This window comes from Drosophila sulfurigaster, chromosome 3 (genome assembly GCF_023558435.1).
Source record: "Drosophila sulfurigaster albostrigata strain 15112-1811.04 chromosome 3, ASM2355843v2, whole genome shotgun sequence".
Classification (NCBI taxonomy): Eukaryota; Metazoa; Arthropoda; class Insecta; order Diptera; family Drosophilidae; genus Drosophila; species Drosophila sulfurigaster.
The window spans coordinates 46,170,690-46,231,637 of NC_084883.1; the positions used below are offsets into that span (position 1 = coordinate 46,170,690).

Consider the following 60,948-nt stretch of genomic DNA (forward strand, 5'->3'; position numbering starts at 1 on the left):
TATACTATATGTTTTCTTAGAGTTTCGTTACGATCTAATCGGAGAAACATTATGAAAGAACGAACATGGCTTACAGCTAGTCACTTAAAAGCATACACATTAATTGACTGTAGTCTAAATGGCTTAAGACAATTTAATTACGATCGTATTATAGTTTTGTGAGCTATAAAAGAATCAATAAAATAGAGCGAAAGGGCTAGCGACTTGAATAGTAACATAAAAACTTTTACAATTTTATTACGATCGGATAATAAATGTAGAATTTATTAAAGAAACAATAAAATATGTCAAAAATGATTAGTTGCTTTAGTAGGGAGTGGGATTTCTTTTGTGAATCAACATAGTGATAAATATTGTTGCTATTATCATATATAAAATTTTAAAATAAACATATGTATCATAGGAACAGAATCATTTGTAAAAAAGTTGAATAGCTCTATCGCTGCTTAATTACGGAAATTTAGGTTTTTTACTTAGGCAGACATGGCTATATCGATTTAACTATTAATGCTGATTCGGAATATATTAACATTATCAAAAGTAAACTGATAAGCTTATTAATGGGAAGTGGGTGTATTCTAATCGAGTATACTCAACTGTAGCCATCATGTTTTATAGGGTCATTCAGCGCGCTGAATACATTAATAAAATATTAACTCGCTTTCTTAGGGTTACATAAATTTGGTTGTTGTTTCAACTAAGCAACCAATCATCATGAAACTTTAAAGTACATACCATATTATACTTAGTAAAAACAAAGCTTGTTGTTCCAACTTACCTCAATAAATTGAAGGGGTAATTCCATATAAAGTCCTTGGCAACGTAGTCTTAACTGCTGATATAGATCCATCATATAACAATACTTTGGTCACGATTTGGTCATCACTTGTTTTGTTCGCAATAATCGCTAATAAATTTCACCATTCTTCGTCGCACACCGTTGAAAACGTGAAGGCAATAAAAAATTCGAAATTTGGATTCCCGTCTGGGGCCTTAAATTAATCACGTGTACAATTTCAATGATTACGCACATTCTGTAACCATTTGCCGGCTATTGATTAAGCTAAACACGTTTTAATTAGCTACTGTTGTTTGCACTTTGATAGAAGTCGCGTTGCAAACACGCGATACCGAGGGACGATAAGAAATCTAAAGTGTTTTTGGGTGTGTATGCGGTTAAATTTGGATTAATCTCAGATTCATCGTTGGTTTTCTATGTTTGACTTTATTAATTTAATAATTATCGACTATTGCTAATCAGCACATTTCTGCGTACGGTCTGCATTCTTTTTATAAACTTAATTGGCGCAAAAAACAATCTGAAGTCACGTTTGTAAATTGCAATTTTACATCTCTACTAATTGCTGCTGCAGTGTGTGTGTTATTTTTTGTTTTGATAAGATTCCAGGCATAGTATTCGATGATATTACAATATGCACTCACTCACACAGAACACTAAAAATAGTATGTGCCACATACATATATGTATAATATACACACAAAGATCAGATCTGATCAGATTATAATCAGCTCAGCTCGAGGGCTGTTTGGTATCATTGGTGCGGTCGCTTTCGACTTGTCCGATATGAGAGAGATAGGGGCGTGGATACAAATTTAGGATAGTTTTGGAAAAATATATAAGAGATAGTAGTATATATATAAACACAAGATGGTTAACTAAAGGACTATGCAATAAATACAATTGTAAGTGGTTTAGGATTGGTTAGCATTATACAGCCGGACGAACTTAGTCTATTTTCACATTGGAATAAATTTTACGCACAAACAAATTTGTGCCCACATAGCCGACGGTGCCGCAAATGATGCCCAATGCACCGCTGAAGAGTGCCATATAGCCGAAGTAGAATGCCGTTTGGAATAGGCCAAACATTCTGCAAGAAGAATTGTATGTAGAAAACAATTCTGGATCAACTTCAAAATCAAACTTACTTGGTTTTAAAGAAGAAGTAGTAAAAGGAGTAGGCATAAACGTAAATCGATGTGGATCCAGCGGCCATAAAGCTCGTCCATTGCCACCGATAATCCTCGGCGTTGAGCAGAAAGTACGTGCACACAATGGTAACACAGACAGTGACCACAGTCAAGATGGTAAACACGAGCAACATGAAGCCATAGACATAATAGATTTTGTACGCCCAGAACGAGGTGAAGATAAAGTACCTGCAAAAGTCATTAGCGAGTAATTAGCAATTATTCTTATCTTAGAACTTGTTTGCATCACATACATTTCGATAAAGATGGAACCAAACGGAAGCACGCCGCCCAGCAGCACAATAATTAATGGTTCCATGTACCATTTCTTCTCAGGTATGGGCCGTGGCACAGCATTCACACGGCACGGGAAATCCGGTTGGCCATCCAAATTACGTCCCACCACAGTGCCCACGAGAGTCAAGGGCAAGATGACAAACAAGCAAATGCAAGTGACAGCCACCATAGTGCCAAAAGGAATGGCACGCGATGCATGATATCCAATGGCAATAAAGTTAATCATGAACGCAGTGCCGCAGACAGCCACAGGCACCGTAAAAGCGGAAGCGAGCATTTGGCGTATCCACAAACGGCCGCCAAGTCGAGCGTAAAGCGAGCCACCGAAATAACCATTAATCGGTGATGTGGCCGCGTACACAAAGATGGCAGTCGATAGCATCGAGCCACGTCTGCAAGAGCAAAGCATAAAGAAATTAATTATTTAATATGGTAATTGTAATTACGTTCGCTTCACATACTCAGTGTAGAGTTCGCCGACAATGGCAAACATAATGACACAAAAGACCACCGAGATGAGCTGATAACCGGCGCCAACGAGGGCAGAGAAGAGCAGCGCATTGGGTGGCGATCGGAAGACATCCCCATGCACCTGCTTCCAGCCGTATTCGTCACCCAGATCGCGCTCCATATCATCCACCTCCTCGTCCTTGCTGTAACGCGCATAATCCTTGCGCAGTGTGCGCATTAAAATCATTGAAACCAAGCCCACCAAAAATATGACCATCATAAAGCTATTGAAGATGCTGAACCAATGAATCTGTCGCAAACATTAATAATTAGTCATAGTTAATTGCAGGCCGAACTCCATTAAACTCACTCTGTGTTGGAAGAAATTGGGATCCAGATACTTGTCAAAGCGATTCTTAAACTCAATCTTGCTGGCCTTCCAGTTAACCTCGTAGGAGAACTTGATCTTGGCATCCGGCTTCAGCTCCTCTCGCAAATCCGTCGTGAGCGTAACGTCCACAATTTGCTGTCCATTATAGCCAATGTCGAACTTCTTGTGCGTATGTATATAGTACTTGCCATCGGTTTCATCTCGCTCACCCACTTTACCCCAAATGGGCAGACCATCGATGTACATCTGATACCAATACTCATTCATCACGGCATACGTGAATGCCTTGACACTTTCCTCATTCAGCTCGACCATGCAGAGCACGGAACGTGGCACATCCGTCTTGAAATCCATCTCATAGCCACTGAACTCCAGTTCGACGCCCTGCAACGCCTCGCTGAGCGTCTCATGGTAATGCGAGATGCTCGATTTGCCGCCACTGCAGAAAGGCAGTGAGAAATAGGCGTAAGTCTCCTGACGATTATGATACGGGCCCACCGTGTTCATCCACAAGACGACCTCCTCTCGATCATTGTACTGCAGAAAATGTGGGTAGAGGGAGAAGGAAGCATGTACATACAGCGCATACAAATACAAATACAAACATACCTTGTGATTGTGCTCGTCGGCCGACACCGACACGTAGCAGCTACTGACGAGCAGACATAAACAAATTAGCAAGACCGGTGACGTGCCCATTATTGTTGCTGTGTGCTGGTGTTGAAGCTGTTGAGCCTGCTGCTGTTGCTTCTGCTGCCTAGTTGGCGTTTCTTTCCAGGGTATATTTTTGTAGTTCAACAAAATGAAAGAATTAAACGAAATATATTTTTGTAGTGCTGACTGTTCTACGTGACCGCAACTTGCAATTTCAGAATATCCTAATTTACGTCATCAAATATACCAAATTGCACAACGTCAATAACAGCTTGTTTGGCATTTATTATTTTAATTTTGCTGCAAATTGCTACATTTTTATAATTTATGATCGGTTTTTGGTTTTGTTTACATGACTAGCTAAAAATCTAAAGATTTTCCAGAACATTTTCCGTTATCATTAGCATATGCCGACTGGCATCGATACCAAGTATTTATCAATCATTACATACAACCCTGTTGTGAATCTAACAGAAAACTACTGTACTTAACGAACAATTTGGCCACACTGCATGGCAGCATAAATACAAACGGCGTTTTTAATTAATTTTTATTGCATTCCTTAAATATACACAAAACTGTTAACAAAATGAACAACTTAGAACCGGGTGTTGAAATGTTTGCACCAGAAACAATCCTGAAAACAGACGGCGAAGGCGAAGACAGTCCGACAGGCAAGAAAGAGCTGTCAGCGAAGGAGGAGGATGAACTCATCTCAATGGAAACGTTACGAGAATCTCCAGTGCAATGGCCAGAGCGCTTTCCGGGCATGGATGATTTCATGAACATGAGCAATACACCGATCCACCAGCCAAGCGGTGATTACTCCCCAGGTGTGTCCAACATGGATGCAGCGCAAATTAATCGTAAGTTAAAGCTGGAACATTACCATGGAAAGACTTCACAGTCAACTCTTACTTTGCAGAGCTGGCAAGTCTGACGCCCGATCAACTGATCGAGAAGATTAAGTCTATGCAGGATGAAGTTTATCAGTTAGGATTGCGGGAATCCAAGGAAATGACACGCGGCAAGTTGCTGGGCATCTTTGATCGCATGGCCAAGTCGAAGAAGTGAGCGGGGGGAGCAAGGTTAGATGCCATAATTACCGCGTAGTTTTTGTTAGCTTAGCAAGTAGTCTATTTTTATGGATATGTTTTTTGTAATAAATGCGATAATGAGAATCAAAAGCTATTCAAATGTATTTATTATTATAGTACGTTAAAACAATGATTTGACATCATCAGCAGCATTATCGATGCCTAATTTTCTTGTTGATGTGTCCACTTTTCTTGGCCGTCGCACTTGAGCTGGATGTCAATTTGCTCTTCGTATTCGAGGTGGGTGTTCCAAGCAGTTCCTTGTTATTACTGGCCAGGCTGCCAGTATCGTTGCGATGCGAGGGCGAATCTACAAGAGAAGATTAGAATAGTTATTCCACTACAACAGTTCACGCAAAAGTGTGGTTCACAAGCTTACCCTTGTCATCCTGCGATTTGATGCTGGTGGCTCCATCGTGGGCGGTTGTTGTATTCTGATTCATTGACAACTGATTATCGCTGGAGTCTTCATTCGTTATGGAATCCGATTCACTAGCACGTTCAGCTGCAATTATCAATTAAACCATATAGATAACATAAAACAGTTACTGATTGTAGACTCACGATTGCATATGGCCATCGATGTAATGCTGGACTTGGAGAATAAACGCTCGGCATCTTTGAATTTGCGATTTCGCTTGTCTGCCTTTGAGTTCGTTGCCTTGTTCGAGGTCAGATATCGTTCCCAGCCTCTAATGATGTTGCCGCACAGCTGTGTGTCCTCTAAGTAGGAGCCCTCGAAAGCATAAATCTGTCGCTCCAGATTCGCTAGTTGTTCCTGTGTACACATTTAGTATTTACTTTTGATTGTTTACATTTATATATGTTGTTTGTTTACCGATGTCTCTGCCTTCTTCTTGATGAGGTCCGCCAATTCTCCGCGTGTGTCCATGGTGCCGCCCTTGGCATTGGAATTTGTTTTGGCCGACTTCTTTGGCTTATTGTTGTTGCTGTTGTTTGTATCACTGGCATTTTTACTCGTTGGTGAACTCATATTTTGTTTGTTTGCGTTTTTTGTTTTGTTTATTTATATTTGCAGTTGATTCGCGATTCTCAATGCAAGCTAAAGTGTGGCTGTAAATGGATTTGCTCAGTATACCACAAAATGTGCGTGGAGCTATTAAAAATGGCCACACTGGACAGTGTTGTTTGATTCGATAACTTGCTATGTTTACATGACCGCAAACTAGATGGCGCCAGTGAGCGACACATGACCGTTAAATTTGAAATCAGTTTGGTGATGCTCTAAATTAATTCAAATTCAAGAAACTGATTTTTTACAAGATATGTTCTTAAGACCGACATTAGGAATTCATGTAAATAAATTGTGAAGGGTGGGCCCTGCTGGTTGAGTATTCTTCATTGTGGCTTTTGTCTTGTATCATATTGTTAGGCAAGCAGGCAATTTCATTACAATGCCCTTTTTAAGATTCATAGACAATTCGAGTGCGTCTGCCATTGACCTCTTGTGGCGTTTTTGGTTGCGTCGTTTATTCTATGCGGTGCGGTTATTTTATATATGCGTGTATTTCAAACTCAAACAAAAGCCACGGCAACAAGCGCCATCACACTCTTCATCATAAAGACAATGATGGTGATGATCATGATGATCAGCAGATCATCACAGTGGCTTTCATAGTTTATTGACCCAAAGTTCTTTCTAAGCTGCTGCCCAAAAAGTTTGTTGAACTGCCTAAAAAACAACACACACACACAAAAAAAAAGTGAAGCGTTGCCGCCATCTGTGTCGGTTGTAGTTATTGTTGTTGTTGTTGTTGCTGCTGTGGCAGCTCTGCCTGTTGCTACTGTTGCTGCGTAAGCTTGCGCTCCCTTTTACTCTCTTTCTCTTTTACTTTTTACCATTTCGCTTTGTTGCTCAGCAACGCAAACGCACCTTTGGCTATTTCACTTTTAACAGCTTCTCGTCTCGTCTTGCGACGCGTCGTATGCGTGATTTTATTTGGACTACGCGTTTTTCTTACTTTTCATATGAGACCATCTTTGGCCCAGACTCAAAAACTTAATCCAGCGCAGCGAAGAAAACAAATACGACGAAGACGACGGCGACAACATTAGAAAATGAAATCAAAACGAAAATCGAAACGGCAACGACCGTTGCAAGTTGCAACTTGCAACTGAACTGAAGCCGGTAAGCAAAGTCTGCTTCCACGTCTGACTGCCTAAGTGGCTGACTGACTGACTGATTGACTGACTGACTGCCTGATTGACTGACTGACTGCCTTCTATGTGTGTCAAAGATTGGCGCGCAAAAAACTTTCATTTTATTTAAACAAACACACACACACACACACACACATATACACACACACGAGGCGCGGCCTGGGCGACTTGGAAAAACTTATTTTCATTTGGTTTTTTTTTTAGGCAAACATCTTCCATCTCCCTCCCCCCCAGTTGTTAAGCCAATTGACTGCAGTTTACAATACTTTTTATGATGAATTGCATGGCCGCGTGTGAAATCTGCTGCGGTGACTGAGGAAAAGTGGAAAACTGCCAGAAAAGTGGAACACAGCTAAAGAAGCGACGGCCAACGACGACTGCGTAGCCAACAACAACAACAACTGCAACAGCAACAACAACAAGTGCAACAACAACGCAAACACTCTCGACTAATTAGCTGCGTTTTAGAAATTCAGCGGCAATGAAAACAAAATCGAGTTCAATGCTTGCAACGATGACGACGCTGCTGCAACTTGTTGTTGTCTCTTCTGCTGCTGCCGCTGCTGATGTTGCTGTTGCTGCTGCGCTTTTCGTTGGTTTCCAAGAATCGCACACATAGTTTGTTGCCATCGACGCTTTCCAAAGCCGCCAGCGAGTGAAAATTACTTTTCTCAAAAACGCCAAATCGAATAACGAAAATCGAAAACGCCATCCAAAATGCTCGCTTTAGTAATATGGCAGCATTATTTTGAAATTCAAATGAAATGCAAAAATCGCATGAACCAATTTAAATGGAGGGGGCAGGTCGAGGGCGGCGCTGGCAGTGACATCATAACAGATTGACTGACAAACACACATATGCACTTGCCAGAGCACACACAAACACACACACTCACTGACACTCGCTCTCAACTTATGCAAAAGCTACTGCATCGCGGCTCTCTTAAATACGCGCTCTCTTTACAATCGCAGCAGCAGCAGCAACGACAACAACAAAAAGCTCTAGTTTTTGTTTTTGTGCAAATATGCCGGAAGAAACTTGATCTTGATTATTTTCTATGCAGCCGCTCTGTCGATGCCAATGAGCACACGAGAGCAAACATGCCAGCGAGCGAGAGCGAGAGAGCGTGAGTGCGCAAAAAGTTCAAGTTGAATGTCGTCGTCGTCGTCGTCGTCGCGGCCATTGCTGTGCTCTGTGCTCTGACGCGTCACTCAGCATGGTGTGCGCTCTCCCGCTCGCACTCTCTTGCGCTTCGTATGTGTATGTTTGATTGTGTGTGTTCATTCGCATGATGGGGCGTCACAATTTGCACTGCTTATACTTGTTGTTGTTGTTATATTATTTTTGTGCTGGCTGATTGTTTTTGTGTGTGCATGTGTGCTTGTGGGGCTCGCATGCATTTTTGTTCTAAGCACTTTGAGCTTTTACATGGTACTGCAAATTTGTTCTTGTTGTTGTTGTTGTTGCTGTCATTTGTAACGTGCAGTTTGCGTGCCTTCGTTTCAAAACTTTGCGTGGGCATTGAAAATTGATTGAATTGTTGCAATTGTATTGTATAATGGGAAATGTACATAAATGCATATATTTACATAAGTATAAGTGTGTGTTGAAACACATATGCATATGCACATTAGCATTTTAATGCACTCCTGTTGTATAATCTTAATTAATTTAATTACACAAAGTCACACAAAGTGTTATTTGTGATGAGCAATTCGATTTAGGAACAGAACTTTATATTTAAAACGCTATTTAATATTCATGTCGCTTATATATAGCCTAATTTAATCGTTAAAGAAATTAACAATATTTAAAAACAATTTGTAAAATTTTAAATTTGTGTTAATAATGTTATAAATAATTTCAGTGAATCAATCGAATAATTAAATAATAAAAAAACAATTTTTATAAATTTAAATATGAAATGATAAAGTTATTAATATTTTAACTGAATCATTTAAGAGACAAATGAGACTTAAAAACATTTTTAAATGTTACATTTCAAGTATTATAATACTTTCAAATTAACTTTTTGGTTAAGTAATTGATAATTTAATTAAAGATTTTTTAATATTTAAATGCAAGTTATGATTTTACATTTAAAATTATTAAAATAATTGAAAGAATTTGGTTTTAGGATTTCTTCTAAATTTCTTTACAAATGTTAGAATAGTGTTTCACATTTTTCCTTTGCGACCTTTCATTTGTTTTGCGTTTGTTCTTTAAAGAACTTCTATTGCAGCAATAGTTTGTGTTTATTGAAGACACTTGAGGATTGTTTGCTCTTCTCACCTCTCATTGCGGCTTATGTAAGCATCAGCATATAGAAAGACATATAGTAGTAGTTAACACAGTGGGGTCAGCGAACCTCTCGTGACCAATTAAAAAAAGCCGTCTATTTACCACTTAAAGATGCTTGACCAACAAAACCGACGAAACTCCAAAAAGAAATGCAATCAAAGTTAGGTAAGAGAACTGACCTTAAACAATGCTGCACAGATCGAGGCACAGATTTTTGTGTGCGACACCGCAACAACAACAACAAAAACAACAGTAAAAGCAACATACGACGTATCCCACAGATGATAAAAAAAAAAAAAACAACACACATATTCACCTAAAAGCATCTCAGCAGCAGCAGCAGCAGCAACAACAACTCGAAGACAACAGTAAACATTCCTTTTCAAGAGACCCAAAGTTTGAAGAAACCCAAACGAAAGCCAAGCTCTGAAAATAAGAAAGAGAAAAGCAATCACAGCGCAGCGGCCGAAAAGAAAAAGCACAAGAAGCAGAGACGCGTCGCAGCAGCAGCAGCAGCAACAGCAGCAGAGAGCCAGACAGTTGAATAGCGAAGAGAGTGGAGAGCAGAGCAGAGAGACAGAGAGAGAGAGAGCGCAGGCGAATGGAGTGCACGAGGCGAATGAACTTTGGAGGCGAATCGACGCTGCGTTGGCACGAAAGTTATGCAACGCAACACACACACACATACACATCTATACAGAGACATTCACACTCACTCATAGAGCTGAGCGCCATGGTGAGCGCAGCTTTGCTTTCGGCTCAGCGCGCGCAAAACAAGTTAACTGCTCTTTCTTTCTTCGGCCTCGCATTGTGAGGCTCTTGCATTGAGGCAACGACTTTGGCTAGTCGCTGTCTATGTGCGTGTGTGCGTGCGTGCGTGCGTGTGTGCATGCGAGTGTGAGTGTGAGTGAATGTGCGTGAGTCGTTGACTTTGCATAAGTGTGCCAATTTATGAAACGGACTGGCGTGGCCTTCAATGCATCAAAGCTGAACTGATAAGCGCTGATAACAAGAGCGCTTCAATTTGATTGAGCGGCAAATATGATTTTTTACAGTTGAGCTATGACTATGGCGGACTGCAACGGCAGTTAATCGACGGGGCCAGACCTTAACTAATGCATTCTAAAGTGCTGTTTGCTGTTTGCTATTTACTGTTGTTGTTGCTGCCAAATTCTGAAATTCTGCGGGCCGCTAGCGCTTTGTGCATCACGAATTTGCCACGTTTTGTTGTTGTTGTTGTTTGCAGCGTCAGTGTTGCATTCAGCATGCAGCAAACATTACTGTACATTCACCCACTTTTCAAAGTTCAAACACACACACACACACACACACACATAGAGAGAGACAAAGAGAAGCACACGGCGAACGTTTCGCTAGAGAAACAGAAATTGCATTCTAGACGCTGCAAAAGCAAAAAAAAAAAACGTTGCGCATGCGCAGCAATCGTGTATGTGTTGCTGTCTATGTGTAAGTGTATGTGTGTGTGTGTGTTGCAGTTTGCAGTTGTGGCTGCAATAGAAAAAAAACTGCTTTCTCTTGAGGCTAAAATAAATTCAACGAGTCTATTCGCAATATTGTGGCAGCTTCTAATGAAGAGACCATTTCGAAGCTTTTGAAACCAGAATCAGCCAGAACTTGTCTAAGTAAATAATATCCAGTCGATTGTGGCAAAGTGTGATGGAAATTAATAATAATTTAACATATTTATTAAGCAAATTAAGCTGATTGTAAAAACTATATTCATACAAGCCAGTTATTTCTACAGCTTACGGCGAATGAAAATTAGTTTTATATTGAAAAATATACTAAAAGAACAGCGTAATACTATAAAAAAAAGAATAATCAAATTTTGGAGCAAAATTTACAAATTGTTACAAATTAAAACTGTTAGGGAATTGCATAAATATTTTAATATAATTTAGCTAATGTTTAGTGTATGTTTGTAAGCTAATTCTAAGGGTAAAAAATACTCTATAGAGAATATGCATATTCATTATATATAATAGTATATATAAATACTGTATAAAGTATATCTATATTCAAAATATAGTATAATTTTAAGCATTCGGTATATTTTGTTAAAATTTAAGAGGGATAAACAAAACTGTATAAAATTATGGATTAATATACTATATTCAGAATATAGATATACTCGATATATATAGACATTCTATATTTTGAATATTGTGTTTTGTTAAGACTTAAGTGGGATAAATAATAGTGTATATATTTATCCCTCTTAGATCTTAACAAAACAGAACAAAGGATTTTGTAAAATTTATTTTTAAATAATCTAAGCTTAAGAATGTTGTATGGATATTGATAATTAATTTTTTTCTGAATTAAATTTTGTTGTTTTTCAATTCTTGAATTAAGGAAATATTTTCTAAATTTTCTTAAAAAAGTTTCTGATGGTAAAAACATGAAATTTCAAGAAAATTCTTATACTAGAATTATGGTTTTCATTTAAGATATAATCTTTTGGGTAAAATTGCTGACTTTGTTTTCATCTTAATGTTTGAACATTTTTTTTTTCTAGACTTTAAAAAAATGCAAATTACATTTAAAAATACAAATTTGTTGTTTTATTTACTACATCGAATTTTGAGTGGTAGAATTTATTCTAAAATTGTAGTACATAAATTTGAACTGTTTTAAGAATCTCCCAGAACGAAAGCAAATAATCAATTGAAGCAACTATAGATCAAATTAGCTAATCAATTCGAAACTAATAAAAATATATACGCAAGCTAATGCAATGAACATTAACTAGCTCTATAACTGAACTCAATTGAATTAAGTACTATTCAGTTTGTAATCTAAGCAATAATTGGAACCCATTTGGCAACGAGATGAACAAACAAGATCACAAAAAAAATCAGTTGAAATCAATAGGCAATCTTTTTTGCCACCTGGCGCAGTGGGCATTAAATTTAGCTGTCTATCAATGCAACAGAATTCGAGGCAAGTTAAAAGCAAAAAGTGGAAAATTGCAATGCGAAAATCAGAGTGTGCGAGTGTGTTCGTGTATGTGTGTGAGTCGAATGTACGGTTATAATGCACTTCAGTTCAGCATTTCACTTAGTTGGTTCTCTGGCTTTTCTAGCTGGCTGGCTGGCTGCCTCGTTGCATGTTGCATGTACTCGTTGCAGTTGCTGTTGCACACTCTATGGCCATGCAAAAAGCACCGTTAGACGAGTGTTTATTACGCTCCTGTTACAGCATACAAAAGCGGCCAACAGTCAACAACCAAAGTCAGCAAACAACACAAAAAAAAAGAAACAAAATCGAGTTGAGCGTGCAGTTGACTGCGTGGGTGGAAGGAGGGTAAAGAGGGGGAGGCAACTGGGAGGCTGGGCTGTGGCAATAAAGAGGGATTGCAACAGATTTGAAGCGATCATATGTAATTTTCATATCTGGCTCGAAAGGAAATTGGTTTTTCTTTCTTTGTTTGTGGCCAAAAGAAAAGTGCCGAGATTCTGACTGTCGAGTTGAGTCGACTCGACTAGAGTTGAGTTGAGTTGAGCTGAGCTGAGAGCTGTGTCCCGAGTCGGTCAATCGCCCAATGACCGCTGGGCGAACGAACGTTCCAATTGCACAGCGCTTCACTCTCCTTCTTCCCCTCTTCCTCACTCGCTTAGAAGTTCTTTTGCCTTTCCACTTCAGCATTGGATGCAATCGAACCCAGCGATCACTGCACTCTGCAATTTCTTTTAGCCATGGCCTTTTCTTAGGCTGCCACTAGCTGAAACATAATTTCAGTTATTTGCCAGCTCAGTTCCTCCACCGCGACGGAGACGATGACGACAACGACGGCGTCGACTGCGACTGCGACTGCGACTGCGACGCGCTCTATGCGCATGCGCATAGAACTTCCGGGACAACAAACAGCAAAACAAGAATAGCAAAAAGGAACAGAACTAGACGAAGTTTGAACACTCTTTGTGGTTGTGAAGTGAACTTTCAATCCTTAAGTTCGATGAATATAAAATAAACTAGTTTTAAATATTATTACGACACATTATAATAACAAGAAAAACAGTATTAGCCTAATAATAACAGAATAAGATAATATTTTTGCAACCGTATTTTGATAATATTATGAACATTACTTCTAAGAAATTTTTGCATATTTTCGGAGATATTCTTAGCAATGAATATGTTTGTGCAATAGTTCTTTGGTAATATTATTAACATTGAAAATCATGTTAAGGTTAACTCAACCATTTCAAAAAAAATGAACATTTTGAGAGATATTGTCAGTTCCATAAAATATATTTTTACAAAAATACTATTCAGAATGTTGTAAATATTTTTTGAATATTCTTTTTTAACTAAATGTAGTAGTGTGGTTCTAAGCAAGCATTCTAAAGTTTTTAAATGTATCTATGGATAGCGATAAGTCAATTTTAATAATGAAAATTATAGAAGATTTTTTTATTACATATCGTTAACAATTTTATTTTAATTCAAATAACGTAATGTGTTTTTTAGATAACTTTATGAAGCATTCTAGGTGGGGCATGTTCATATCTTATGTTATATATTCATATAAGAATATATCCATATCTTCCATATCTTTATATAATCCTTTTCTTGTATTATATTTTGTACAGTTTTTGCATATTTCATATAAGAGTTATCTAACTTTTCATTTGGTCTAGGGTATAAAAAGGCCAACTAAATCTAACAACAGCTACGATGGCGATGACAGCAACAACATCAACAGCAATAGGTACAACAACAGCAACAACAACAGCAGCAACAACTACAATAACTACGATTGCTGCAACTGAGTGCAGAATTAGGTCACTGGGAATTCTTTTTTCTTTTATTTTTTTGTTATCGTTGTTGTTGTTGTTGTTCTTTTGCCCATTTGTGCAACGTTATGTTGTTGTCTCTCTTGCCTGTTGTTTGTGGTTAGAATTTTTAGTGCTGATTTTGATGTAGTTCTTATTGTTGTTGTTGTTGTTGTTGCAGTTATTGTTGTTCATACTCATCGTAATGACAGCGCGGAGTTTTCGGGCAACGTGCAACGATCCCAGTCGAAGCTTTATTGAGTTGCTATGAAAAATATTGTGACGTTAATTTTCAATTTGCTGCACAGCATTCAATTGTTGCCGATGCCAAATGCGAAATGTGAAATGCTTGCCACAAGCATCACAAACCCGAATAGAACAGAAGTTGCAAGTTCACAGGCATCGAGCATCGAGCATCGAGTCACAATAGCATTGAAAATTTTGTGGTCAATTGATCGATGGAATGGAATTTGTGCTGTGGCTTCAATCGAAATGCCAATAAAAGATTTAGTGATTTGAGTCGATGTCGAGAGAGCAATCGCAGTGTTTGTTGATAAGGCCTGAGGATAGATATCTGCCAAATTATATTAATTATATTTATGGAAAAGAATAGGAAAATAAATGAAGATGCTTAGAATTAAATTGTAATATAAGGCGTGAAGCTTTCAGCATAAAGAAGTAAGAAGTTGTAGGTTAAGGTTAGGATTACTTCTAACCATACTTCAAATATAATAAATATAAGAACTTTTATTCTTTCCTCCACTCGTATTATTAGAAGAACTTTTTAAAAAGATTGAATATCACACTTCATAACACACAAAATTAACAAAAGGCCTTGTTAGGTTGATACCCAAAAAAAATTGTTGAATTTCGGGCAAAATAAATTAACTATCAGTTTAAAGTTGATGCCAAAATATTATACACAAAATTAATATCTTTAATTCTTACAGATTAATAAATAAAGTTCAATATGCAGAAACAAATTATTCATAATATATTTTATTTGTATAAAGTATTTGATTTTGGCCAATTACAAAAAGTGTTTAAAATCATTTTGAAGATTAAAATATTTATTAAATAAAAAAATTAATTTTAAAGCAGTGTTTAAATATGTAAAGTAAATTTTTATCGAGCCTGAAGGCCTTAGTTGCTTATAGCAATTAGAAATTGTATTCATTATTTCAATACAATTATAATAAGAATAATTTTTACTAATGTTACAAACATTTACTAATTTTTAAATTTATATAAAGTATTTGATAACATTGAAATGGAATTAACAATTATTTAAGGTATTTTCACCGAGTGAAGTATTTTAATGTTAATATTAAACACTTTTTAAATTGAAAGAATCTTGATTAATTTATATAAAATTCTTTGATAAGCTAATAGCATAATTTTGCAGATTCTGTAGAGTTGCTTAACCCCGCCTGGAAAAGAATTCAAGTGAATGCCATAAATTGTGCATTGTTTGAAATGTATTTTATAATTATATTAAAATGGTCTGCAGCGGCTTGAAATGCCTTTCGCAGCTATTAAGAGGAAAATAGGAGAATGTTGCTGTTGAGAACTTTAGCCTCTGTGGCAGCAGCAACAGCGGCAGCCACAACAATTGCAACAGCAACAGCAATTGCAAACACAACAGATTTTTTTTTTTTTGTTAGCCATGAGGAAGAATCAGAGACAGCGAGCTTCGCATTGCGCCTTTCCCTCAATAATTTTCTTGGAAATATTTCTATAGACCGGTTTCATCTTTGGTAGCAGCAGCAGCAAACATTGCAGAATTGTTGTTGCACGTTGCAGAATCGCGTTGCAGAGGCAGAGCTACCGTCGAGGTACTGTTATATTCTGCTAAATGCATCGGCACGTCTCCACTCGAATGCATCTCTGTGTACGATGTGAGAGAGTAAAGTCAGCTCTTTGATGCCTTCTCCCTCTCACTGTCTTATCTTCGCACTCACTCGTCTCTTCTCTTCTCTGCGTCTCTTTCTTTTGTTCTTTTCTTTCGCGACTGCGCAGCTCCTTTCGCTGTGCTTTTGCACACATTTTTCAAATGTAAGTTACTTGCGGTCATTGGCTTTAACTGCAGTTGTTGCTGCTGCTTCTGCGGCTGCATTGGCAACTGGCCGCCAACTGCTTTTATTCTTCTTCTTCTTTGCGCTTGGAGGTGACTCGCGGCCATTGTACCGATTGCTGTTGCTGCTGCTGTGGTTGCTGTTGATTCTTGAGCTGATGCTGGACTTGGGGATTAGAAGAAATGGCAAATGGGTTGCCTAATCATAAGCTGACAAAAAAAAATAAAACAGAAAAATATTGCGAATCTGATCAACTCGTTGGCAACGCCCAAAACAAAAGACTTAGGCAACGAACTTGCCAGAACTTGCAGCAGCAAGTTGAAGACGCAGTCCAAGACACACGAACGAAGACGACGAGGCACGAAAAGAAACGAAGTCGAAGCTGAAGTCGAAGCTGAAGCTGAAGTCGAAGCCAGTTCAGTTCAACGAACCTGCGCTCGAATCTAGGCTAAACATTCTCGCGCTGACGTGCAATGAAAACGAAAAGTACCGTAAGTTAACCGCTACAAAGCGGAGGCTTCTGGAAGAAGAACATAGCGAACGAAAGATGGAGACGGAGACGAAGACGAAGACGCGGCGCGAGGCACATTTGATTAGCGAACGTTGGCCCAAAAAGAGGCAGGGAGTGGGGAATAGTTAAGAGTTGTTGTTGTTGTTGTAGTTAGCTGTGTGGCATGGCCAGAACGTGACGTTCTGTTGTGCCACATAAAAGAGTGTGTTCTATGTGTGTGTGTGTGTGTTTGCTGCTAATCAAATGCGCGACTTTTCCGGGCTGTCTGAGCGGAAGTTGCAAGCTGGCTTTATTAGCTTTTAATGGGAAAGTTATTAAAGCGACAAATTTGGTAGGCCAAAAAGCAAAGCCAACAACAAGCAAATGAGTTCTAAGTTTTATACTTGTATTGATCGGCTGATCGGATTGACGCATTGACAGCCCAGCCAATTGTTGTCGTTGTCGTTGTCGTTGTCGCAGTGTCTTCGCAATGTGTGTTTGTTTGCTGCTGTTGCCCGAAAGAACTGCGAAAGCAAAACAAATTGGTGAAAGTTGTTGTTCAGACTTCTTGGCCATTTCAACGCCCCGGCTCGTTCTTATTCGCCAAAAAAACAACAACAAAAAAAAGGTTCTGTTCCAAGTGTGTTTATCATCATCGTCGTCGTCGTCGCCATCATCAACCATGTTACAAAAACGGTCGTTGAACCTGCGCCGAGTTCGCTTGCGAGTTCGTTTTTCATCTGTAATAATTTGGCGTGTAAATGCGCGCGCTTGCTTGGAGTCAACGACTTCTGTGGGCCAACAAGCTGCTGCCGGCTTCCCCCCGTCGCGACGGGCTGATAACTGAAACTGCCTTTTTCTTCAAAATTTACTGGCCCAATCCAGCAGCAGGCTGAGTCATCTTGTTTACGCAAAAATAATGCTAAAGAAATGAAGAGGCTCCAACTTGTTGTTCTTTTTGTGTTATTTTTTTCGACAGAGTTTCTTTTCATTGGAATCGGTATCGAGAATTGTATAATTAGGCTAACAGCAGTCCACAGTGGCTGCAGTGACGAAAGTGTAATCGCAAAAACACACACACACACACTCACACACTCACACACTCGCACATACAGGCATCGTTTAGTCACTTGAGTGAGTTGTTTTGAAGTTATGGAAATTTTGACCATGACACGACAACGCATAAAAGCAACGCTTGTTCTTTGCTTCGCTTTGTTGTTTTTCAAGTTGAAGTTTTGCTTGTGAGTCAGCGACCTGCAATCTGTTCTGCTTTGATTAGGGCCAAATGTGACTGAACTATCCACACACACACACAAGATTGTAAACAAATTCTAGAGTTTGTTGTTTTGACTAACTCCGTTTCTGCTGCCGATGTTGCTGCTGTTGTGGCTGCTTCGTCTTCGTCTTCGTCTGCTGCTGCTGCTTCTTCAACTTCTTCGGAGCGTGCGGTATTCCCCACTTTAAATGGGCCAACACGTTTGCCTAACAATGGCATTCGCTAACTGTTCTCTTGTACCCTATGGAATTGCAAAATCCTCTGCTTTGGCCAAATTTCGCGCCACTTTACACAACTGTCAACAACAAATTAAAACTTAAGTGGAATTTAGACAAAACAATTTTCATTTCTAAGAAAAGTTTGAGTAATCATAGCCAAATATCGGTGTGTGGATATTAATAGTGCAAAAAGTTGCATTAGGAATTATAAATTTTTTATTAATGACTTCTACAATTTCAAAGATATAGTTAAATTATTTTTGGAGCTTCGAATTTAAAACGTGATTTGCTTAACACTCTCGATTACTTTGCTGAGGTTTTTATTAATCTATTTAAGTACTTGGACAGTCATCTAAACTATTTTCTAATTTTAATACGTTAATTTCATTCACTTTTGAATACTTTATTTACAAAATATTTATATTTTATAAGTGATTGTGTATTAATTATACAAAAATGGTCAATTTTTATAGGTTTCTACTTAAATAGATTAATAAGATTAAAGTAGAAAACCGTCAAGAACAAATGGAAAAGAGTATTTAAAAAAAATGCTATAAGTAATACTATATTTTCCCCAAAAAAAAAAAATTCTAAAATCTTTTTTTAGTAGTAAGACTTTTGGACTCAAAAAGTGTTTCAAGAACATAAAAATCTTAAAACAAGAAAACACATCTTTATTGCAGGAACATTTGATATAATACCCAAGTTCTTATCAATAAGAGGATAAAATCTTATAGTTTTAAGATCAACAATTTTCTTATAAGATCAACAAAATATTACATTATTGATTTTTACTGGTCTTTTTTGAGTATAGAACTTTAATAAATGTTACTTATGAGGAATGACAATTAATAAAACTGTGGAAGGTACAGAAATAATTTGTATTTCTTTTAAACATTTTAAAAATGTCAGTTAAAGAATAGCTAATAAATATTAATAGTGTAAAAAGTCACGCTAAAAGCTATAGATGCTTTATTAATGTTTCTTTAATTAGATTGCCACTGTCACGAATACATTATGAATGAATGAATTATGAGCTTTAGCAATGTTAACAAGAGGCTCGTTAAGAATGAAAACAATAGTTAATACGCATAGAATATGTTTTATTAATGATATTTTTAAGGCTGTGTATTTATTTTATTGAGATAATTTGAAGCATTGAAAAAATGAATAATACTATTTACTGAACTTTTAATATTTGTTGAACTTCATATTTTTTATTGTTTATTTTACTATTTTTTGTCAGTCCTTAGCCATTTTCTATTCAAACTTTTACAACATTTCAAATAATAATATTTAATATCTTTATTAATCTACAGCGCAAAAGAACACCCCGAAAATGTGTAATAGAAAACTCCATTATTAACTCAAACGAATATTACTTAATAATGACACTGCAAGTACTTAATTAAAATAAGTAAAGAGCCCTAAAGACACAATGATTCCCAGTGCAACTGTCGCTGTTATCGCTGAGCTGCGATCGGGCAACCGCAATAAATTGTTTGGCATACCAAAAGAGACCTAGATAGTGAGTGTGAGTATCAGGTATGAATATGAGTGTGAGTACGGTGAGTACTCGCTTAGTGTGTGCTGTGTGAATGCCATTAGAATTCCCAGCGTGCGTTAGAGTACAAACAATAAAAGAATTGCTGCTCCTCGCATCGCATGATGCCCAAATGATGATCCTCGTCGTAGTCGGAGATGCAATCGTAATAGCATTTTGATGATCACTTTTATCGCTCAGCCGAAATCTGTAACAAATGTGTGTGTGTGTTTGGAGAGTGGCAAACCTGCTGCACGGCCTCCGCTTGGTAGTCGAAGCTCTCGAAGAACATGCGTGTGTGAAGACTTGAATCGACTTTGTCGAGCTGCAAAGGGAACTCTCGGCAAGCTCGACTTCGACTTCGACATCGACATCGACTTCGGTAATTATTTTCATTTCTTTCGGCAAAGTCCACGACTTCGGCTTCCAGCTTCGGCTTCAGTTTGTGTCGTTCTTAGTTTTGTTGTTGTTGTTGTTGTTGGCTACTCCACTTTGTTCATGTATATGTATGCCTCTTTTTTCCATGGCAAGTTCAACGCACTCGCTTGAACTGCAGAAAAACGTCGAGAGAGACGTCGGGAGACTGGGGAGAATGGGGGAGACGTGAGCGTTCAGTCGGAGACTGTGGCAAAGATGTAGATAAACATTTCCGCAAACGTTGCGGCGCCGCAGTGGCAAAGAAAAATCTAAGTAGAAACATTCTTCGAGGCAGCAGCGACAGCAGCCAACAGCCAACAGCAACAACAACTTGGCCAAGAGAGTGTAACCAAGGCGAGATACTTTCATTGGCTTTAGCGCGAATCTCTTTCTCTTCTTCTGCTGCTGCTGCTCTGCGGGCAAATACGGCAAAAAAACGGCAAATCGCAACCAGTTTTTCTTTGGCCAGCCACTAAAAGAAAGCCTTTCTTTCTGGCCAAGCTTGCAATTCTCTCGTCGTTGTTGCTGCTGCTGCTGCAACTGCAATTTGAAAGTATGACCGAGTGCCCAGAGGAGTTTGGCTGGCTGACTAGTTGAGTAATTCTTTTTGGCAGCTTCGCTTCTAACGTTGCTTCTTTTCCACAACAACTTTTGTGTTAAAGTTCACATTGAAGTTGCCTGCAACACGCTCTTCTTGTCGTGTCTTTTGTTGTTGGTTGTGGTCAATGAACTGCCCGAAAAAAGAAACCCAAAAGTTCAGAGCTCGCCGTTTGTTTGTTACATTCTCAGCCCGCCGTCTTACATAAAACCAAAAAAACTCAAAAAAAAAACTTGACGCACTTCGCTGCGTGGCTTTATTGGGGAACTGTTGAGGAGAAAGGAGGGGGAGGGGGCCCGGTGGCAGCTACGTGGGGGCCAGAAGCGTATTAATTTTTCTAATTTGTCTGTTTGTGAGGCGAATGAACTTTTCTAGTTTTGTTTTTTTTTTTTTTAATAATTTTTTGTTAGACTTTTTTTGCTTTCAGTTTGCTTTTATGTCATGTTGTTATTTCGTTTTCTTTTTACTTTTTTTTTTTTTTTTTTTTTAGTTTTTGGTGGCTAAGCTAAGCTATGAAGACATAATAGATATAGTCGCAGCTCTGAACTGGAGTTCAAAGAACTCATTCGGCTCTATTGTGAGAATTCATGCATAAATTTGAATACTCGTATGCTTCGAGAGTGTGTTAGTGTTTAGTGTTCACTATAGTTATGGAAATGCGATAGATAGATAGCTGGATAGTCACATCATAATAAACCATCTCGAATTGGCAAATCTCATTAATCAAAAGTTCTTAGTCTAGAACACAGAATCGAAACAGATTGTAATTAGATGTGCGGCTCGATTTTCTGCGCTGAATTCGATTAGCATTTTTACATTCAGATTCAGCATCTTGCGATTGGGATATCGACAGAAAGCTACAGTCGCGTGTGTTCGACTGTGAGATACCCGCTACCCATTTTTGTTAATTGCCAAATAATATACTGGAAAAATACTAATATATACCGACTGCTATTTATAACGATGTAACATTACGCTGAAGCCAGCAGTATTATTCTTAATATATACTAACTTAATTCTGAAAAATACTATAATATACCAAAGACTATATTTGGTATTTCGATGTATTTTTATATTCAAACCAGCAAACCAGTGCGGTATTATTCTTTAGATATATCAAATTAATATACTAACAATACTAAAAAAATACCAATGGCTGTATATGCTATATCGATATACTATAACATTCAAATCAGCAAGACAATGTGGAATTAATCATTAAATATACCAAATTATTATTCTGAAAATAATACTAAAATATTCCGAAGTGTATATTTGGTATACCGATGTACTATTACATTAAAATATATCATAGAGTAAGACCCATAAGAGTAAGAGTAAATATCTTTGACATTTTTAATCTGATCGCAACCAAATTTTAAGTAAATTATATGCTAGCTTTATTTCTTAGTCTCATATCTAGGTGTTTATATGCTCAAACGGACATGCCTATTGATGCTGGTGAAGAATAATATACTTTATGGGATCGGAGATGACTTTTTCTGCTTGTTATAATACCCTTCTACCCTAAGAGTAACGGGTATAAAAACGTTCTCAGGCGCGTGTGGAATATGCAAATAATAGACGAATCAACTATAAAATTAAATACCAGAAATATCTCGGATCTATAATCAATGCCATTTAAAGGTAAAAGTTGTTCCTTTTAGCATACAATTTTATGTGTTAGCTATATCCGATATAGGACTATAAGGAAGCATCTTATCGGAAGATAAGCATAAAGTGGGCTTGGTCTATTTAAAATTCAACATAGACTCAGTATTTTATGAGCTAACTTTTCGTGTCAATCTTGAATTTATTGATCTACTCACGATCGAAAAGTGGAGGGCATAAATAATACAAGTTCGTTATAGTTTGACAGCCTCAACACATTTTATGCCCTTACAGTGGGAATAATAATTTCGTCACGCTTCGAAATAGACACGAAAAAGTATTGGAATATATTCACATAGCATTGATCTTTCCTCTTTAGTTATCTGACATTTTGCAATTCGATTCAAACTTCACTAATCCAATTGCTATTTAGCTTTGCTATTGTTATTTTTGTTTATTTATTGAGCGCTAGATGAATAATAGCAAAATTAAAAGCTTGCGTCGGATGTGGAATATTTCAACATTTATTTTTAGTTCGACAATCCCGCATAATTGCTAAGCGGTTACTAAGTTCTATTTAAAACGCGGGACTAGTTGTCATATGAATAATAGAAGTAAGCATTGGTTTATGTGGGAGGCATAAGCATAAGTTGGTAGAGTAAAATAATTTAGTTCAGTGTGAATATTAAAACATAGAATATAGTAATTAGTCATGACATTGAAATAATCATAGTAAATTTAACTTTTAGTGATTGCAGAAAGATTATCTTAATATTTGTCATACATGTTTTTTCAATTTCATTTTGAAGTTGATTATAAATTTGAATATTTTAAAGTGTATCTCTTGCAAATCTTCATAAACTTTGTATGCGAAATATATTCAAGTGTTTATTAAGCAAATGAACACATAGAATATCTATCTATAGAAAATATATATTTATTCTTTAAAGAATTTATTCAATTACATATTTCCTTAATTTTATTAAATATAGTCGACGTTTTTTTAACCCAAATTACTATATGTGAAATAGCTGTAGAATATATGAAAACTAATGTGAAGGGATACTTCTTTTTGTTGGTATTATTTCAATAAAATTGTTTCTTTTACGCATTTTACTACGCCCATTTATGATGAATAAATTCAATTATTACTTATGCCAATACAAATTTGTATATAATTGTTGAATGCATTTTGAATAATGACACATTTTATATATTTTTTTTAACGAATTATTACAATAAAATTTTTGAAATTGCATACGTTGAATATCTTGAACGATTCCTAGGTGTATGTTAATTAACTCCAAGTAGTTTTTAAGTAAAGAAAATGAAGAATGACTGTAGAGCAAATTAAGAATAAATTTGAGAGATATCTTCAACCACCTGATGTTTATTAGCCATGCAGAAAGAAAGGCTTTCTTATTCCTTAAGTTGTTGTATCCGTGGCGTATGTAAATGCGTCTTTCGCGGCATGTCAAGCATCTGCTCCTGACCTAACGGTGCTGCAATCCTTTGACACCATTTGAAGCGGCAGCTGCCCCCGACAGTGGCAGCGACAGCAATCCATTCATAATTGATTTCCGCTCTCCGGTCGTCATAAATGCAAGAGGCAAAAACGTATTTCACTTCCACATTAGAGCCAACTGTTATCACACACTCAAACTTGAGAGCGAGAGAGATCTGTTTTGCATTTACAGTTATGCAACACAATACGAGAGTACAATGAGTTCATGTGTGTGTGTGTGTGTGCACACACATCCTTTGACATAAGAGCTGAGAAGTGATCACACTACAGTGAAAAAAACGAGTTTCCTGTCGCCAGTCAAGAAATAAAATTTAAATAAGAAAATAATAAAGCAAAAAAAAGAAGTGAGAAAAACCGCTATGTTGCCGCAGTTGTTGCTGCTGTTGCTGTTGTCGTGGGTTGCTGCTGCTGTTGAGCTGTTGCTCCTTTCCATTTCTCGTAAATGAAGCAATCGCCGTTCGTCGGAGGCTGAGACGACGCGACGTTCAGTTCCGCCCGCCTACAAAACTGCTGAACAACAACCACTCACAGCCAAAAGTGAACAATAGAGCCGAACATAAACACGCAAACAATAGAGAACAACAACTAACAACAACAGCAAGAGCAGCAAGGATTTTTACCGTAATCCTTTCGTTTTGATCCGCTTGAGAAGTATATTTTCATTCTGACGAAAATGAGATTTCTGCCAGTCGTCGTCGTCGCCGACTGACTGATTGAGCAAGGATTAGAAAAGGACTCTCTCACTCGCCCGCTACCTGCTTCGATGAGTTTGCTTTATTTGAATATGAAAAAAGGCAGCAGCAACCACCAACAACAACAACCACTCGATAGGCAGGTAACGTAACAGCACCTGACGCTGGCAAGGATTGCCGAGTTAAGCGTTCCCCTAACTGCTTTCCTTTTCCCCTTTCCCCTTTCTTTGCTTTTGATTGAGTATCCGCGTGAGATTCCGCTGTGGAGTTGGAGGCGATGCCATTTGATTGCGTGAAAATATTGAGCAAGAAAATATCAATTTTCTCTTTCGCTGTTGGCGCGCACATGTTGTTGATTTCCTTTCGCGTTGAAGGTTTACAGGATTTACCCGGACTCCGGAAATGGCAGCCTGCCTGCGCACAATGGTTTAATTAAAGCAAGGACACAGAAGCAGTAACAGTCATAAAGCCATAAAATCCATTTACTACGTGCTGCCGTTAAAGGGTTGACCCAGAAACAGGACGCAGGACACGCAGCACAGGACAATTAGTGCACTGGACAGTTCCTGGTAAGAAAGGCGTTCGGTTTTGCACGGTAGGCAAATGATGTTTCCTCCGAATTGACAGCGGGCGCGTTCATCAAGTTTGTTGCCTAAGTCTTTCGTTTTGACAACCAACCAAAAAATGAAGACGCTGCCGCTGCTTCAACTGTTGCTCAACTCGACACGAGCAGCGGAGTTCAACGAACGCACAAAATTCAAATATATACAGACACAGAGAATATAATGAAACAGTCAACAGCAACAACAACAACAAGAGAAACAACAGCAACAACAACAACAATGAATGCTCTGTTACAAACAAGCGCCAACTCACTGGGCTTGTCCCTCACCTTGCCTACTCCCCGCCAGCAATCTGTCTGTCAGTCAGTTGGCTAACCCCCCCTCTCCACTCTCTCCTCTTCTTCTCACTCTCAGCTCACGCACTGGCCGAAAAAAAAGCACAGCGGCAACGTGGCTTGGAGATGAGTTTGTTGACCTGCTGCCAACTCAATTTTGTTTGTTTTTTTTGTTGGCCAAAAGACGAAAATGAAATGGAAAAGAGCGCGCACAATGTTCTTTACATCTTTCACACACACATTCACATATATATTTCGGTGTGTGTGTGTTTGTGAAACACTCTCGCCTCATGCGTTGCTTTTTTTTAACTCTCTCGCGACTTCGCTCTTGACTTGGTTATTTTTTTTTTTGGGGCTTTTGCTGCCGCTGCTGCTGTTGAAAAGTGAAGTGAATCACTTTGATTCACGCACAGTAGCCGCTGACTGACCGTCAGACAGACGACGTCAGCGATGGGCAATGGGGCTACAAATTACTTGTGATTCGCATTCACATTCAGTTGAATTATGTCGAATGAGTTGGGCAAACAAGCCAAAAAAAACAAAACAGAAATTCGGCAGCTGGAAGTTGCGGATTTGCAGCTTTTTGGTGCTCACTCATTGCCTGTTGTAGTAGGTGTGTCTCCTCAATACTCAATACTCATACTGAGTATTCACATTGAGTATTCATATTCGATTATTAAGACGCGTATTTGCTGAGCGGGTGTATTCATCAAACGGGGAACTGCTGACGTTCTTGCTTTCTTTTTCATCTGCTGTCTCAGAGGAGGGGGTTTTATTATGTTTTTTTGGAGACTGTTGATAAGATCACGATGCGGAAATCAATCAATTATATGCGCTGCTTTAAGCTGATTCCCATGCCATAATGACTAATCACTGAGCTGGAGATCAGAGCAGGAAATAGATGTAGGTGTGCGCAATTTTCTCTGCTCTGCTAAATCTGTTAGAATTTGTTGCCAAATTCATCAATTATAATAATTGTTGGAATTTGTTGGAGCTACAAGATAAAGTCAAGAGTTTCGAAACAAAAAACCTAACAACGCTGAAAATTTGAGCACATTTTGTTCTTCAATTATTAACTATTATTCTCATGTCTTTAAACTTTAATGCTAACATATTCAAGTAGAAATTATTGACATCGTGACACATTCTTAAATTTAGTGCTCTGTAATATTCAAATATTGTTAATAATTGTAATTGTTTAATCTTTAGAACTATTCCTATTTAAATGTAAACTTGTTTTACGTCTAAAAAAATCAAAAACATTCGCCTTAAAAATTATGTTCTTAAAATAAAATCATTTTAACAACAAATTCTTAAAACTAAGAATATTAGTCTGAAAAATGCCAAAAGAAGACCAAAAATACTAGATTTATGTTTTAAATTACGTAATCCATCGAAATTCTTATAAAGTTTCATATTCAAAATTTCGGATGGATATAATTGGGAATTATTTTGGCATTATTTTTTAACTCGAACCTTAATTCTTAATATAAATATTTGGTTAGGTTATTTATTTTCAAACCAATTAAGGATTTACAATAAAATAAATTCTCTTGGCTTCAATTTTCATTTCAATTGAGCCAAAAAAACAGGGAAAGTAATCCAATGTTTTATTCCGTTATTCAGTTTCTATTGAAATAAGTCGACCAAGAACTAATTTAAATTGTTTGGTTATCGAGTTTTTCTACAATTGAGATTATTCTGAATAAATCTTACTCTATTGGCTTTCTTCTTTCTAATCTTCACTTAAGCATTAATACTCGATTCTAAGCATCCGAAAGAATCCGAATGTTTTATTTGGTCATTCAATTTGTGTTCAATTGAGTATAAATCTAGCTACATTGTGATACTCAATTCTAAAATAACCGAAAGTGACCTATTATATTGTTTGGTCTGCAGTTAAGTATATCGTGAATAAATTTATCTGATCCTTTGTGAACTTCTCGTTTCCAAATAACTGAAAGTAACAATGTGATTTATTTGATTATTCAATTAAGTATCGAGAACACATCTAAACTGTCTCGTCTGAATTTTTATTTTCACTTAAAGATCAATTCATCCCGTTTAAATAACCGAAAGTAACCCAGCGATTTGTGTTTGATTATTCAATAGCAAAAGCAAGAATCATCATGCGATTTCAATTCGAACACAGCATGTCTTTAAGGTAATTGAGCTTGAATTTTACATAAATGTTTAGCACATTTTGGGATCGTAATGCCAACACACACACAAGCCAAAGTCGAAGCCAAGTCATGCCAGGCGAACGTCTCATCTCATGTCATTTCATAATGGGCCAATACAATAATTGCCAAAGAAAAAAAAGATAAAACACGACAACAACATTTTGCCTCGTTTGCCTTTTTTTCGCACAAAATTCTGCTTCTACCTGGGCAAACAGTTCTTGAAAAAATATGACCGCAACCTTCTTAAAAAAATCGAGAGGAGGCCAAAGAATAAAAACGGAGAAAGTTATGAGTATTTGCGAGTCCTTGAACTGTTTTTATGTGTGTGTCCGCAAAATGCGCGTGTCAATGTTTCTGTTCATGCAAAACAATAACAAGGGACTGGAGGATTTTTGTTGCCTCACTGACCTGCCGACGATCGTGACGAAAAGTTGCGTCACTGTGGCAAACTGTGATCCCTGGAAAATGCTCTCCGACCGGAACGCGACTCGTAAATCATGCAGCTCAACTTTATGATGCCGAAAGGACATAAAAAAAAACTGACGAAAAAATATGAGTTGGAATTTTGTGTTTTGAGGTCATAAAACAAACGCATGACGAACGGCTTTGTTTAGACTTCATTTCATATCTTATCAATTGCATTGAAGTTGCCCAAAAATTGGGGTCACTAGTTCCGCAATTGAAGTGGAGCACGCATCCTGAGGACGCTTTTCCAGGTCATTTCCGTTGTGATTTCAATGAGAAAAACTCGGTCAAAGTGTCCACGAAAAAATAGAAGAGAAAAAACCACACGGCTGACACATCCTTCATACTTCATTCCTTTTATCCCAAATCAAATCGAATGGGCTAAAATTACATAATTATAAGTTGCTACCGCTAGCTACCTTACAATGTAAATACCTTACTTTGTAGGTACACAATAAAAAACCCATAAAAAACTCGAGAATTTTCGCGCGCAATGGGAAATTTATTTCTATGGCAACAACCCCAAAAAAAACAGATCGAGGGAATAAAAAAGGAAAACCCAGGAAAAAAGGCAGCGCCGACAGATGCGTCGATTGATGCCAACGATTATTATCTGGATTCATTCGCTCTTCCTAGGCGAAAGGGGAACTCAGGTTGCAGCGCTATAACTGTGAAACGCTTTTGATTTCGTCAGGTGAGCAGAAGAGCAGAAGATCCTTGCGCTCCTTTTGCCTGCTGTCGCTGTCGCTGTCACTGTCGGTGGTAGGAAATCGAAATCCTTTTGTTGCGCAGTTTACAGTTAACGCAACGCGATGCGATGCGATGCCGCGCTTGAGGTAATTATCGAAGCCGCACTCGAAGCGAGGGAATCGTGGGAGCCTCTTTACAGGATATGCGAGATGAAGCGCCTTTCTAACGGTTCATAATTATGCAAGCAGTTGTCACTCATTGCGAGACTTCCACATACAACTGATTCTCTTTACTTCTCGATATCCGCTCAGCTTTAAGCAATTTTGCACAGTTATTTTTTTCGTTGGTTGGCGTACTCGAGTTTCTTCGTCATCGATCAATCAATCAGCATTAGTCTAGTTGTCTTCGCTTTTTTTTTTGCGAAGCAGCTCAACTGCGCGAAACAAGAGCGTCAACAGCTTAAGAGTTCATTGTTACAGTTATCAAGTGTTGCCCCCTCGGGGCCAAAACACTGATTCGATCAGCAGCCAGACGAACGAAATAACCAACAAGCCAAATAACCAAACAACCGAATAGCCAAAATAGCCAAGCAACCTGCACCAACAAGTCAAAGTCATAAATAGATAAAAATATAAAAAACGAAGACAACAAATTGAACCTGGAATACGACGAATGTAGGGAATACTCTATGAAAGAATTTTCTAAGAGTATTTGATTTATTATTTATAATTATTATTTTTTATTAAGAATTAAATTCTTATCCTAAACTTCACCTTAATGTTTTTAGTTTAATAATAATAATAAAAAAATAAATTAATATAAAATAATTAAACATAAAATGAAAAATTTATACAAAACAAACATAAATAAATAATACATAAAAGGGAATTTTCATTTTTTATATAAAATTACATTTTTTTTTGTGAATTAATACATTTATTATTAGACATTCGTCAATTAAGTCTTAATAAGTTTCAAAACAATTGCGTGAGTAGAAAAATGTTTTGTAAATAATCTAGCAATTATTCATAAAATGATAGATGAAAACAAGAAAATAATAAAGTTAACATTGTAATTCCTCATTTCCATCATAATTTAAACAAGTTTTAAAATAATTGAATGACTATCAAAAATATGTGTCGAAAGTATTATAGTATAAGTGTCAATTCGGTTCCAAAAATTTAAAAAAAAAATTTGAGTGGATTGTTTATAGTTTACAATAAATAAATTACTCTGTAAATTACTTAAACAATATTCTAATAAAAGAATATGAATTAACAATAGAATATTTCCATATTAAAATCAATTAACATATATGTTACTAAATTTGAAAATAATTGAGAATAAATGTTTTCTGAATAGACATTATTGAAGAATATAAAGTAAATGTATTCAAAATTGCAATTAAGAATTTCCACATTCACACAAGCATACAAGCATAAGTTTATATTATTTTGGTGTACAGCAACAAATATTTGTTAAAGACACTGTAATTAAGCAACATCACATTACAGTTTTCATATGGTTTTAAAATAAACATTTTATTAACTATTCACCCATTATACAAAAACTCCACGTTTATTACCATAATCATTTAATCAAATCATAAATAATCAAAGAGGCAATTTTATGTGAAAACCAGTTAGATTTTTTGCCAAGTTATAATAACATAGTTTGATAGCCTAGGCAAAAACCAGTAGTAGAAACATTATTAATCAAATTAGTCGCTAGTTTGAAGTGCAAAAACAAAGTTAAACTTCACACGGGAATCAATCAGGTTTCCGATTTCAACTAGTTATGATTCTCAGCAGTTGATAAATTGTCTTTGGAGAACATTTCAGATCAATCTTTAAAAACTTGGCGAAGCGATAATAAAAATCAACAAATCAATGTTTGACCTAGTTTCGAAGGTCGTCAAGATTATGGATGATAAGAAAATGATAAAGTTGCGAAGTAAAGCAATAATAATATAGAACATAATGTTGGTTAAATGTTGGCTTTTATATATGTCGAAGTCTTGTTACAGTTTTAAGGAGAAGGACTTGTCACTTGGAAGTTTCAAAGTTCTCTCTTGAAGAGACACTTTGCGACCGTTATAGTGGGCACTTAAAGTAAGTATGATGAAGGGAAGTTGCGCCACATGTGCAACACATGTGGCACATGACGAACTTGCATTACGTCTTTGGCAGCACATTATCCGGCCTTATCCGCTTACCGTTAGGCTCTTGCATTTTAATTGCACTTGAAGGCATGTAAATGTAGAGCATTTCCAGAATCTGTGTGGAGTTTTTGCAGTTTGAGTTCTTCTCTCTGTCTCACTCTCTGTAATAATCAAAACAATGAATGTGAGGAGTGGGAGTCAAAGAGGGGAAGGGGAAGTGAAGACTGTTGACTGGCGTAGGTCGTTGGCTGTTGTTGTTGACTGTTGGCGGATTGACAAACCACTCGAAGACATGCAGAACGGGAACGGCACAAAACTCCACAGTCAAAGACAAGACACTTGGCAAATTCTCTCTCTCTCTTTCACTCTTTTTCTCTCTGTCTTTCTCTTGCCAACTCTCTCGCCAAGTTGCAAATACTCAATAGCTGTATGGCTGTGTGTGTGTGTTAGCAGAAAAACAGTTAACTTTGCTTTTGTGTGCGTTGGCCGCGCCGTTGTTTGCACTGTTGTTGTTGTCATCGTCGGTTGTTGCTGCTTCTGGTTGTTGGTTGCTGGTTGCTGTTGCTGCTGCTGCTGCTTCTGTCGGTCATTGGCTTAGCACACATTTTTCATTTCGTTGCGGAAAAGAGTGAATTCCAATGTCTGCGTCTCTTGTGGCAAGACAACGTTCGAACGTTGAACGTTGCAACGTTTGTTGATTGCACTCGAAAGCGGCTTTTTTTGCAGATTGATTGCGATAACTTTCAAAAACAACGTCAGCACAATTCTAAGTCCAGTTGCCACTAAATGCTGTCGTCGTTGTTCTCGTCCCTCTACAGGTGTCTATTACTAAGACAAACAAATAACAAAAGTTCGCAACAAAACATTCACTTTGTCTGCAGCTTCAGCTTCAGCTTCAACTTCAGCGGCTGACGAATGGCAAGTTCATTGCTCCTAACCTAATTTTTCAAACATAATCATGAAGTAAATCAGGTTTGGCACATAGATAACAACAACAACAACAACACCAAGAAGAGGCAAAGAACTGGAGACAACTCGACTTCCCGGCGACTGAAGCGCGCTTAGAACCATCACCGAGTCTTGGCCATCAATCTCTGCGTGAGTGTGTGTGTGTGTGTGTGTCTTCTGTGTGTGTGAGGTGAGAGCTTTTACCGCAAAATTGGCGCGTGTGTTTAACACCTTTCGCGCCCCCGTCGGAGGTGGCAAAGCTGCAACTCGGCTGCATAATCAACTCCGTATCTCTCCCTCTTTCGCTATCTCTCTCTTTCGCTCTTGCTGCTCCACTTAAACAAAGCCCAAACTGCATCTGGCAGTTGATACGTTGTAATTGTGTGTTGTGGCAGGTTGCTGACTTGGTAATTTGATGAGTGACCATTAAGCACACAAACATTTGCAACCACATTTGGCACTGCAACTGCAAATTGCCACAAAGATTCTTAACAGATTGGGGTTAAGATTTTCTTTGTGGTTAGCTGCGTTTCTTTTGTAGATTTTTCACGAATTTTCACGTCTACCATTTGCTATGATTAATAATAATCAAAAAACGGGCAAACAACTTTTACTTGATTTCGATTTTCGTGTGCGCTGAATCCAAAGACTTAGGCAACAAACTTGAAGTGAACTCTTCTTGCGGCGGAAATTTTGGAATTGACAAAATTTCTGAATTGTCATGCAAAATAATTGACAAAAAAAAACGAGAAAAAATGATTGTTTAATCCATGTAATCAATCACAATCAATCGCGGCGTGACACGTTGCAAACAAAAGACTGAGGCAACGAACTTGGCAGGTAGCAGAAAAATTATTATTTGAATTTCTTTAGATTAAATGTAATAAATAAAAAGCATATTTATGGCCAACACTTAGAGCACTTTGTGTTGCTATTGTTGTTGGTTGTTGTTGCTGTTGTTGTTGTTGTTGTTGTTGTTGTTGTTCTACCATCATTTATTTATTGAAGTGTGGCTCGCTTTGGTGCTGGTTGCTTCTGCTGGCCAATGAACTCCAGCAATGAAAACGAACGTATAAAAAAAATGAAAACAACAACAACCCGTCCGCTGAAGAAGAAGAAGAGGAAGCAGAACACAAAGTGCGAAGAAGAACCAAAAAAAAAAAATAATAAAAGAAGAAATGAAATGAAATGTGCGCCCCGAACACACAAAACAGAAACCGAAACGATTCCCGAGTACAACAACAAAATTTTGGTTGCAAGAAGTCATTGAACTTGTTACCAAAAAAAAAACGAAAAGCCGAAAAGAACGAAATGAAGAAAAAAGATACGCTCGGTGCGTGAGCTTGAAATAAACTTGGCCCAAAACCGAAACGGAATGAAATGGAATGGAATGGAAATAAAATGAAATGGAATGAAAAGAAATGATTGTTTTGTTGGGGAGCTGCCGAAAAAGCAGACGACAACAGCGAAAGAGCCATAAAAGCAGACAACTTGCTGTCTCAGCTGTCCGCTTGCTGTCTCATTCTCTCGCTCTCCCTCGCTCTGTCTCTCATTTTGTGTGTGTATAGGTGTTAAATAATATAGGCAAGAATGTGAACAGGCCTAAAACGCACTTGTTGTTGGCACGCATCTTATTTGATTTTCTTAATATTTCTCAATATTGATTTTCTACTTTCAATTATGTTAAACTTGTTTGCCAAATCCGAGGAATCTCGGGAATCTTTGTCGATGGATATTTATTTAAAACGCAATAGTTTCCAGTCACTTTTATTTGATAGAATATAAAGCCAAAGTCTTCCTGTGACGAACTTCAGTCTGTCAGTCGGACTTAATGATGATTTATTTACCAAATATTATAATTGTGGCCCATGTCCAAGACCAATGCTCGTGTTGCCTTTTTTTGGGCGGCTTTTTTTCTCATCATTTTTTTTTGTATTTGTTCAACAATTTATTGACCCCGTGTTGAAGCGTTTTTGCTTTCTATGTGCCTCACGACGACCAGCAGCATGGACAGCAAAAGGTTCTAATGACCACAATTCCCAAGTTTTCTTGAGCGTGTCTTTTATTATATTTTTGAGTTCTGTGTTCTGTGTTCTTTTTTGGACTTCATTGTCCATTAAAGGTAGACGAACGAATCAACACCAGCAACAACAAGAACATTTGCCTGTATGCCTCAATTGTTATTTATAGAAAATGATAGTAAATGTTGCAAAGCTAATGACTTTTGTGTTGGCTTCATAGGCTTCTGATCTTTCTGATCTCCCACAAACTGATTTATTATGCGTGCCTTTTGATTTGCCTCATAATCTTCCCTTTGCTCCTCTCTTTTTGGCTGTCTGACACCTCTCCGCCAAATGCTAGAGTTCAAGGTTAGCTTAATGCTAAAAATATTGATTATCTTAGAAAAAGTTTCCAAGTTGCCAAGTTGCTAAGCTGCCAACTTCACAACTTCTAACTGCCAATTGGCGTTGAGCCCGCAGCTTGTGCGCTTGAGCTCCCTTTATTAATTACATTTTAGTTATGTAAATGCCATTTTCAATTAGTTGCCTCTTAATGCCTTTTTGCCTCTTTGCTGTAAATAATGATTTGGCATTTATTTGTTCTATTCGTTGTTTTATTTTTTTCTCTCCACAGCGGAAGTCTTTACCTGTAACCAGGTAAATACCTTTTAGCTTTTTATTACGCAATCCGCGCATTTCGCTTTGTATTTTGTGTTAAGTTTTATTTTTTATTCTTTTGAGTTAAGCTCTTGCTTTTCTTACTTTCGGTTTAAACAATGCTTGGGTTCTATATTTAGAAAGTACGCTTGATGAACTAATACTATGAATTCCTAGCCAAAAACATTCTTTTGCGCTGTTGGATGGTTAATTTTTTGATTATAGTGCACAATGATTAATACATAATGATTAATCAATAAGCATTGTATAATGTAAAAATATGCAAAATATAATATAAATACAACTTTAATACTCTGTAAATAATTTGCTTATTTGTCTAATAGTTTAGCGCTATGTTACTGTTAGGTTCTATTTAAAGAGTTAACAGTTTTCTGAGCTCGCTTAAGATTGATAAGCAACGATTTATGGACAAACATTTCATTTTGAAAGTATACTAAATCTTTGCCAAATTCCTTTCACTTAGAACTTTGCTAAATTTCCATCTTAAGATTCAGCGATAAACTAGTTAAACTTTGATGTAGTTTGAATAGAGTGAATCTCTATAATATCTCTATAGCACAGATTAATTGCTTACTCATGATCTGTTAATAAAATTTCGTTTAAAATAAGTATTTCTTATGAAAATTCAGAACTTTCTGCTATATTTTGTAGTACTTATATGTCAAATTTCCTTTCTAATATTCATATAATATATTTTTATGATTAGCGTTAGAAAATGGATTATTTGTATATTTTTGGTTCTATTGAAGTTTGTATCTTAATATTCGTTGTGAATATCTGTTATAGATTAAATTATTATTCCTAATAATACAATAAAAAAAATATATTTTTATTTTTTAGTTTTTTTTTATAGTTTTCCGTAATTTTATTTGATCAATTCTATTTCTTATATTCCTATAATATATTTTTTTTAAAGAGATTTTTTCTTTCTTTTTTATGTTCTATTGAAACTTTTATCTTAAGATGCAGCGATAAACTAGTTAAACTTTTGAATGGTGTGAATAATAATAGATTAATTGATTACTCATGAACTTTTATAATCAAAAATATTTTTAATCATAATTTATAGTTATTTTTTGCTATTTTTTTAGTATGTTAAATTCCCTTTCTAAAAACCTCACTAGTTGAATTACTATTTTGTTGCTATTGAAATTTGATGATGTATTAATCAATATTAATCATAGCAGTTTATTAGTGTACACATTAAAATAAATGTATTTAAATATTATAATAAGATTTATTTGTGTTGTTAAGATTTATTCGTGTTTTATTTTGTTTTTTTTTTTTTTAGCTGCTTATAATTACAGTTCCATTTTGGGCAACAAATATGACGGTGACGGCGACTGCGAGTTGAGACGTTCGTCCATTACAATATGCAATTATAGCATGAAATTTAATACGCCAAAACAAACAAACACAGCAACAACAACAACAACAGCGGCGACAACAACAACGGCAATGTCCAATTACATGCAATTGTGAGTGCTGAGTACAAGTATTCACAAGTATTCACCTGGGCAGAGAGTGGGCGAGAGCGCGACGCGAAGCGACGCAACGCGATGTGACGCTTGTGTGTGTGTGTGTGTGTGCGAGTGTGTTTTGAAACGGGTTAAGAGAATTGAGAACAAGTGGCGGTTGGTCGCGCTTCGCTTGCGCAGATTCTAAACTTGTTAGAAGAGTCCAACAAATGAGCGCCAAGATCAATGCTAAAAGCGCTGCTGTCGCTGCTGCAGAGGCAAGCCTTGAAAATGTTGTAATTTTACGCTCTCATGCTCAATTTGCACTCACTGGCCGTTTGACGACGTGTGTTAGAGGCGTTTAGAACTATTGCGAAAAAGCACACGCACACAACGAAAAAAGAAGAGAGCGCGACGCAAGCAGAAGAGAGACAAGCAGCAAGCAGCAAAGCAGTTAGTGAGGCCAATGCCAAAGAGATGCCGCTGCTCACCTTGAATGAAAGTTCTGGCCTGTTGCGCGCTCACCACTCACACACACACACACAGACAGACAGGCAAAGCCGAAGAGATACCGATGACGACGACGACGACTTCGTCGCTCAATGTAAAAAGGAAGCAGCAGCAACGCGACGTCGGCAGCGACTTTTGCGTGTGTGAGTGTGTGATCAAGAACCTGAGACACCTGAGCTGCGACTGCGGCTGCGGTTGTGTGCGTGTGTGTGTTTTGAAGAGAAAGAAGAGTAGAAAGCAGCGAGCTGAGCATTTGTCTGTCTGCTGTGGTCTCTGGTCGTATGTGTGTGTGCGTATCGTGTAATGAAATGCTATCTGTGCTGCTCTGCCGCTGCTGCTTTCAGAAGCCTCTAACGACGTCGACGTCGACGCTGCTGCTGCTGCTGCTGTTTGCTGCTGCTGTCGTTTCGACATTGAAGTCGGACCGCGACTCATCCGTAGTTCAGTTTCCCGTAAGCAACAAAACGATCGAGACATGGTTTCGTAAGCAGCACGCGTTACGTTTTTTATTGCTTTTAGAAGACGCAGCAGCCGCAAAACTAAGAAAAAACAAACAAACAAACATAACACGGAACACACGCAACACACTCGCAACAACACACACAACACTCGCAACATTAAGAAGCAGCACCACAAAATAGAACACAACACACAAAAGTGCTAACAACAAATTCTCTAAACTAAACTCAAGTTCTAGTGCAACAACAGTAAAAGGTGCAACAAATGGTTTATTGAGAGCAGATTGATAAGACGTGAATCGTTATCAAAAGTCTAATCAATTGGTCAATCAGTTCTAAATTAAACAAGTGCAAAAAGATGTGCATACAACAACAACAACAAGAGAAACAACAACAACAAGTGTTTAATGTAACAACAAGCAAACAGCATTTGGATTAATTACGTAATGGATATAAAATTAACAGCAACAGCATCATCAACAGCAACAACAACAACAGCAGCAGCAGTAACAAAAAACCGCAATACGGATATGCATTTAAACAATGAAAATGGTGAGTTATATTTTTAGCATTAAATGTAATTATTTTTGGTCCATCTCATATTTATAACGAAACCCAAGAATTGCTCAGAAGCTTTTGGGCAATTCCCGAAAGTTCTCCCCGAAAAGCTTTCCAACTACTTTGGGACTGAACGCATAACTTTACAGCGCAGGGTTGTCAACTGTTATCAAAAATGAAAAAAAATAATATAGTAGAAGGAATGACTTAAAAATTGTATATGATGGATTCAGACTAATAAAAAATGTATATAGAGAAAATCTTTATTATTATATGGGATAGGTGCAGATAAAATAAAATTATAGATAGTTAAAACTAAAAAAGTAAACTAAAAAGAATAATTGTATAGGATCAAAGACAATAAACTACAAAATTATATAGTATAGTTAAAAGCAAGTAAATTGGATGAAGAGAACTATATATAAGACTTACTAAGCTTACAGCTTATAGATTATAGTAACTGCATCTTTAGTTATTAGATTGAGAACTTGGAAAATAAATATTAGAAAAGAGCTTTATAGAAATAGATGGTTATAGATAGTTTATAGTTAAGAGATGTAGTTATTATTGCTTAGGAACTTGGAAAATACATATTGGGATCAATCTTTTTAGAAATAGAAGATTCTAAATAGTTACAGATAGATATAGATAGCTATCGTTACAAAGTTCAGTAAATAGACAATTCAATAGAGATAACTTTAGTAAACTGTCATCTACTTTGTCGTCTGGACAATAGAGATATTTATCTACACCGATCACTAAATAGATACGCAGATAGTTACAGCCGAGCTTAGCTTGCAATCGTTATGCCAATTGATTAAAATGGAACTGACAATTCCCTGTAGATACTTTGTGATTAATGATGATATTGTTCACGCTTACATCAGAGCTTAAGATCAGAGTTTAATTGTTTGTCGATGTCAATGTCTAGACGGAAGACGTGAAGTCGCAAAGTCCCCGGGACTTCCTGGTGACAGCTTAAACGACTTCTTACATAATCAAAAACGTCCCCCAAAAAAAGAAAGGAAAAGAATTAATTCAACTAATTGAATACTAAGCATCGCGATTAAATAGAAAGCGGTAAACAAATTGCATAAGCTACTCGACTTGGCCACTTTAATTGAATTATTGAGTTTTATTGTTATTGTTCGACATGCTGCAGCTGCAAAAGTTGTTAATTATTGTTCCTGAATTTAAAATTAATTTAAGCATTTCTAGAAAGCACATTTGCTTTAACAAATTATTGCTTGTCAATTAGACAAAAGTGGACATAAGTGCGTTTAAATTTAACCATGATCATTGGTAGAAAAGTATTCCGCCTTGAACGGACACATCTTTCTAGCTGTCGCTGAAGACTTTCTAGTTGTGAATTATGCATAATGCATAATAATGATTATATAATCATCCACAGAGACAACCAAAAATAACAAAAACAACTTAAACCCATCCCAAACGGGTTTCAAGGTAAAAATCCAAAATTTATACTATGTACCAGAAGAACTCAAAGAGATCCCAAAACAAAAAACAAAAAAAAGCAACGATGGTGATTAATTAATGTCAGGCTAGTTGAACGTTCTTAACGCCAATTTATGCGAATTTTATGAAAAATAATCGAAAATAGCCGTCGAACAGGAAAACGAGTGAAAGAAGGAAAGAAAAGAAAGAAGACGAGACGACTTTCAATCAGTCTTTTGAGTCAGCGACCACAATGTGTAGATTAACATTTTGTTAGATAGAACAATATACTATAGTAGCTACTATATACTATACACATTGTATATTTTTAATAATCGCAAAACAACAATAAGAAGCTAGCGCAAAATGAGCAACAAAATAAAAATACAAATAATTGGACAAAACCAGTTTCTGGCCTTAAGCAAATAAAACGCAGCTAATGGGCAAACACACAACAACAACAATCAGATATAGATATATATATATATATATATATATATATGTATACTATATTCAGTTGGTATATAAGAAGCGCGAGCGAGCGAGAGAGAGAGAGAGTGGGGAGCGAGAGACGCGAAAATAATTGGCGACGTAAGGCAGAAAAACCTTGACTTTGACTTTAAATGACTCGCGAGTCGTAACAACAACAACAACAACAACTTGTGATATATTATCTAAACAAAAACAAATTTGAAATGAAATCGAAACGTGGCGATGGAGATGAATGAATAAAGCAAACGCAAAAGCAAAGACAGCAAAAGCAAATGCAAAAGCAAAATGCAAATACAAAAAGCAAAAAGCAAAAAAAAAAACACAAAGCTCAATTTCAATATCAAGGTCATTAGCTGCACCTGGCCAAAGACGCAACGCAGTTGCCACCTGTTGAATTGCATTAACTATAAGCAGAGGTCGCGACCGGGGGGCGTGGCAAGTGTTGATTTAGCAATTTAAATGAGACACAACAAGGCTGAGTGTATTAAGAGCTTTGCACTTTTCTTGCCAGCTGTTGATATGCCACACTTTTTGGGGGTCCGTAAGCAACTAAGCAAACACACACTTACATAGAAGAAGCAGCAGCATCACACACACACACACACTGGCAGAGTTCAATGACTGCGCGCGCGCAAACAAAAGACTTAGGCAACGAACTCGCAAACGGTTTTCATTTTCATTTCTGGCCGGCCACACAGCATACAGCCGAGGCTTCGCTAGCCAGGAGTCTTGCATTAGAATAATGATGGGGCAAGGGCGCGTTCGAGAGAAGAAAAAAAAGTGAATCTGCCGCTTGAGCGTAGCAAACCAGTTCAACGCTGCAATTTACTAGCAACCATCCTGCCAGCAGCAAAGGGAGAGAGAGAGGAAGGGGGTCGGTTGGGTCTAGGTTGGGGCAGGTACAGGCAACTCTAGAGCTGTGGCATCTCGCTGGCAACTGTGGTGGAATCATTTGCCGTGAAAAGGGCGTTCAACTGGCAAATGCTCAAATGGCTCAAAAGGCACATGGCATGCGGAGAGGTTCTTGCACTTATTCTTGCTGGCAAGCAAGTTCTTGGAGCATGCAACATGCTGCTGACTGGCTTTGTTGTTTCTAAGGCTTTGCGCGCCGCGCCGTCACGTCATGAAAAGGGAATCAAATCACTCTTACTCTTTTCGCCGCAGCCGCAAAACGAACTTCAAGGGGTTATTGACACTGCCTTAAGTTGCTGCTGCTGATGTTGCCTTTTGCTTTCTTGTTGCTGCTGCTGCTGCAATTAGAATTGTTGCGCGGCGACTGATTGCCCAGGCTGCAACAGCAACATCAACAGCAGCCACTCTTGGAGCATATCTTTGACATGCACTTGCCACGCATTGCTCGTTTGCAAAGACATGCAAGTCATGCCAGCACAGTCACAGCCTCACAATAGCAGTCAGAAGCGCTTAAGAGCGAGCGCTCTCTTTGTGCGCGATGCACAGGTGGTTTTAAGAGAGCCCGCACTCAGCGTTGAGCGTTGCTCACCAGGAAGAAAGTGTGCAATGGCCATGGCAAAGGCAACACAACAGAACGAAATGAAAGACACGGACACGGACACAGACGCGTCGCGATGCGATGCGAGGCGCATATGAAAAGAAAACAAGTTCGCCAGTTCAATGACCGACCTACTCAAGCGCGTTATAACCAAAGCAACAATAACAACACACACACGCACGCACAGCGACAGAGAGAGAGAGAGCGAACGCGAGAGCGCGACTTGGCTTCGTTCGTTCGTGTGTGCTCGTTTCATTGAGAGCGCAAGCGCATGCGCCGAGGTGGCTTCGGCTTCGGCTTCAGCTTTGACTTCGTGTTCAACTTCGGCTTTTGTTGTTGTTGAACTTTGCTGCGACAGGTTCTGTGTCATGTTGTTGTTGCTGTTGCTGTTGCTCTTGTCGCTTTGTAGTTGTTGTTGCTGTTGTTGTCTTTCGACACTATCGCGTGTGGCGTTTGCTGTTTAGCTGTAAATGTGCAGGCATTGTTGTTGCGCCTGCTTTTGTGCATTGACTGTGACATTGACTGAGCCCGCGGCGCTGATAAAAAAAGCCGCCGACGCGCACCGTCTTTTTGTCTTTTTCCATCTAATTTTATTTTTGGGGAGCTAGCTCTTTTGTTGTTGCTTTACCTATTATTGTTGTTATGCTCATTTACGTGTCGCGCATACGTAATTGCAATCAGCAACATTACGTTATGCGAGCCACGAACCCATCGCCCAGCAATAGCCACGCCTTAGTTTTGGGGCGCGTAATTGTAATTTGACAATGACAAAATGGTTTTTTATTAAGCACAAACGCGCTCTAACTGTATTTATTTTATGAATTGCTTTGGCCTCTTGCTACTTGCCTCTTCAACATATGCTTTGTGTTCGCTAAAGCGGAGTCTAATAAATTTGTTAAAGAAGTCGTGACAAACGACAAAATTATTACTTCAGTAGAAGTAAATAAATTACAAATCTTATGAAACGCTTCTTGGAATAAGAATTAAAGTTTTTACGCAATTAAAACTTAAAATAAGAACATTTAAATAATAAAGGGTAGAAAAAAATCGAAATTAAAAATTTGTTCAATATTTTGATTTTATTTTACTATATTAACTAAAGTACTATTTATGAAATTAATCATTTTAAAATTTTTTAAATATATCATTTTAAAATTTTTTAAATATAAGAAGATCTCAATTTTCGAAATTATACAAAAAAGTATTTAGATATTTACCATTTTCATATTTTAAAATTAACTAAAAATGGTTCAATATTTAATAGTTGTTTGGAATAGTATAACAAATCTAAATGTATAACATTCGAATTACAAAATGTACTACACAAAAAAATTCATCAACATTTCAAGGGTATTTAATAGTCGACGTGCCGTTTGCTTGTTTGCCTGAATAGCTTTAGCCTCGACTTCTAGTGCTACATGCTGCTTCTTCTTCTACTTGAGCGTCTTTTGTTTTACCGTTGTTTTGAGCACTTGAAAAACGTGCTTGAATTTTTATGAATAGAGCAAGAGAGTCGACCACAGTCTCAAGTCTGGAGTCGAGACGAGACGAGACTAGCTTTTGGTGGTTGGTGGTGAGCTTTAAGTGCTTTGGCAGTTTGCATAATGTTCATGTGAACACTTCCGGTTGTAGTTCATTGTCAACAGTGTCGCAAGCCAAAGTCACCCCCCGATGCAGTCAAAGAGTGCGAATGCAATTGAGAGAGCGCAAGAGAGCATGAGAGAGAGAGAGAGAGCGTAAGCTTTGCAGTTTGCAATTTGTGTGCACTGCGAGAAATGAGCGCAAGCAAACGTAACAAAAGCTGACCTTGCGTTGGCTGAGGAGATAAGATAAAATTTACAAGATTGCTTATCTTGCATAACCAAACTTATCGCTAGGCAAACAGTGTTGTATAACGAAGTAAACTTTGGCACTTACAACGTTTTTTTGCGCAGTGCAGCAAAGTTAGCAGAGACCTAGGCCAACAGTCCTTTGCTTAGCTAACAGTTAGTTCGGAAGCATAATTATTGCAGACAAAAAATCTCAGTCGCTGTCGCAGTCGGAGTCGCAGTTGCAGCGTGCTGCAAGCTCTGTTTAGGGGTAGCTTTTGTGCCCCTCATTTTGTGCAGACGCGCGACTCTCGCTTCTCGCTTCACACGATTCACGCGACTCTCGACGGACGCCGCCCTTGCTTTCGCTGTTGTTATTCTTATTGTTATTGTGCGAGTTCATGCTCATGCCAAGTGCAAGTGGCAGCTGCCCCTTCCCTTCCTCCCCCCTTTTGTGGCTGCTTGTTTACTGTCTGCACTCGACGTCGAAGTCGACGGCGACAGCGACTGCGGCAGCGGCAGCGATAGCGACAGCAAACTGTGTGGCAGGCCAAAGTGGCAACTGCTGAATTGGCAGTCGCTTCAGTCCTGACTCGGGATGTTTGCGCGTTGGGCAGGTCATGTCTGGCAGGCGTAGCAGCCGCGTCGCGTGGACCACAACAACAACAACCAAAAAAAAATTTAAAAAAAAAAAATATTTATATATAAATAAAATGTTGTAAATTCGAGAAATACAAAAATCATATACCACAAATGTGTTCAAGTCGATCGACAAATAAGAAATCGTTTAAGTGGCATTTAAGTGTAAGCATTCGTTGTAGTGTCTAAGGTTCATACATATATATATATATATAGTCATATATATATTAGATCGATACAATGTGCTCCATCGGGCGTAGAACTCAACACTTTCATCGTATCTATTTTCGCGATCTCTTCGCCATCATCAGTTTCTTCAAGTCGCGTTTAAAATGCATTTTGGCCAACACTTGAAAAACTAATAAAAATGAGACTGCAACTGAGACTGAGATACAAAACCCAAAAACGAGACTGAGACTGAACTGTGGACTCATCCAAAATAGTGCAATAAACAAGGAAAACAAATAACGAAAACATACAGAAAGAAATCACAAACAAAAAAACGAGAGGTAAGCATTCATCGAATTTTGTTAATTTGCAAATTTGCAATTTGCAATCGAGACTTTTGCTTTTGACCATGTCCTAGCGCATTTGTGCTTTGTGAAAGTTTTGCTGTCGCTGTCAGTTCAATAACCTTACCGAAATACGCAAGCAGTCAGTAAATGTCCTGGCCAGACACAAACAACAACAACAACAACGATGGCAGACGTTGCTGTTATTGTTGTCTCGCTCGCACGCATCGATATCGACGTCGCGGCAACGTTTGGCAAAAAAATTAAAAGTGAAATTTCTGTGCCTGGCGCCTGCGCCTCCTTCAACAAGCATTATCCTAGCCCGTTGCTGTTGCTGCTGCATTCAGGGTCCTTGCCCGCTGTTGCAGCGCAGTCGCCGTCGCCGTCTCAGTCGTGGCAGCGAGCAGCGAAGAGCTGCAACGCTGTCTCTGTCTCTGCCACTGCTGCTGCTGCACACTGTCAAGACCACAACCCAAACGAAGCCCAGGCCCCAGGACCTTCGTGCAGCGCTTCGTCGTCTGTGCATTGTGTACAGCTTTTGCTGTCGTTGTCCTCGCTTGTTTCGCTTTCCGTATTGGGGGTGTGTATACTGCAACAGCAGCAGCAGTGGATGTGGCAGCCGGCGAAAAGCCGACGACCGCTGCTGTTGTACGTGCCACACACGGGTTCATTGAACGCCAACAGCAGCAGCAGCAGAACAGCAGCAATTTGCGATTTATGTATGAAAAGCGAAAAGGATAATGAGCAGCAGCAGCAGCAGCAACTCGAAGCAGCAGTGGCAACTCCTAGCAGCGGGCCCTGCCCCAACATTATTATGTGCCGTCTGCTCTGCGTCTCGTCGCGTCTCTTGTCTGGCTGGCGGGCTCAAAAGGGTCGTTCGCCTTTTCTGTTGTCTGGCTCAAAAATTTTACTTTGACTTTTTTCCGGCCAAAAGCCCTTCTTCCCCCTCTTCTCTTTGAAAGCCACCCACACACACAACAAACTGTCTGCTCCTGTCTGTCTACCCTTCTCTCTCTCTTTCTATATCTGTCTCTCTATCTCTGTTGCTCGTCTCGAATTTATGCGCATTTTCAATCGCTTTGTCGTAGGTCGGATTTGTTGTTGTTTTTGTTTTTGTTGGTTTTTTTTTTGCTGTTCGTTGTTATTGTGCTGCTTTGTGTTTTGTTGTGTGTTTGTGTGTGTGTCGTCAAGGTAATGTCGCCCACAGGATTATGCTTTTAATCCTCCCACATAGTCTAAAGCAACCCAAGATCTGCCTGCCGTCTGAGATTTATTCACTCCCCTTTCCTCCCCCTCCTTCTCTCTCGTGTCTGCTGGCAAATTCTTATTGATTGCTGACGAAATTATGTTTCATTTCTTCGACTTTTATTTTTGGCAGCAGGCATATGCAGATATCAACTTAACTCAACTGCCGACTGGTAGCCATGACATCATACTTACTTACACTCAGCTGCAGTTCACGCTGCTGGCTGGCAGTTGACCTTTGAGTTCAGCGACCTCCAGTTGCCAGTTGCAAGTTGCAAGTTGCCATTTCACCAGATGATGCAATGCCTCGAATTGGGCGCACGGCAAGTGGGTGGCAACAGTTGTTAAAGGGTTTTGATATGAGCTACAGTTTGGTAGCAATTAATCATTAAATTTATGGATTTATGGATCAGTAAATGTATTCCATAGAAGTCATTCATTAGTTTCAGGTATTTAGAAAAGACTTGCTATGAGAACATACATTTATTTTCCATTTTAAAGAAAATATTTGAGATTTCAATTTGAAATAAGATACATAAATAATTAATTCATTGTATTTTATTTCAAGCTGTAAAGTTATTAAAGTTATTATTATTAATTTGTCGATCAGACTTGACTGTAGTTTTCATTCTTGTTATTATTATTATTATTAAAATTTAAAATAAAATAATTTTGGGTTTAATTGCAAACAAAATATAAACACCACAATTAATATGCAATCGATATTGCAAATTTGTTTAGTATTTATATTATTTCTTGAACATTATCACAAATTATAATTATTATTTATGATGTTGAGTTTAACCTGAATGAGTTTTTCCTAAAATGTGTATTTATTTATTTCTTTATTGCGTATTTATAGCACTTTAAAGCTCAACTACTTAATCAAAATACAAGAAAACAAAATGTTAACACAATTGCAAATGTGTTAAATTGAATTAGTATTCAATTCAAATAAAAACATTTGACGTCACTGAATAAAATTCATTTCAATTTAAAATGTACATGCAACAACACAGTGCACTTTAGCGTGCTAATTATTTGCAAAATTTGAATACTATATTTCTATACATACGTGTATTTATTTATGCCAGACTGACTAATCTTTGCTCTAAAAATAAACTGAGGACTTACAATCAATTGTGTCTATAACAACTGAGTGATTGATAACAGCTTTTGTAGTTATATATATACATACATATAATGTACTAAAATACCTCATTATAAGATATATTATATTAGGAATAAGTCTCAAGAAAGAGATGAGTATAAATTGTTGAAGAAATATATATTTCAATAATGAGAGATTCAATCTCTTAGTACAATAAAAAGTTGTACTAAATATCCTTAGTCAAATTTTAGAGCATACTTCTAGGCGCAGTTTCATTCGCACCGTGCAACATGACTGTTTGCATCAATATACCCCACTCGCTGCAGTGTAGCGCAATGCAATTCTAACTACACGAAATGCAAGCGACAAACAAGCAACGTTTAATGTGCGTACTTAAATGAACAACAACAACAACACAAAGCGGCACTGTTAAATGAGCAAACATTAAAATCAACAAAGGAACGAAAAACTTTCACTGCGCAATAAGAAAACTCAGCTGATAAGCGAACAAGAAGGGGTTGAGAGGGGGTTAAACTGCAAGTAAGCGAACTGATAAGACGACTATAGAAAATTGGCATTGCATTTGTGTGTGATTAGGCAAGTAAAACTTACCGAGTATACGACCTACGTCAAAGCCGAAAGGGTAATAAAAAAAAGCAATTGTTAAAGCTGTATAATTATTTATAAACAACATATATATATCTGGTTGATTTATTGATGGAGAGAATGAGACAGAACAAAAAAAAAACAACAATTGTATTTTGCATTTTGATTTGTTAAGGTCTCAAATTATACTTTCGCTTTTAATTGTTGAAATAAAAATGAAATTTTTGTTTAAAAGTTGTCTGAGTGAGCAAGAGAAGGAGGTGGGGGTCGAGTGGGTGGTGACGTGGTGGGGAAAAGGGCTGCAATACGACAGCAAAGCGAACGACTGCAAAACTAATTAATATGCGGGCAGCGACAAAAACAAAAGCAACAGCAGCAATTGATAAGCGGGCGAATGAGAGAGGCAGCAACTGACAGAGAGGGAGAGAGAGAGAGAGACAGAGATGGAGAGTGAGAGAGAGCGAGAGCGAGAGTAATTGCATTTAGCTATTGCACATGCGCTCGCTAAAAAAGTTGAGCAGCAAAATTTCAAGGTTAAAGTGCAACGAAACCGCAACAAATACTTTTTCACAAGTCCCTAGCGAGGGGATGGCCCAAGCTGTCTCTGTCTCTCTCTAACACACTCTTGCACTCTCTCTCTCTCTCTCACTCACTCTTGGTCTCTTTCTCCCTCGCTCTCTCTCTCTCTCTGTTTCTAGTGTAGATACAGAATATATTTACAACACATTTTTTGTGAACATTTTGATAGCGAACATTTTAATTAGCATAAATTGAATTATAATCGCATTTTGTCCTTGAATTGCATATATTAATTACCAGTTGTTGTTGTTATTGTTGCTGGTCGCATCGCTACACAGCACAACAAAACTGTTTGAGATACTTTTACGTGTAGCTACACAGATTCAGATACATTTTGCATTCCGTTCGCATGCACATTCTCGTCTTGTGACTCAAGGTTATGATGATGATGCTGACTGACTAGCTACTCTCCTCTTCACTCGCCACCTCACTACCTCCCTTTTAACCACTTTCCTCCCTTCGAAAAGCTCTGGCAATTATATTGCACACACTCACATGTGACTTGGCGCACACAATTTTATTTTATCAGCTGAATGCAATGCACCAAAGTTCCCCCCTCTCCACTCTCTTTGAGCTATTTGTTTATCTCGTTTTCGTTTCGCTTTTGCATGCACATAAAATAAATGCGAGTACTCAAAACGTTACAACAATTCTGTCAGATATTTGTCGCGCTCGCTATTATTATTTCATTCCTTCTCTCTCTCACTCTGAGTATTCTCTCTCTCTTTCTGTGTATTTGCATTTACATTTCCGGGTTGGAACACGCCCGCCAACAACACTTTTTTGTGTATGCAAATTGTTGTTGCACATAAACAATCATAATTTATGCCGCAATTAAGCAAGTGTTGCAACAGTCTGTCAATAGATTAAAGCAAATATGTCATAGATCATTAAAATGTTGAGATCTTCTGACAGCGCGAATATCTAGAACAAATTATACTTGAAAATATTGTCGTGCAGTTAAATGCTTATGCAAATATATAATTTCAACACAAATAAATATTGTTATTCACTTGAGTCAATAACTCTATAAAAAAACAAGCGAAAAACAAATCATGTAAACACATTTATATAAATGCATAATCAAGCAGGAATAATACGATATAAAAATGTATAAAAGCGTTTAACCCAAAGAAATATAATAAACAATGTGTAATGTAATGAAAGAGAATTTGAAATTCAATTTAATAAATCAAGCAAATTAATTCAAAAGAATTTTATTTGAAATCAAGCAAAACAAAATATGAATTCTCAATTTTGTGTTGCATACAATTATAATAAAAACAATGCCTAATAAATACGCCACAAAAAAAATTCAGCATTAAATACTTACTCACAAAAATGAGGAACGAAATTATATGAAATGACAATTAATAAAAAGAAAAACGAATAAGAAAGAACATAAAATATATAAATATATAATACAGAGAAATATAATATAATGAAAGAAAATGAAATGAAACGAAATAAAATAACAATTAATAAGTTATTATAAAATATATATAATACAAAATATAAATATATAATAATACAAATTAAGAAATTAACTGTCAAATGCAATATAATTTTATATAATAATAAAACAACAATTAATTTGAAATAAATTTAAATCGATCACAACGGAAAGCCCTTGAAATATTTCGACTCTTATAATAAAGCCATAAATATAAATGATATTTGCGCTGATTACAACGAACAGCAGCTTAAATATTTATAATTCTGTAGTACTTTATAAAAATAAATAATAATATAATATAAATTGCTGATTCACTAGAAATACTTGTACTTTTCTAATAGTTCAATAAATATAAATACTAAACGATGAATGAGCTGATTACAAGGAAATGCACTTCAAATATTCCCACTTTTATAACAAATCAATAAATATGGCATAAATAATATTATTATTATCTAAGAAGCTAATGAATGCGCTGATTGTTAAGGACAGCACTTCAAACACTTTATACTTTTATATTAAGTCAATAAAGATAAATGATAATCGTATTATCAAAGATTTCTACTACAGATAACAACAGTATTACTATAAATAGCTATCATTTATAAAACTTTCTAATGCAGGAATCACGTACTACAAAAGTTGAAGTAGATCGCAGCTGACTCTTTATCTTCCCTTTTCCTAGTTGACAATCAACTTGAACTGCCCTTGTAATTGCCTTGAAATCGGTTTGAACTAGTTCAAAGTTGGTTCAACTGAATGGAATTACCAATACTTAGATTAGAAATGGCAAAGTGACCCAAAAGATTCCCATTTCTTTACCCATTTTCGAACTGTATAGTAGCTCAATCCCATTTAAACGCAAATATTTGCACTGCACTTATAAATACATCGTAAAATTTGTTTATTCATTGAGACTACTTAACAGATACGCGTAGATTTCCTAGATAGCTTTTCACAAGGCCACCCAAAGGGGAGTCTCTCTTTCGCTCTAATGCTCGCTCTCTCTCTCTCTCTCACACTCTTTGCCAGGGACTGGCGATTTATGGCCTTTTGTTGCAGCAGTTATCAGTTATATATATGTGCATATATACTTTGTATATAGGTAGTATATGGGCCTGCGGTTAGTACAGTTCCCGTTGCCTATCGCGCACTTGTCCTTGAATCGAAATATCGCCATTTGGTTCTGTTTGTTTTTGTTTCGTTTCGTTACGTTTCGCAACGTTTCGCTTCCCCATTGCAATTTGATAAAGATCGATGCAACAGCAACAGCAACAGCAACGTTGCGGAAGTTTTTTTGCACAGTCTAGAATAACAAAATTATTATGAGCATTGCATGAATACTTCGAAATCTATTCATATGTGCTCATATACTAGAGAAAAGCAGATGTGTAGTTCACTCGCATAGCTAGCGAACACACACGGCGTATGCGCAATGTGCAAAAGCTTATCAAAATTCAAATGCACTCCGACAACGACGTTGATGACGACGCCAGCGTCGACTGCAGCGACATCGTCAGCGGGTCGCCTGCGTTCAAGTTGAATGTTAAACTCATTGCGAGTCGTTTCGCTTGACAATTTTCTAGTTGCGCGAATATTTATTGCTTGTCTAGCGGGGTAGATTGATATACTGAGAATATACTCAAGCCAAAATAATGCTCAATTGAAAGTAATCATATAAAATATAAGAGAGATTATTTAATAGTTTTATAAGAATTTAAAAATAGTATTAAAATGAGTAAAAGTATTTTCTAAATATATAATTTGTATTCAAATGTAAACATACTAAAGAAAAAATACTATAATCTTGCGTTTGGTATTTCATAAAACCATATAAAGAAATGAATATACGAAATATAGCAAATTTAAAGAGTAGATATAAATAATATTATACAAAACATATACTAAATGTATATATACTATAAATAAAATATGGTATTTTTATTGAATCGCTAAAAGAATATTACTTGAATATAAACTGCATATTCTTTTTAAAATCTCTTATCTTTTTTTTTACTTTCTTATTACAAAATCTTTATTTTTATTTTTATTTTTTTTCAACTTAATAATAATAATTAACAGACTTACAAATATTAAGGATTCCCACTTTCAAGTTGTTAGTTAGTTAGTTAGGTAAAAGCCAACATATAATTTTTGTAAATAAAATTCTGATTTAGCTAAATTTGCAGGGTATACTTTACGTCTATCACTGCTCACTGCACTATTCGATTATGTCGTAAACACGAAATGCGTTCGTCTCTATGCATATGTTATGTGTGTGTTTGTGCCTCTTATTTATTTTTAATTTGCTGCGCAACTCTAAGCAAATTTCTCTCCACCCCCCTTCCCCAACGAACCCCTCACTTACTGTTCCAACCCCCCCTCGGCTGCCCCCTCGCTGTGCCCTACGCTGTTCGTCTCGTGTCCTTCAAATGCAATTGTGCGATGATTAGAAACGCAAAGCGTTGAGCTTTTTACTTTTTGTTTCTAATACACACACACACACTACATGTGTGTGTGTGTGAGTGTGTGTGTGCAGCTGCTTATTTTCATTTTTCACAGCGATAGCGAAAAGCTTTTTGGCGCACTATCTGTGCAATGAGTGTAATGTGTAATGTGTATAATTTGCCTTGCTTGACTGACGACTTCCTAGAGTTAAGGCAATAGAACGCAATCTGTGTGAATGCAAATTTTGATTGCGTGGCCAGCGAAAGTATGGCATCTGAATAGATCGGATCGGATCGGCAGGAGAACCTTATTTTGTTTTTGGCAGCTGGCGCAGCGCAAAATCGAAAGTACCAAAAATAAATTGAGAAAAACAAATAAATTGCAAAATTGAACCCCAAAAATAAAATCGACAACAAACAAAGTGAACAACACAGTCTGCATTTCTGATGGCGCCCACACCCACACACACATATGTATATATGTATACACTCTTACACACACACACACACACATTTGCATACACCTTTTAGCTAGCCAAAATAAATTCGCACATTTCCGCACTCATCAAAATAGAATCGAATGCAAGTGCAAGTGCACAGCTACAGATACAGATACAGTATCTGCAGCTGCACTTGTATCTGCATCTGTATCTGTATCTTTTTGCATCCGTGTTGTTGCCGCCATTGCCATTGCCAATTGTCTGGGCAAAAAGTTCTCATTTATGCTGCACGTTGCCGCAGTTCGCATTCTACGTGCGTGTAGCTCACAGATATTGTTACGGCATTATTCCCTTCGACAAAAAAAAACCCGAAAACAAAGAAGCAAAACATATAACGACGAGCAGTTGGTGTTACGAAAATGCACTGAAAACAATATAGCGGTGAGTTTGTCATCATCAGCAAATATTTACCTTATGATAAAACACTTAAGAAGTGGAACAATCAATTGCCTGATTAGATTGCTAAGCACCGCGGTGTAGAGTTCCGCATTTCTTTGTCGCTCACAATTTATTAAGTATACGCAAATGTAGGAAGGAACATTTCAGTGGCTGATTTATTAATAAGTTTTGTGATCGCTCGAAGGTTGCAAATTGTTGGCTGGTATTGAATTTTTTGAAGTGCGAGCTTTGCTTTGTCCTTTGATTAGAATTTGAAGGAAATTGGAGATCATACGTAGCTGTTGATTTATTAATATATTTATGATGCAAGATTGTCAACTTATTGGGGAAAACATAAAAGTAGATTTTATTTAGTACAATTTAAAAAAAAATAAATATATGTTTAAATTTAAATTTAGAATTTCTAGACTGTTAACTTCTCAAGTATACTTTTATTTTAGCTTATAATTCTATCTTTAAAAAATTTAGACAACTTATTGCAAATAAAATAAAAGAAAATACATTGCTTATAATATTTGTGGCATAAATAAATAATACGAATATAACAATATGATAATATGATAATTTAATCATATAATAATATAAAATTTTAAATATATGGTAATATAAAATTACTAATTTTTAAATTTGGAATTCTGGTTCACTTTTCGTAATTGTGGCAATAAAAATAAGAGTTTAATTTTTTATACTTTCACTGCCTTAAAATAGAATAGTCGAGCATACTTTACATAATGAATACTTTGCTCAATTTTATTAGCTGTTTTTTTTGCCTGCTCATTGTTAAAGGATCTTAGCATAAGCAGCTGGCTTTGCCCATTGGGGCATCAATCACACTTGTGGCATGCTCCATGCGGCTGCCGCTGACAGCCAGTCAGCGCATTTCCCTTGCCAAATGTGGCTCATCAATACTGTAGCTGCGTCGACAGTCGCCGCAGCCTTGCACAATAAATTTATGATTGCGCTTCAGGCAACAGCAACAACAACAACAACAACAAGAAGAAGAAGAGAACAAGTAACGGATAGATTGCAACCACCAACCACTGTGGACTTGGCCAGCAGTGTTTGAATTCGCCGCGTCGCGTAGCGAATTCGCTGCTTGCAAAAAGGCGGCGAAAGCTTTTGCGCGCAACCCTTGAACAGCAAAACGAAAAACCAAAACAAAAACAACGTTGAGCGATAAACTTTGTTGCGTTGGCGCCACAAAATCAAATGAGTGCAAGTCTGAGTGTGTGTGTGTGTGTGCGAGTGTGAGTGAGTGTGAGTGTGTGTGTGTGTGAGTGTGTGTGTGTGTGAGTGTGAGTGAGTGCATTCGCTATGCCGGGTAAAATGGCTAGGCTACCGGGTTTGACTCGCTCTCACTGGCTTTTATTTTATTTTTTTTGGGTGCAGCGCGTGAGCTTTTGCTCCGTCTTTTCCGCTGACGTTTGCCGCTGTCGCCGTCGCCGTCGCCGCTGCTGCTGCTGCTGCTGCCGGTTGCATGCAGTGCGCTTGTATGTGGGTCAGTAGTGGGAACACTCACTCGGTCCGCGTCTGTGTGGATGGGCACAACGTTCATTCTAACAAAAACTTTTGCACGACATTAGTTTAATAATTTGTTGTTCGCCGTTTCTCTATTTTCCTATTTCGTCTCGTTATTTGTTTTGCCTCCCCCACCCCCCCACTCTCATTTGTGTTGTACATTTCCGCATAGCTGCAACTGTGTGTGAACGGCAATATTATATATTATATATACACTATATATGTGTATGTGTGTGTGTATGTGTAATGTACAGAGAGAATCCAACGGGAAGACACTGAATTCTGTGAGGTGCTTCAGTGCAATCGAGAATGCGTTGCGGTCGGACGTCGTCGTCGTTGTCATCGTCATCGTCATCGTCGTCGTCGTTGTGGTCGTTGTCGCCGGGTGCGCCATGAACAATTTGTAGCAAACACGTATCCTCAAATTCAACAAAAATTATCCCTTCAAAAAAAAAAGAAATACATAATTATTTGCAAAATTTGTCAAGGCAATTGCACATTTTGGTTTTGTTTTGTGCTGGGCGAACGCGGCGTATGCGTAATATAGCGAGCACGAAAACCAGCAACGAAACGGAAAGTGATGCGTAATTTGCCAGCAGCACAAAAAGTGCCAAAAAAAAAAAACCAAAAAGCAGAGCAAAGCAGCGAAAAAATAAAATCAAATTCATAAAAAAAATAAAAATACAACAAATAATATAAAAATAACTAAATAAAAATACAAATCAAAAGCGGAGCAATAATGAGTTAATGTTATTCAGTGCGGCAACTCAATTAGCAGGAATATATTAATTAATTCGAGAATCGAGAAACAAAACTCTTTTTATATAAATGCATGAAAAAACGAAAGTACAAAGCGCAGTTGGCCAAAAGTGAGTTAGTGAGTTTTATTTTATTTTATTTTTTTTAGCATAATTTACATTTTAATCAGCAAAGGGTGTGTAAAAGGGGGGTGAGTGGGGGGTGAAATGGGTGGAGGCAGGAGATTTGCCCCTGAACGTGAACGCGTAACCTCCATTAAGGCCGTAATCTTGAACTACGACGAGCGTCAAGCGCAAGCGACGAGCTGCCGAAGAGAGGCGTCGTCAACGTCGCGTCGTTAACGCTTACGCTTGTTTTGCCGCCATTGAAATACGAATGCAACACTGCATTACACACACACATGCATAGAGAGTGTAATTTTGAGTGAGTGGGCGAAGCTTTGCCTGTCAAGCGCTCTCTTTCTCTCACTCACTCATTCTGTGTGTGTTTATTAATAGTTCTGACAAAAAAAAAAAGTGAAAAGCAGCAAAAAGTCAAAAGCTTCCACTAAATCATTCTTTCTCTCTTTCTCTTGCAGATCAAGTGAAACTTCAACTAGCAGTTTAAGCAATACAACAACAACAACAACAGCAACAGCCACAACAGTAGCAAAAGCAACAACACACAGCAGCTGCATACTCAAGTAGCTAAAAGAAAAAAAAAAAGCATCACCAAGAACAAACAACAACAACACACAAACATGCATGGACTTCATCAGCATCCACAGCAGCCGCAGTCGGCGTCACAGTCAGCGTCAGCGCAGCCAACGCCAGCCAGCATGAAGACGTCGAGTAATGTCCAGCAACAACAGCAGCAGCAGCAGCAACAACAACAACAACACATAGCCATACAGCATCCACATGCGCATCATCATCCACATGCGCATGCACACGCACACGCGCTAGCAAATCATCATCCACACCATCCACATCATCCACAACAACACCATGCGCATCCACAGCACGCTGCAAAGCTGTTGCGTCGCTCGCGCAGTCGCAGCCGCAGCCGCAGTCGCAGCCCAACGCCCGACGGCAGCCAAGACTACGATGTGACGCGCATGCGTGAAGAGGACTTTGAACGTTTGGCCGTCTATTTGGTGCCCGATGTGCAGGCAGAGCGAGGGTTGCCCAATCGGGCGGATAAAACGCTGCCGCGCAGTCTGACGCTAAAGTCCTCGATGGTCTACTCAACGCCAAATGTTAAGGTGAGAACAATAGTGCATGCTTTCTAAGTAGTATATTAACTGGTCATCTCTTTTTGTCGCTTACTTACAGACTGAAGGAGTTTGGAGCAGCGGCGTGATACCGCGTGGCACACGCTTTGGCCCTTTCGAAGGCATTCCAACCTCAAACTATCCAAATGATAAGAATAAGGCGCGATATTTCTGGCGGGTAAGCATACACAACTACGCTATATAACCGCTTTATAATACTAGTCTTTGGGCTTTTTCTTTTTGGTTGATTAACCTTACTTATTTTTTTTTGGATTGAAACTGCGACTAACCAACTGGTTTCTCTGAATTTTTAATTTCATGTGCATAAACCCCAAATTACTATATATAAACGATATATACTACTACAAATTCCAAATTACAATTTTGCATTTTGTTGCGGATTCGAATTCGAATTTGAATCAGGTGCAGGGAACACGCCACATAACCTACGGGAATATTAAGGTACCACCTCTTTTGCTTTGATTTTATTTGTGACGCACTCTCTATCTACCTATCTACCTCTACCTCTATCTCTCTGCTTATCTCTGTCTCTTTCTACTGCACTTGCTGTCTCATCTCTGTACATTCTAACTTTAATCTATTGCGCTTGCTTCACTGTGTTTGTTGTTTGTGTTTATTTGTTGGCTTTTGCTTCGCAATTTACTCAATTTCCCACTCTTTACCTCTCGATCTCCATTCTCCTATAGATCTTCAAGGACGATGATTACTATTATTTGGATGGCTCGGATCGCTCGCAGTCCAACTGGATGCGTTACGTGGCCTCCGCCTACAGTCTGCAGGTGATGAATCTGGTCGCCTGTCAGCATCAGGAGAACATCTATTTCTATACCACCCGCGATATTCTGCCCAACGAGGAACTGATGGTCTGGTACTGCAAGGACTTTGCCAGCCGCCTTGGCTACGATGTGGATCCCGAGCGCACCATTTTCGGCGCCTGCAAGCAGGATGTGGATGTGGAGGATGAGGATGAGGATGATGAACTGCCGCACAAGAAACCGCACTATGCCATGCCCGCTGCACCCGAAATTCCCGCCGAGGTGGCTGTCAGTCACATTACCTACGTGATGGGTCTGCATCTGCCAGGCGCTGCTCCCACACCCGCTTCCTCAACCGCTGCTGCTCCCACTTCGGCTTCCTCCACGCAATGCTGTCGTCGCGGCAGCCCGCCTGCACATGTCAGCACCACGACGACGACGCCAGCGACGACCACAAGCGCACATCCGCACATACAGCACAGTCGACATGCGTCTGTTATCATCGGACAGGACCGTTCGCCTTTGAACAGCTGCAGTGACAAGGACAACGTCAACTCGGCGGTCTCGGAGCATCATTACGAGCATCAGCTGACGCCGCAGGATGGCAGCGTGCGTTCGGTGCGCTCCGATGAGGGTTATCACAGCAACGAGTGCCAGGAGGATGGTCTGACGCCGCCCGAGGACTCGAGTGACAGCGAAAGCGAGCACAACTATGTGCTGGACTGTTCCAAGAAGGCAATTGCCCCCAAGGAAACGGTGATTGCGCAAGCACAGAAGCCGAGCAGCGTGACGCCCCCAGCGCCCAGCACGCCGCCACATGCGGCCACGCCCAGCAGCTGTCAGCCGGAGGCGGACAAGAACGAGTACCGCAAGTTCAAGGTGAAGATGCCGCTGAAGTACGAGTTCAAGAACAAGAGCTGCGTGAAGCAGGAACCGCTCAAGGATGTCGACGAACATCTGGCGCCCACAGCGAGTCTGGAGGATGAGGAGCTGCATGAACTGCATGCTGCAGCTGCCGCTGAGGATGCGCTGTGTCCACCTAGCACCACAACAACGCTGGGTGAGGAATCAACGCTGATGGAACCAACAAACTCACAGCCTGCGTCCTCCACGGTGATTGTGTTGGAGCACAATCGCACGATTGTGCCGCTGAGCAAACCCTACTACGAGGCTGATCCGCCCGCATTAAGCGGTGATCGTTATGTGCGCTTCTCGCAGCCCAGCTCGAGCATTTTGGAGACCATTCTGACCAGTCAGCATCGCTTGGAGGCTGCAGCAGCCGCTGCCAATGCGTGTCGTCAGGCAAATGCCGCAACGCCACCGCCAACTTCACCCACTGAGATGGCCTACAGCTACAAGAAGTCGCAACGCTATGGCAACGCCGTGAGTCCCGACTCGAGCTCGAATCTGGGACAGTCGCAGGAGCTGGCGCCGCCACTGCCCGAACAGGAATTGTCCTTGAGACGTGAGACGCTGATCAAGGGAGAATGCGCGGCTCTGATTAAGGGTGAATGCTCGCCACCGCCCCCAACGTCGCATCATCATCACAATGTCATCTACTCCCCATCCCGATCACACTACGAGCCTGGAGCGCATTCGCCGAACTATGCGGGCTATGCTGGCTACCCGGGAGCACAATCGTTGCATGCGGCCACCTCCACGTTCCATTCTCCCCCGCACAGTTCGCATTCGCCCTTCGACCGGCAGTCGAATGCTTCAAGCGGCGGCGGCTCGGCATCGAATTTGCATCTGCTGCAGAGCAGCACCCAGATGTTGAATCATCCGTTGATGCAACCGCTGACGCCGTTGCAACGTCTGTCCCCCTTGCGCATTTCGCCACCGAGCAGCCTCAGTCCCGATGGCAACTCGTGTCCGCGTAGCGGAAGTCCGCTGAGTCCCAACTCGTTGGCATCACGTGGCTATCGCTCGCTGCCGTATCCGCTGAAGAAGAAGGATGGCAAAATGCACTACGAGTGCAATGTGTGCTGCAAGACCTTCGGTCAGCTGAGCAATCTCAAGGTGCACCTCCGCACGCATTCCGGCGAGCGTCCGTTCAAGTGCAATGTGTGCACAAAGAGCTTCACACAATTGGCGCATCTGCAGAAGCATCATTTGGTGCACACGGGTGAGAAGCCGCATCAGTGTGACATCTGCAAGAAGCGCTTCTCGAGCACCTCGAATCTGAAGACTCATCTGCGTCTGCACAGCGGCCAAAAGCCTTACGCCTGCGATCTGTGTCCGCAGAAGTTCACGCAATTCGTGCACCTGAAGCTGCACAAGCGACTGCACACGAACGATCGGCCGTATGTGTGTCAGGGATGCGACAAGAAGTACATCAGTGCGTCAGGGTTGCGCACACACTGGAAGACCACCAGCTGCAAACCGAACAATCTGGAGGAGGAGCTGGCCATGGCCGCAGCAGCGACTTCCGAGTGTCTAGGTGAGTTTTGAGAGTTTCCAAATTCGCTTTTTCCACATGCTAAATTCATATTTTTAATGCAGACAAAGACTTGCCGGAGCCGGACTCTCGCGAGGCTTACGAGCAGCTGCAGCAGCATATGCATCCAGGACATGCGGTGCATCCGAGTCTGCGGCATTTGACGGGCGGTCAATCGCCACCGCGTCTCATACCGCTCGGCAGCAACGCGCAGCCGCCGCATTTGCATATGCCACATCCACAGCAGCAGCAACAATCGCAACAGCAACAGCAGCAACAACCATCAGCTGGCCACCTGTTGCAGCCACCGCCCATGCTGCTGACCACAGCGCCCAATGCGCCACATCATCTGCAACAGCAACAGCAGCCAACGGAGCATCAACAGCTGCAGCATTTGGGTCCAGCCGCCCATCATTTATCCCCCAAATCGCTGAAGCAGGAGGCTGGCTATCTGCATGGCCACGGACACGGACATGGTCACAGTCATGGTCATGCTCATGGTCTGGGACACGGACATGGTCATGTTCAGGCGCAGGAGAATCGACCCTCGGTCATTGAGTCCTCCAATCAGCCCATGATCATTGAGTGCACGTAGAGAGCGCAACAAAAAAATAAAAGGAAATTCTAATTAGCAACTAAAGTGCAATAGCAAACAAAAAAAAAATAAGAAACTTAAGAAGTACAGAACACACACACGGACAGACGCACGAGACTGTAGCACAAGCATACATAACGGTATTATTCTTAGAGTGTACATAGGCAGGAAAACCCCTAAAAGAAAAACTTACAATCCACTCAAAATTTTATAACTCATTTCAAGAAAAGAAAACGATCTCAACAATTGGCAAAAAGAAAATCCCCAACAAAATGTGAAATGAAAAACAGCAAAAAAATATACTGCATATTATTTTTGATAAATATTTTATATTAAATGAAATGAAGAAGAAGCATTGTTTATAATAAATGAGCGAAATTCAATAATAAGCAAAAGTAACAACAACAACAACAAACAACATGAGAAACATGAAAAATGCATTTAAATTTGATTTGAGTTTTAGGCGCGCTTAGTTTGTAAATTTTTGCATACACTTGTGCATAAAAGTAAACACACACACACACACATCATATATAGTACATAAACAATTAGATTCAAGTTGCCTTATTTGAATTTCGTTAGCACTGAAAGAGAGAGAGAAAGGAAAAAGAAAAAACACAATTTGCTTACAATTCCAAATTTTGAGCAGAAAGCAATAAGAACAACAAACAACAAGTTGGAGGCATATGTGACGTATTTTATATATGAATATATATACAATATCGATATTTAATATATATATTTATATGTATTTTATGTGCAAAGAATTTTGTAAATAGACCGAGAGACAGAGAAGAATCAAAAAGTAAAAAGTAAAAAAATGAAAGGAGAATGCCTGCTTAATTCGATTAGTGTTTAGCGTATTAATTACATTTAGCCACGTAGTGATTATCATTATGATTATTATATATTGAGTACGAACAAAAACCAAAAACAAAACAAAACAGAAGATGAATAGAAGAAAAAACAAACTTAGCTGAAAAATCGGTGCTTTTGACTGTTTCCATTTGTCCACATTTACATTTACATATTGTATTTGTATTATGAAACACAATACCATAATCTTAAATAAATACCATTTAAAATACGCATAATATATTAGAGCCCAAGCATAAACAAAAAATAGCATATATATATTAGAGATATATTAGATATATAATAGCAAACATTTATCCATACAACTTTCTCTACTTTTGCGCCTTTAGAAACAATTTCAAACAACTCCCCCCAAAAAAAAA

The 60,948-nt window shown here is 38.4% G+C and overlaps 4 protein-coding genes across 6 annotated transcripts; 2 read left to right on the forward strand and 2 right to left on the reverse strand.

The window, feature by feature from the left end:
* Positions 1-1,205: 1,205 nt before the first annotated feature.
* Positions 1,206-3,999, reverse strand: LOC133841527 (transmembrane 9 superfamily member 3). Its single transcript, XM_062274075.1, has 6 exons — positions 3,740-3,999; positions 3,110-3,667; positions 2,751-3,049; positions 2,247-2,681; positions 1,951-2,181; positions 1,206-1,892 (listed from the first exon to the last, which is right to left on the reverse strand). The coding sequence occupies exons 1-6, from the start codon at positions 3,827-3,829 to the stop codon at positions 1,748-1,750; spliced, it is 1,758 nt and encodes a 585-aa protein (XP_062130059.1). The 5' UTR covers positions 3,830-3,999; the 3' UTR covers positions 1,206-1,747.
* Positions 4,000-4,185: 186 nt separating this feature from the next.
* Positions 4,186-4,967, forward strand: LOC133841530 (protein lin-52 homolog). Its single transcript, XM_062274077.1, has 2 exons — positions 4,186-4,650; positions 4,710-4,967. The coding sequence occupies exons 1-2, from the start codon at positions 4,374-4,376 to the stop codon at positions 4,856-4,858; spliced, it is 426 nt and encodes a 141-aa protein (XP_062130061.1). The 5' UTR covers positions 4,186-4,373; the 3' UTR covers positions 4,859-4,967.
* On the reverse strand, positions 4,966-5,963 carry LOC133841529 (chromatin modification-related protein MEAF6). Its single transcript, XM_062274076.1, has 4 exons — positions 5,720-5,963; positions 5,446-5,659; positions 5,261-5,386; positions 4,966-5,191 (listed from the first exon to the last, which is right to left on the reverse strand). Exons 1-4 carry the CDS (start codon positions 5,873-5,875, stop codon positions 5,034-5,036), a joined length of 654 nt encoding a protein of 217 aa, XP_062130060.1. The 5' UTR covers positions 5,876-5,963; the 3' UTR covers positions 4,966-5,033.
* A 31,079-nt stretch (positions 5,964-37,042) lies between these two features.
* Positions 37,043-60,654, forward strand: LOC133840622 (uncharacterized). Of its 3 annotated transcripts, none has more exons than XM_062272555.1 (6): positions 37,043-37,608; positions 55,228-55,893; positions 55,964-56,080; positions 56,326-56,364; positions 56,610-59,118; positions 59,181-60,654. In XM_062272555.1, exons 2-6 carry the CDS (start codon positions 55,390-55,392, stop codon positions 59,708-59,710), a joined length of 3,699 nt encoding a protein of 1,232 aa, XP_062128539.1. In that variant the 5' UTR covers positions 37,043-37,608; positions 55,228-55,389; the 3' UTR covers positions 59,711-60,654. The 3 variants fall into 3 exon arrangements, with proteins under 3 accessions (XP_062128539.1, XP_062128541.1, XP_062128540.1); XM_062272556.1 differs by lacking the exon at positions 37,043-37,608 and adding an exon at positions 54,145-54,760; XM_062272557.1 differs by lacking the exon at positions 56,326-56,364 and having other exon boundaries at positions 37,044-37,608.
* The last annotated feature ends 294 nt before the right edge of the window (positions 60,655-60,948 follow it).

Bases quoted from the DNA above. Each gene is read 5' to 3' on its own strand.
- LOC133841527 (XM_062274075.1), bottom strand. From the start codon at position 3,829: ATGGGCACGTCACCGGTCTTGCTAATTTGTTTATGTCTGCTCGTCAGT. The intron at 3,050-3,109 runs GTGAGTTTAATG...TGTTTGCGACAG, and splicing joins CCAATTTCTTCCAACACAGA to ATTCATTGGTTCAGCATCTT. The intron at 2,182-2,246 runs GTATGTGATGCA...TGACTTTTGCAG, and splicing joins GGTTCCATCTTTATCGAAAT to GTACTTTATCTTCACCTCGT.
- LOC133841530 (XM_062274077.1), top strand. From the start codon at position 4,374: ATGAACAACTTAGAACCGGGTGTTGAAATGTTTGCACCAGAAACAATC. The intron at 4,651-4,709 runs GTAAGTTAAAGC...CTTACTTTGCAG, and splicing joins GGATGCAGCGCAAATTAATC to AGCTGGCAAGTCTGACGCCC.
- LOC133841529 (XM_062274076.1), bottom strand. From the start codon at position 5,875: ATGAGTTCACCAACGAGTAAAAATGCCAGTGATACAAACAACAGCAAC. The intron at 5,660-5,719 runs GTAAACAAACAA...ATGTGTACACAG, and splicing joins AGAAGAAGGCAGAGACATCG to GAACAACTAGCGAATCTGGA. The intron at 5,192-5,260 runs GTAAGCTTGTGA...CTTCTCTTGTAG, and splicing joins CAAATCGCAGGATGACAAGG to ATTCGCCCTCGCATCGCAAC.
- LOC133840622 (XM_062272555.1), top strand. From the start codon at position 55,390: ATGCATGGACTTCATCAGCATCCACAGCAGCCGCAGTCGGCGTCACAG. The intron at 56,081-56,325 runs GTAAGCATACAC...AATTTGAATCAG, and splicing joins AGGCGCGATATTTCTGGCGG to GTGCAGGGAACACGCCACAT. The intron at 59,119-59,180 runs GTGAGTTTTGAG...TTTTTAATGCAG, and splicing joins AGCGACTTCCGAGTGTCTAG to ACAAAGACTTGCCGGAGCCG.